Source organism: Rhipicephalus microplus, chromosome 9 (assembly GCF_043290135.1).
Source record: "Rhipicephalus microplus isolate Deutch F79 chromosome 9, USDA_Rmic, whole genome shotgun sequence".
Lineage (NCBI taxonomy): Eukaryota > Metazoa > Arthropoda > Arachnida > Ixodida > Ixodidae > Rhipicephalus > Rhipicephalus microplus.
In genome coordinates this window covers 122,242,910-122,314,998 of record NC_134708.1, presented here as the reverse complement: position 1 = coordinate 122,314,998, position 72,089 = coordinate 122,242,910, and positions in this window count along the sequence as shown.

Sequence of the window (72,089 nt, the reverse complement as noted above, 5' to 3'; positions counted from 1 at the left end):
TCATACTTCGGAAGTTGCCTCAACGAACCAACGTTCCTAACCCGATTTGGACGTCAACCTGAGCCTTCTGAAGCACAAACACACTAGCACAAATCTCTGCTGCCGCAATTCCAGGATTGCTTCTTGTCGTCGACAAAAATTTGAGACACCCTAGTCGAAAAACTTTCTAATAACACAAGCCACATTCAAATTACGCGTGCTCTCTGAATCTTACGCCCACCCGATAGTGGACGGCGTAGAGGAGAAACAAATCGTCAACTCATAAAGTAGCACGTGTTAGCACGAGCCGTACAACAGCAGCCTCGCGAGAGAGTCGAGAGAAAGAAAAGAAGAAGAAGAGATGCATGCTTTTTTTTAAGTGACCGTTGGCTGGAGCGACCACATAGACTTGAGGTTGACTGTTTATTGGGCACAAGTTCTCTCCAACTACTTGGTTTCATCAAAGTGTACTCTTTAATTGTGCGCTACAGTATCTTAACACAAGAATGTGCTCGACCAATCCGCCAGAGCCCTTATCGTGTTTCGGCTTGAGAACGTCCAGCCTAAAGAAACAAATGGACCAAATGCTACGTGGCGCCATTATAAAGCCGTCGAAGAGTCCCCAGTAGTGTTGGGGCAGAAGAAAGGTGGAACACTAGGTTTCTATATCGGCTACTGTAGCCTATACAAAATTACGAAGAAAGATGCGGATTCCATTCAACGAACAGACGACGCCGACTGAATGCCGTGTCTAAAAAGGACGTATACCCACTGCCACGTATAGACGACGCAATAGACTGCTTATATTCGGCCTCTTATTTTTTATCCGTAGGCATATGATCCTGCTATTGGAAAATTGTGGTGCACCAAGAGAACAAAAAAAAAAGGCTGCCTTTGTAACACCTGTTGGACTCTTTGAATTCGACGAGATGCCATTTGAACTATGCAATGCTCTGGAAAGGTTCGAGAGGTTTATGGACACCATTCTGCGTGGCTTAAAGTGGAACATCCGCATGTGCTACTTTGACGACGTTGTCATCTTTGGCTGCACATTCAGTGAATACAACTCGCGTCTGGGTATTGTTTTGAACTGCATCCGAAAAGCTGGCCTAGTTTTAAACTCCAAGAAATGCCACTTTGGATACAACCGGACGCTTGTGCTCGGGCATCTGGTTGACAAGGACGGCATCTGCCCTGACCCCCAAAAGACAGCAGCAGTTGAGGTATTCAATCGTTCCATGAAGGAACTTCGTAGTTTCCTGGGGTTCTGTTCATACTTCCGCAGCTTTATTCCGAAGTTTGCCGACTTTGCGTATCCTCTCACATGCCTCTTACGAAAGGATAATTTCTTCGAGTGGACTCCAGAGCACGATTCTTCATTCCGACAATTGAAGTGTCTGCTGACGTCACGACCCGTCCTTCAGCGCTTCAGTCATTCTGCTCCGACAGAACTTCATACGGAGGCTAGCGGCATAGAGCCGCCCGAGTACAAAGTTACGGTGACTGCGAACACGTCATCGCATGCGCAAGTCACTCCCTAAGCAGGCCGCAGCGAAATCACACTAGAACAGAACAAGAATGTCTAGCGGTAATAATTGCGATTCATTGGTTTCGGTCTTACCTATACGGACGCCTATTCACAGTCATTGGGTTGTGTTGGCTTGTCAACCTTCGTGACCCTTGCGGCCGCTTTGCTCGCTGGGCACTCCGGCTGCAAAAATACAGCTTTACCGTCACTTAAAACAGTGGTCGTTGACATGCCGATGTAGACGGTCTTTCACGTATGCCACTTAGCACAACAGACTGTAAAGTCGATGACCTGGACCACCTTGTAGAGCCTGTGTCACCTCTATTCCCGGACTTCCCCAGTTCCAAAGCGGAACAGCGGAAGGACGCTAAACGAGCTCCGCTCTTCGCTACTGCATCCACATCCACTACTGCACGCCGTTTCTGTATGCGAGATGGACTGTTGTTCAAAAAGATCCTTTCCACCAGTGGCGCACTGTTCCTTCTAGTGGTCCCGGAGAGCTTGCGAACAGTTATTATGAGTGTCATGCACAGCGACCCTACATCTGGACATTTAGGTCGGCGCGGACGCTTCACTGGACTAAAGAATGCTTTTATTGGCCTGGTGCGCAACAGTTCGTTGAGACTTATGTACCCAGTTGCATGCAATTTCAGCGTCACAAACGTCCATCTACTGCTTCAGCTGGTCGTCTGCAGCCGATGCCAACTCCAAGTGCACCTTTCGAACAAGTGGGAATTGACTTCCTGGGCCCCTTTCATAAATCGACTAAGGGCACGCGATGAATATTTGTTTATGGCGATTCCCACACGCGCTAGTGTGAGACGGCAGCCGTCCCCTTCGCAACTGCCAGTGGCGTCTCGTCGTTCTTGCTACACTACGTCATCCTCCGACACAGCCCCCCTCACCTGATTATCAGCGATCGTGGATGACGATTCAGAGCGGATGTCGTGGAGGAGTTACTTCGTTTGTGTGAATCCCACCTGCGTCACTCGACACCATACAACCCCCAAACGAATGGGCTGACGGAGCGTACCAACGGCACGATTATCAACATGGTGTCTATGTATGTCTTATTCGAGCATAAGAACTAGGATGACGTACTTCAGTTCAATACGTACGCAATCGACACCGAAAGGCACAAGACTACAGGCCCTTTCTGTTTGCTATATGCACATTCGCCCCGACACACAACCAACACAATATTGCCTTTCTGTGATCGCGACAACGTCACTGTCACCGAGACCCTCTGCCTAGCCGAAGAGGCGCGTCGCATAGCTTGCCTACGCACATTGGCATCGCAAAACAAAGCGAAAGCACGCTATCAGATTCATCATCGACTTGTGACTTATCGCCGTGGTGATTTTGTGTGGTTGTGGACTTCGATTGGCAAGCACGGGTTATGCCAAAAGTTTTTGGGCACTTACGATGGGCCTGTTGTCATTGTCGTCAGACTTACAGAGGTCACCTGTGTAATAGCTCGCCTAAAGGCGAGTGGTCGACAAGCTGCCAAAACTTAAGTGGTTCATGTTGCCCACCTGAAACTGTACATGCCACGACAACTCGACTGACTCGTCCGGCGGCCTTCGTCTGCGCAGGACAGAATGTTGCGCACATGTACGAAGACAACGAAGGTTATACAGTGAACTCACTTGTCGCCCTGAGTTAAAAAGGAGGAAGCGGATCAGGAGGACCGCTAACCAGTCGGCCGGCTCTGAGCAGCTCCTCACGACCTAATGTTTCAACCCCCTTTCAACCTCTACCGGTTTCTTTCAAGCGTAACGATATGTACAAAATAGTGCGGTAATAATACGCTGCGACAGTGCTGATTGCTAGTGTTAAAGAAACACAATGCTACGAATCCATATTGTCACAGAAATTGTTACATTAACGTAGAACACATATGAATATACTGCAAACGAATAGCTAGCAACTTAAAATAGTATATATGTATTGAATCATCGACTTCAGTGGTAATGATATGTGTCTTCAATTTATGTTTCATTTTTTTCGCGCAAACAGTTCAGCAGATAATGCTTTTGTATTTGTTCAGAAAAAGTGCAATTTGGTAATGTAATCTCTGCTTTCCATAATTCGTCAATATTTTAGTCAATTGACGCTGAATATTCCTGAACTTATATCTGTCTGTTTCAGTATAATTGTTTTCTTGAAAGGCATTTTGATTTTGTATATGCTGCATACTTTAAATAACTAGACCTGGTTGAGCTTTAATATGCTGTACTTTATGAACAATTTTTGTGTGGGAAATTCGCGTATGCCTCCTATAGAATTTTAAATGTACACAGTACTCCTTTTTGTAAAGCTAACAGCCTATTGTAATTGGCGTCCATCGTTGTTCCCAAAAACTAGTGTAGAATACGTCAGTTTTTATTACACTAATGAGTACTAAAGCTGTTTTTAAGCACAGTGGCATTAAATAACATATCTCTAAATGCATCCTATGGTTTTGGCTATGTCTGCTGTCAAGTGCAAAGTGTGGGTATTCCATGTCATGTTTTTGTGAAACCAGACTCCTAAACGTTTTGTTCCTTTGTTCGTGTAATTGGTGCCGATCCATATTTATTTACTATGTCACCTACACTCCGATTGTTTAATGGTGCAAATAATATGTACTGTGTCCTGTTAGCATTGAACGGTCACTTATTATGATGTAGCCATATAGGTATTCTTCTAGATAGAAGTTTTTCGTAGTTTCTAACAGGTTGATGTCTTTTGCAGTAAAAAAATATGTGTGTTTCATCTGCATACATTACGATGCTTCGTTTACTACATATATTCACTTTATCATTATTATACAGGAAGAATAAAGTTGGCCCGAATATCAAGACTTGTGGGACTGTAGTTGAGACATTTATACGGCTATATGAAAGGTTATTTATTGCTGTGAATTGGCATCGATAACGTAAATATTCTGTCATGATTTGTAATGAAATACCCCTTATCTTGTAGAGTTGAAGCTTCAGCAAGAGCACATCGTGATTGATACAATCAAAGGCCTTCCGTAGGTCTAAAAGTAATCCTAGAGTGTAATACTTTTGCTCGGTTGCTTCAATAATTTATTTTTTTTACACGAAGCAATGCCTGCTCTGTGGACTTTTATTTTAAAACCCATACTGGTAGTTTGATAATATGTTGTATTTTTGTAGAAATGTTGTCAGTTTCTTGTTTGTGCTCCATTCAAATTTTTTTGAAAAAACTGGCAAGACTGAAATAGGCCTATAACTGGCAACTTGATTTTTATTTCCTCTTTTGTAGATCGGAGTCACCCTTGCAATGTTTAAGCAATCTAGGAATAAGCCTTTTTCAAACATCAAGTTTGTTATGTAAGCCAGAATTGGTACTATTGTAATGGCTAAATGCTTGACTGGTTTTGCTTTTATTTCATTGTATCCCACTGAAACGCCATTTGACAGTTTGCTGAGAAATGGTTCCACCTCTTGCATAGTAACTGCCTCAAAACATATAGTGTTTGATAAGGCATTAATAGCCTGAAACGACAACTCACTATCTGCATTTACACTAACACGTTTCCCCGCTAGTGAGAGCAACGAGTGGAACTGGGGGACGCCTAGAGTGTGATCGCCGTTCGACAAAGCTTGGGTGGTTGGAGCGAGCGGAGAGATGCCAAACACGTTTCACCCCGTTCGCTGGAAGCAAGATTCGCCGGAAGAGACAGCATCGCCGGCACCATACACGTGTTTGGTTTGTGTAGTGTGTGTTTGTTGGGGTTGGTGCTGGCATAATGGCACTCGTGTGTGCTGCGGGACATGTTATTGGACAGTGTCGTATGGACCTATTCCCCGATCCAGGGATCTGGGTGGATGAGACTGTATTCTTTCAGCCCTCGCGGGCTGCTTGGAGTGGTTCACAGAACTTGTTCAATAGACAGCCTTTTTTAATGTAGAGGTTTCAATGCAGAGCTTCAGAAAAGAGAGCCTGTGCCATGTAAATAATGTAAATAAACGCTCTCTACGAAGCTGAACATCCTCCTGCCTCGACATCTTGATCACGGATCTCCGGTGCCGCAAATCCCGGTCACAACAGGACCAAGAAAAGACTGCCTTTACAACACCAGACAGACGGCTGGAGTTTAAGCTCATGGCTTTCTGTGATTGCTCGGCTCCCGCTACCTTCCAAAGCATTATGAATTTATTATTGGCCAGATTGAAGCGGCAAACTTGCCTTGTGTGCCTGGACGACGACGCTGTGTTTATATCAAGTTTTAACGAACACGTCCGGTGCGTTGAAGGTAGTGCAAAAGTCACGAATTCCACACTCACCCTGAAGCCAGAAAAGTGCCGCTTCGCATACGAGGAGCTCTTGTTTCGGAGACAATTCATCAGCAAGTCTGGAGTTCATCCCTACACGCAGAAAACAACTTTTATTGCCATCTTGCCCCACTCACAAGCAAGAAGGAAGTGGTTCAATTTCTTGGCCTGCGCGCCTATTACAGGTGGTTGGTCATAACCTTACCAGGACCGAAGCGGAGTTCTAGTGGGAAACGACGGAGGAGGAAGCATTTCAGGAACTAAAACGACGCTGTCAGGCACCTCTGCTACTGGCGCATTTTGACGAATTTGCCGATACAGAAATACATATGCGACGAAGCAGTGTGGGACTCAGCGCTGTACTTGCGCAGATGACTAAAGCACTGGAAGGAGTAATGAGTTGTGCTAGCTGGCCGCAATCAACGGCACATGCCAACTGTTCTACAACAAAAATGAGGTGCGTTGCTACAATTTGGACTATAAAAAAGTTCCGCCCCTACCTTCTCGGCAGGCCATTCGAAGTTGTGAGCGACCATCAAACCTTCTGTTGGCTAGGTAACTTTAAAGACCCTTCAGGTTGCCTCACATGGTGTAACCTCAGACTACAGGTAATCCATGCTACCATGCATCGTTTACAAGTTTTGAAGATAACACTCTGTCGCTGACTTCCTGTCTCGTGCCCCCGCCGAGCCACCTCCGAAGTACGACCTAGATGATAACTGCTTTTTCGGAACCATTAGTGCCGAGGACTCCACCGAGCGACAACGAGCTGACATGGAACTCGTGAGCCTTGTGGAACACTTGGAGGATAACAGTGCTTCTGTTCAGATGGTATTTAGGAGAAGACTGACGTCGTTTTTGCCGCGAAATAGAGTTCTTCTAAAGAAGCACTTCTCGCCCTTTGGAGTGAAACACCACCTCGTAGTTTTCTCAGCTGTGAGCCCAGAAGTACTGGACATTTCAGTGTGTCCTGTAGGTACAGTCGAATAGAGGGAAAATTCTACTGGCCACGACTTGCTGCCGACGTCAAGACATGCCGACACTGTCAACGAAGACACCACCGAGAAGACAAGCAGGCTTCTTTCAGCCTATCGAACCGATTCACCGACCATTCCAGCAAATAGGGGGGCACCTACCGAACCGTTTTCTACGTCGAGTTAATAAAATAAATGGATCGTTGTTACCACCGACTACTTCACACCAACAAGGTACATACCCCGAGGCAGTTCCAGCGAGGTACTGGAGTTCTTCACTGAGGAGTTGGTCCTGCTTCATGGAGCCACGGAGGTGCTAACCACTGACCGAGCCACGACCTTCACTGCAGAGTTAACGCAGGCGATCTTTGCATACATTCAGACAAGCCATCACCAGACGACAGAATTCCATCCACAAAGCAATGGTCTTACCAAGCAGCTAAAGGAAACCGCCCACATCTTACCATGTACGTACGTCGACCTCAAGCTCAAGACGTTGAATGGAATCCTTCCCATTGTAACTTTCGCGTACAACAAGGCCGTCTAAGAAACGATGCCGAAGACGCCGTACAAGTTGGTGTACGAAAGAATCCCGGCAATTACAATCGACGCTATGCTGCCCAATGTCGCTGACGAAAGAAAACTCGACGCCACCGTCTACCTTCAGCGCGCTGGAGAAGCTTGTCCTGTCGCCCACCTGCACATAAAAACATCAGCAGATGACCACCGTTACAATCTTCCACCGCCGTTACCGCCGTTGCAGCCTTCGACGAAGTTTTGTGGAATGCCAGCCTGGCGACCGCATTCGGGTATGGACACCGATACGCCGACGTCACTTCGGTGAAAAACTTTTGTGATGGTACTTCGGACCATACATGGTAGCTTGACGTCTCAGCACACTCGACCAGCAAGTTGTGCCCGATGGCATTACGAACTCTCAAAAGCGGCGTGTGTGACGTTAAGTGGTTCATATCGTGCGCCAAAAGCCGTTTCATTCCTGGGCACTGTTTCGTTGTTTTTTGTTTCGTTATTATTGTACTTTTTGCTTCATGGTTGTTATTTCGGTTGATCGTGCATTTTCCCGTGTGTGCTGTTTTATGCATCGGTATGATGCTTTATTCTAGGGGAAGGGGCAATGCCACGCACGTTTCATATTTTCACTTTCATTTCATTTGGTTTTCTCCCACTCATGCTGTCAGAAATACTCAGCGCCAACTGCGCCTCATTCTTACAAATTTTGTGATTATTGTATATAGTTTTGTGAATATTGCGTGCAGACACGGCGTGAGACACGAACGCCCGTCATTGTTCCAAAGCTTTAGTGACGGCCAAAGACAAGGCTAAAATATTGGATGGCTCATACACAAAATTCCCACGAACTTCCTCCTTTGTCAGTTGATCAACAGCCGACGCTCTGTTGTCCGCTATCTGTGCCAGTACGTATCGTTGTAATCTGACTTTCTCTTACCGGCCACAAGTTCACACTATAGCAAACTGTTTCATTGTGCACAAGTCATCTCAGCTTTTGTTGACGTCACGGGCCATTGCCAAAACAGTTCCGCTGAAGATATGTGAACGACGTGACTCATTATATGTATTTAGGTGCCCTTTTCGGCGTCGTCTAGATTGGTCCGTGCCGCAGCGAACACCACAGTTTGGTGTTGCCTGATGGAGGCGTCCGCGTACTTAGGAGGAGCGTGAGGGTGATTGCCGCTGTGTATCTTCTGCGTGTATTTCCCGTTGCATCAGGTGCGGGCCTTCTTTCTCACTGAATGTTTATCACCCATATTCTTTAGCGGAGGTTTTGTTTCTGGAGTTTGTGCTTGGAAGGGGGAGATATCAGCGGTAGTAGAGAAACGATAGTAACGTCATACTCAATTATAAACTGGGTCGCTATCTCTGTATGCATAGGCTGAAGCCTCATGTTTTGCATTATCTCGAGCATAGAAACGAAGTCAGAAATATATACTGGAGCTTTTCAGTGCACGGCATGCACTTTAGCAACCGTGTTCTTACTCTGCTGGTCTCGTGATTGAGGCGTTCTGGGATTTGAAACTGGGTTTGTTTGAAGGGTTGAGAGAAGGTGCCTTGCATGGCACTAGAATGTACGAATGCCTGGATGGAGTGCTTCATTTTTTTTCTCAGTCACACTCCTCACACGTTTGGCGATCTTCCGAAAAGCTTCAGTGACTCGTTTTGTGGCCTTTACAGTTTTATTGAATCATGCGGCGGGAATGTGCGCTGCTCTTCCAAGAACGAGCATCAGTACCAGACCGATGTAGATATGGATAATATCCTTTTTTGTGGTCTCTTGCATTTTACTTTCTGCCGGCATGAGTGACTACGAACTTGGTTTTTATGGGGCCTGCGTAAAGCCAATATCTGTGTAGAGGTTATCGACGCTGCTCAGTGCCGTTTCCTCTGGTGCCTATTGTTGTACCAGGGGCCTTTTTGTTGTCCAGAGCGTCACATCCTCGTCCTCTACAGCGTGATTAATACCTTTCGTTTTCTCCGGTCTTGGAAGAAGAGCAGCGAGAACGAGGTTAAAAAATGTGAGTGAGGTTACGACCCCCATGTCGAGCACCGGCCTCGTTGTAACGTTCAGAGCTTTGTTCGTTAGCAACTTGACCCTGAAATGCTTTGTGTTGTACAGAAAGCTGAGCTTAGGTACATATGGCCCTTCGTGTGCACTTTTTGCGCAGCTTGCATGATGAAAGCGTGGGGAAGGCTGTCTATCCCAACGACCATGCGAGGGCACAAATGCAGCGCGTTTTCTACATTCCCTTTTAGCCGAAGCATATTATCGTACGCAAAGCTCTGAGTCTGAATTATTACTGAGTGTGTGTCAGAAGGCTACGTTTTCTAACTACCATATGATTCCTGCATGGACCATGCTCTCCATAAACTTGCACAGCCAGGCACAACCAGAGAGAAGCCGGCCTCAAGTAACTGAGACTGAAGCCGGCCTCAATTAACTGAGTAACGGTGACTTCTTTGGTTTCGGAATAAGCTTAAAAAATGGAAGAGCGCCAATCCACTGGAAGGCTGCCATCCTTCCATGTACTTTCAGTGTTAAATGAAACCCGAACAGCGGCAAGCCTTCGAATTAATATAGTTTGCACCGTCCAGTTATCGCTACAGACAAGCGTCTGTATTTATTTCGGCTGCTCTGCGCATATACGCGTGCCTGTCCACGTTATAGGGGAGGGCGCGTAGTATACCACCGCGAAGGCTTGCCGCTGTTCGGGTTTTATTTGACGCTGATAGAACGGTTAAGAACCACCAAAATAGTTAATATATATCCATTGATGGGGTTTTGATGTGCGTTACCGTAAATATGTCAGCTTTTCGCGGATCACGCGTGTTCATTCTATTTAGGGCGTCTGCTGATTGGGTAACAGCGAAAGACTGGCCGAAAATTCGCAAAAGCCGAAAATTCACGAGAAGCTTAGTCGCACCTTGCCAAGTTTGCAATCTTGGATATTTTTCTATTGCCAATTATTTCAATGGGTGTAGAACAATCGCAGTGCCAGTTTGCTCACCAGGCTATTTTATAAAACTCTATAAGTGCCTTCTGGTTTGCCTAAATTCATGTGGTCTGCCGCGAGGCTCTGCTGAAGTGACGAAGGGGAAGGCGTAAACCCGCTCTTATTTTTCGTGGTGCATCTTATCCAGCGTGGTGGATCGCTCGTGCTAGAGTTTATCTAGCGTGGTGGCTCACTCGCGCCTATCTCGGGATTCGGGTACTCTGCCCATTTTGTGCTTCCACCACAAGTTTGCTTTGAAAAAGAGTAGGCACAGCCTGCGCGTAGTACTTGTTAGGGCACTTGTCAGTACTATGCGCGTAGTGCAGGTACTACGCGCATTCACGAAGAGTGTGAATCTCCTACAAGCGAGTCCTTTGATAGCTTCCGAAAGAACAGCCGAAAGCCTCAAGGCAGATACTCTGTCCCTTGCAATGAAAAGAGGAATGCAAGCAGCTCATCCGTGACAATCGTGATATTGCTGTCAACTATCTACAGAAGCTGATGAACAGACTATCCCAAAAAGAAGGCTGCTTGATTGCTACTATACAGGCATATGACCATACATTTTGCATGGTCTAGTAAACGTTGTGCCCAAGGATGCTGTGGATCACCATCAGGTTTACTAGATGCCCTGCAGCGAGGTCACCAGAGAATATTGACTGACACCAAACTCGGGGTACGTTCGACGCATCATCCCATGCACAAGGCCGACTATCACTCAATGGCGGCCTGGAAAAAAAGCTAACCTAAATCCAGAACTTCTACGCCTGCTACTTTTTTTCTGGTGGTTTTCAATTGCCCTAATCACTGACATTGAAAAAGCGTGCATGCAGATTAAATTACAGGAGACAGACAGAAACTCCTTTCATTCTCTTTGGTTCGACAAGATGCCAAAAGCAGTGATTGATAATGCTGCACTGTGGCACTGTCAAATTGGGGCTTGTTAGTACCTTGTGATGACTGAAAATAGCGCAAAAAAACCAGTTTGTTTCCGCTTTTTAAGTTGTGAGTGGCGCATGGGGTACGTGCGTTTTGGGTCAATTTCAGGTCCATTTATGTCGATGGCTGCTATCCATAACTTTCTAGACAAAGTTATCCGGTAGACGTGAAGCTGCCGGTGAGTCTGAAAAAGTCATTTTATGTAGATGACTTGCTCGATGAAGCACCTACGTTCAAAAACCCTTGGGCATTTACGGAAGAACGAAGGCAATCATGAACGACGCCAGGCGGAATTTTCAGAAACGGAGCACGAATAACAAAATGCTGGAGGAAGTTTTCATGACGAAAAAAAACACCGATAGATGGAGGCATCAAAGACACTACGGCGGTATTGGGTATGCAGTGGATTACAAATTGGGACAGGTTTTAGTTTACTTCTAAGTCAGTAATGGTATACTTAACGTCCACAAAGGCAATTACAAAGCGGCATATACTGAAGATGCCCTCCGGGACCTTTGACTCCCTTGGAGTACTTTCACCCTTCACAGTGACAACCATGCTTATACGTCAACAATCGTTGATCCGGAATGTTTCCATGCCTATGTCGAAGAGTTACCCGAAGAAATTGGCACACCTCTGAAAACGTGGCGCATCGATGTCCTGCAGCTCGGATCGATTAGAATTCCGCGCTGCGTACGAAGTGATCTCTGTAGATTTGCATATACGGCGCAACTTCATAATTAAACTGCGAAGCTAGCCTACTACTACGATCACAAGGATGAAATGTAGAGTTACACCTAAAGAATAACTTACATGGCTGAAGTGGGAGTTAATGGGCACCCTTATAGAAGCAAAGGTGCTGAAGTACATCCGACCTGCACCCAGCAGGGGCGTCTGTGCAAGCAGGCGTTTGGTGTGTAGAGACACGACGAACCCGAGATAACGGGGAATTTCGACCTCTGCCATGCCTAGGCATGCGTGGCTGAACCCTTGTCCGGAAAAAAGGGGATCCTGTAGGTTGAGGCAACGCCGGATGATTGGGCTTTTAAGACCCCCGAGAGAGGCAACACATATCTTTGGCCCCGGCTTCACGTAGACGGCACCCTGGGCTGACCCACCCAGGGGACATCGGCAGTAACCTCTTTGTATCTTTCTCTCCTTAAATCTTTGTATTTTCTCCTCTTTAAATATATCCTGTCATCTTCTCTTTTATATTTACTTCCAAATCATCTGGCGGCTAGGGTTAACCCTGTGCAATTGCTAAAAATTGGTTAGTTATATATCGTTATAACGGCGATGCATGGCTGGCGTCTTCAAGTGTTCTACATTACAGCGTCCCCTTGTTGGGCTCTGTGGGGGGGCGGGGGGGCGACCATCACCGCCAAACGTTGTATTCGATGTATGGCACACTTTTTACTCCGCTTCCCGATCATCACCTGAAAAGGTGGCACACCGAAAAACAAGTTCCACTTTTCAAACCAAAACAATCCTTCCCCAAGTATCATGTAGTTTATAGCCAGAAAGAAAATAAGACAAATGGACCAATTTCACCTTTTTTTTGTATCGAAAACCCTCAGGGAAGCAATTGGCCCAGGGTATAATGTCATCAAGCTGGCAAGCGGTGACCTTTTTCTGGAGGTTTGCGACAAACTTCAGTATGCCATTCTCTCAAAACTTGTAGCATTCGGCGACGCCCCAGTATCAGTAGGCCTATATAGATCCATGAACACAGTCAGCGGTGTCGTTTGTGATAATAATATTCAACTCTCAGAAAGTGACCTACTGAAGGCTGGCAAGACCAGAATGTAGTCAAGGTGCAGATAATTATTATACAACGAAACCAGAAAGAAACAGCCACCATACACATAACTATCACCTTCGGTACTAGTGACTTACCAGAATGAACTGAAACCGGCTATTGTAAGCGCTGTGTAAGACGATATATCCAAATCCTCGTTGATGTTTTAAGTGTCAATGTTTCGGGCATGGATCGCAGAGTTGCAGAGGGCGTGCCACTTGCGCAAAAGTGAACATTCATTATCCCGGCTGTGGCGGCTGCATTTCCGATAAAGGTGGAAAGGTTGTAGGCCCGTGTGGTCAAATAGGGTGCACGTTAAAGAACTCCAGGTGGTTGAAATTTCCGGATCTCTCCGCTATGGCGTCTCTCATAGTCATATGGTGGTTTTGGGATGTTAAATCTCACAAATCAAATCAAATCAAAGAAATAACATGGGTGCTAATACCGACTCTTGTGGCACAAAAGAAAACACAGTCAGTATTTTTTTGAAATAAATATACTTTCTTAGTGTGCAGGGAACGTTTTCGGAAGGAAAATGGAGCATTGCCTGCGCACTAAGAAAGTATATTACTTTCGAAAATGCAATACCAACCAGCCCAAATAGCCACTCTTTTAAACTCAGTTTATGTGATGAACAGGAATTCACAGTGACACTTCGTTTTATATTCGTAAGATAACGTGAAATCGAAGACACAGTGTCAATACCCTCTCTATTAAGTTTGGTACTGAGGTCACACATGAGGAATGACATCAAAAACTTTTGATAAATCGAAAAAAGTAGCACCGATTTGACCTCCTATATTAGGTTCGTTAGCAATGTCTTGCGTTAATTCTGCTGATTGCGCCACAGTTGACAATCGGGACTGAAAACATGTTGATTATGGCACAAAAGGCCGTTTTTATCAAGGTGAGTAACAATGCCTTCATAAATATAGTGTTCCAAAACCTTGCAACATGTGCTTGTAAGTGACACGGGTCTGTAATTATTCACATGGGATTTGGAACCTGATTTGTGAACTGGCACACAATTTGCATAGCACCAGTCATCAAGAAGAGATGAGGTTTTTAAAAATACAGTGTAAATTTTGTGCAGATACTATGATACCCAACTCGCCTATCTCTGCAGAAAAACGTTTGTGATATGGTGATATGTGATATGATATATGCATCTGGGCTTCAGCAGTGACACGACCCCAGGTAGGCGCACGGCTCCAAAAACAGCGACAATAACGTCGACGTACCTCCATGCTCGAGGCCTCAAAATTTCCACCGAGAAGTGCGCCTTAGTCCCTTTTACCCGCAAGCCAATGATCTGTTATCCTGTTTCCATCGACAACGTGAACCTTTCCTATACGAGACGTCACCGATTCCGGGGCGTCATTATCGACAGAGATCTCTCGTTGAGCGCTCACATCTCACACTTGAAGAATAGGCTCAGCTCTATCACGCACGTGATGAGATTTTTCGCTGGTAAAACGTGGGGCACATATATGCTTCAGCTGTACAGAGCGCTATTCTTGGATATTTGGGGTATAGCACGCCCGTGCTTTCAAACACCGGAAAAACTAACATCAGGGTCCTGCAAAGCATTCAAGCCCAAGTCCTCCGCAAATGCTTGGGTTACCTCGGTGCGCTAATACGTTAGCAACAATTGGTATTGTTGAAGACCAACCGATCACGACATATATAACTGTCGACACGCTCCGGACACATATCTGTCACATATCCAGAGTGCCCAACCACCACCTTGCTAGCTTGCCACTGGAAAGGCCAAAGGCAGCGTTTTCCAAAGTTGTTGGGGCTAACCAGAATTCCATCTCATTGAGATTCTCGCCCGCAACCATACCATTATCTCTAGAGTGGTGCATGAAAAGACACACTGTGCACCTTGAATTGCCGGGGATATCTAAAAAGGCAAGCCTGTCATCTGCAGCCCTGAAGCAGATCCCACTCGACTTTTTGCATTTGTCGTATGCTAACCGAATTCATGTTTACATGGATGGTTCGGTCTCGGGAAGTTCAACATGTGCCTTTGTCATACCATCTCCATCAATCACCGTCAAATTCAAGACTACACACATCACGACATCGAAGGGATCCGAGCTCGCCACTCTTCAAGCCGCTGTGGAGTTTGTTATGCAAGAATCCCCTGGTAGATGGGCCATATTCTGCGACTCCAAGGCAGCCCTTCAATGCGTGCGAAGTCTACGACGTAGAAACTATCACCAGATGGTGTATCGTATTAATGAAATTTGTCATCGCGCCACTGATCAAGAACATGACCTTGTTTCACAATGGTTTCCGGGCCACTGTGACATCAGTGGTAACCACGTCGCCGACGACGCTGCCCGTTGTGCCCACGATGGAGCGCCCACACTGTTAATACCCTTGTCAAGAGTAGACGCACAGCTAGAGAACTTCGTCACATCGCGCATAATGCCACGCTTGCACACTATAATTCTCCACTTGACTCCAATCATCGCACTAAGAGCCTTAAGTCATTACTGCATAAACAACTGCCATCCAAGATTTCTTGACGTTATGCTACAATGCTGTGCCGGTTGTGGAATGGGGTAGCGTTTACTAAGTCATCCAGCCATCGCATTGACATGGCAGATTTATCCTTGTGGGAAAGCTGCCACTGTATAGAGACTATTGAACATCTATTGTGCCACTGTGCCCGATTTGATGAAGATCGCTGGACTCTTCAGTGTGCCTTGGATAGACTCGATGACCGGCCATTTATTGAACCTTAGGAGCCTGGTCGCGCCGCAAATCAGCACAGAAAGCCACACGAGCCCTCCTGAGATACTTGACAGAAACTTCATTGAGGGACCGCGTGTGAAACTCGGCATTGTGTGTGTGATGTGACATGTGTCTATTCTTCTCTCTCTCTTTTTTACTCCCCTCTCTTCTTCCCCATGTGTAGGGTAGCAAACTGGAAGCAACGTGTAATTAACCTCCCTACCTTTCCTACAATTCTTCTCTCTTTCTCTCTCTTGTAATATGGTCAGGACCAGGACACTTTTTGGTGTTTAATTTGCGCCGTAGACTTAGGATGTCATATTCATTTATTATAGGCTTCTTTATCATAGGTTCTTTATCATAGGAACCTTGGCATGTTGTGAAGAAAATGGGAGAAAATAGGCGGTTATCGAGAATACTGATTGAATGAACACATTCAATTTATCGCTATATATTCTTAGTGATGGCGTGATCACGTAATTCAATCTGTGAAACTGTATGTTGATCTTTAAAAAGATAGCGCCTGAATTTCTTTCGGTCACTTGCCACGAACGAGGGTAGGGTTGTATTGAAAAAAAAATTTTTGGTGCCTTTTAGCTTCGCTCGCAACACAGTCGTTAAAGTAGAAGCATCATTTTGGAGACCACTTTTACGCCATCATTTACTTTTTCTTTACAGATGAATGATCTCACGTGTTACCCAGGGATTCTGCGTCTTTTTACGTTTCTTTTTAACAGCACTAAATGACGCTCAAAGAAATTTATTATCTCTTCGAATTTTGACGAAAGCCTTTCCGCACTATTTATTTCACGGAAGTACGAATAGCTGGATGATAGAAAATATAGAATACCAGTATCATCTACGCTTGCGTAGTTCTCACCAAAAATCGAATCGGCTTTATTGTACCTCTTTTCACTCGGCACAGGGCAAGTCATGGCTATTAATTTGTGATCTTAGATGGCTTCGTCAATGCGCAGTTATCATGTGAAGAAATCGCTAGCATAAGATCAAGTAGGGATGATGACGAATACCCAAATCTGGGATCATGCTTAACAAGCTGTTTTAATGAGAAACAGAAAACTGCGAACAACAAGAATTCCACACTTCTGGATTCTCTGCTATCCTGAGACTTGCACCCCAATTTATGCTTCCTATATAGGAATTACCTGTTATAATGAGGTTAGTTCTGGAGTTGGCTTGTTTGACAAGGTAGTCATTAACAACTTCTGAATATTCTGGAGGAGAGTTTGGTACCCTGGAAATTCCACTTAAAGTGATGCGTTTTCCGTGAAATGTTAATCTTCACCGAACAATTTCATCATAAGGAATCTATTCTATTTCGTTAGAATCTGTTTCTGCGAATCAACTTATATGTTGGAGGAATTACTTTTGTGGCCTGAGCGTCTTTGTGCAACCAGGTTTTAGTTATTACTGCTGCGTGTGGATGATGAGACAAAAATTTTTTCAAGCAGGTGTACTTTATTTAAAACACTACGAGCATAAGTGATATCACTCTATGTTGCTTTACATTGATTTGTCAGATGTTGGCACGGCTATCCTGCGCTTTGGGCAACTTACGCGTTCAACGTTAATGTTTAACTCTACGATCCCAAACAAAACATCCCAAACAAAAGTTTTTTCCGTTGATTTTGAGCTTATCATATACTAGTGACACTTTACAGTTCTTTGCCTTGTCTCTTTCAGCTGAGTGCTATTATTTTGACCATCCTTCTCTTTCCACGGCGAGAAGTGTTCGCTACTGCAAATTTGTGCTGCCTTGAGTGTAAAACAATGTGATAAAGTGTTCCGTTTTTCAGAAAAGTCAAATAACGTTATTATCAATGAGTGTGGGTTTGGGCCACGTTTTGTACCAATTATTTGGATCCTCTCAATTGTTTTGACCGCTAAGTCAATTGGCCTTTTGAAAAGTGCAGCGAAAATGAGCTCGTTTTGAATACATTTAATTATCTGCTGTATTTTCGCTACTATTACACATTCCTATTCACTTTAGGTTGGTATTCTTAACACAAACTTTTCAAACAGAAGGAATTTTTTTCTTGTAGCTCTAAATATTTTCTTTCAATTCTTCATTACTTTTACTATTACTAATCATCATATCGTAGCTATCGGTATCAATGGCATCAATAGCGAAGTTGTCCCACGACGACATGTGAATCTTGCTGCAATGCACTGTTATTTTTCTTTTTATTTTGGTGTGATTGGGTTTATGTCACATAAAAACTATGACCGCTCGGCGCAAGCCACTCGTCATGCTTTGTAATCTTCGAGATCGTCTCAAATTGTGCCGCAAAATTACGCACAAAGCCTGCTGCAGCAGCCGCAAGTCGATGAAGGTGATGTGCTGGCGATGCATCTATATAAATTTGATTGATGTGTGGGGTCTAACGTCCCAAAACCACCATATGATTATGAGAGATGCTATACAAATTTGATTGCACGTTAAAGAACACCACGTGAAAATCTTCAGGGCCCTCCACTGCAGCGTTCATCGTAATCATATCGTAGTTATAGGATGCCCAAACCGTACAAATAATATTCAGACTACGCACGCTTTGCCTACTCTTGTTATTTAGCCAGCTTGCGCATGTACGAGAAATAACGCGGGAAAGTGCGATCACCGCTGTATCAATACAAGACACCCTCTGCCGATGATCAGATAACCGAAGGACGATATACCTATAGCCGCTGTCATGGTACAGTGCGCTTTGCTTGTGCTTTGAATTACTTAGTTTCCTGGGCAGAAGTTATCTCATTGGCGAGTTATCACCACGTGACGATACCATATAGGTCATAGCGTTCCTGATGTGCACATGCTATCTCGCTCAAGACAGTTGATTGGGTGTTAGTGATAAAGAATGGTTTCAGCTGGCAGATAAGAAGAATAGGAAAAGTGATACCAGCCTTATGCACTGTACGAAGGCCTGTCTGCACATAAACAGCGTTCCACAAAATAGTCCCTATACTAGCATTGCTGCTGCTGTACACCGGTGATTTGGTGTGGCAAAACTGTTTTCTATGGACAAGCGGAAACTACACGCCGGTAGTTTTGCCATCTTGCGAAGGCTTAAGTAGCGACTCGACGTGAGTGATAAGGTTCTTATTGAAGCTCGTCTGATTTTATGACAATAAGGGAGCTGGTCTGCAAGCTCGCAAACTCCAAAAATGACAAGCAAGAACCACTCTCAGCGTAGTGTCTACAGAGCGGCCCTGTTTACCAGCTAAAACAAACTTTCATGAGCTCTACGAAAGTAAACTAATTATTTTGGGACCTAACTATTAAGAAATAACTGGGGACATCTCAGAAATTTTCAAGCCGTCGTTTTTGTGCCTACGTGTTCGGTGCAAGATTATTAAGGCCTATAACAACGATTTCGCGAATGTATCGAAGTATCTTGAGATACAATAGTACCGTATTAAACACTAGTTTTGTGGCATTTACATCTCCCATGCTTTTAGCTTGATTATCTTGTATCCTATCGCGATACGATTTCAAAGTATCTTTGCCCAGCCGTGCCTGTGAGGAACAATAAACGCCGATGCGAAGATTGACTTCAGTGCAAAGCAGTGGCCTGATCGCCCCCCCCCCCCCCGATGCATGCAAAGAGAGTAAGACTTTTCCGCACGCGTTTTCGGCACCATAATATTCTTAAAAATGTGATAAACTTATAGGTTGGTTTGTTGGTTGCTCCTCAGATGCAATAAACTGACTCCGTCATAAAGGACCATTCGAACTTCATCGTCGTCTTGTTTTCTTTTCGAGTCTGTTTGTTTCCCAGGACTCATGGCTCACACCCATTCACGGGGATAGGCCGAGAAAGCATAGTGCATTTTTTCTGTGACCATTATAACTAGGTGTAATGAATTTGTATTTTAATATGGCTAATGTACGGAAAACTACACAAAAAGAGAGTAAAAGTCAAGTTGAGAAATTTTCAAATTTCAGGTGTTGTGATTACCAGTCAGTTGCGTTTACTTCACCTCACCATTTAGAACTTCAGGGGGGTAATAAATAATAACTATTTAATTGAAGATCACAAAAGTATACTTTTTAATGCATGATTATAATCGCAAACGGCATTGAAAGCATCCCTGTGGCAATGTCCCATAACTGAGGCACCAAAGCTTAGCGCAGTTTCAGCCGTCATTGTAACGCCCATTTTCAGAAATGAAATAGCTAGAAGCCTTTTTCTAAGTATAGCGTATCGGCGAATATACAAAAAATAATGTTCGATTGATTCCATTTCTTCGCTGAATGCGCAGAAGGGTGATATTGTCTGACCAGCTCTGTGTAGATACAGGTTTAGGGGGGGTATACGACATCAGAGTTTAGTAATTAAAACTTCGAGCTTTCTGGAATGGTTCCAGTGGGGTCGCCATGAAAACTTGAGGTGGTTATATTCTGTCCATGCAGTTACTTTTTCTATCATGTCAGTGCAGATTGCTAATTTTCGATATCTTATTTTCCCTACCTAAAGAGCGTCTTTTTCTACAGATGCATCAAATTGTGATGAAAAGCTGTAGAGTTCCTCTGTTAAATTTTTATCTCAACAAATCAGGATTTTCATTAACTAACCTATATGTAGTTTGCAATGAACCAGAAATAGCTCACTTTCTTCTCACATGCCGCCGCTTCGCCTCACTGCGCCGAATAATTCTTGAAAGACCGATTGGTATGCTCGGATTGCCAGTCAATACATCCACCCTATTATCGTTTGGAGGCAGTCAGTTGGGTGTGGGCCACAGTGCTATTCTGTCAGCACTACACAAATTCATTCAGAAAACCGGAAGGATACGCTGCTAGTGGTACTGCCAGATATATCCGATTCTTTCTCCCCCTTCCTCATTCTTGTTAATTTGTTTTATATATTCTGGTTTATCGCATTCTTCTGCAATTTTTTCACGTTTTTTCAAAGGAACATTATTATAGTTCCTATCTAATTTCTCTTTATTATTTTTAGCAAGCGTTGTAAAAAATGATCTATTATGAGGTAGAGTGTGGCCAATCCCCCATGTGGGTATGAGCCAAGATCTCCTAGGAGACAAGACAAGACAAAAGCCCGAGGTTGTTATATTCAGCCCAAATTTGGATTAGTTTTGCTCCCTTCAGTGACCTGATTCCACACTCGTTCTTGTGTCTGAATTTGCAGCAATTATACTCGCCTCACGAAAGCTAAACACGGAAGTTACATCGGCTGTTATAATTGCAGATTGTCTGTGTCGTCGCGCTGCATTTTCTGTTTGTGCTGACTCGCACATAATAAAAGTATTTCATGCTTTGATAGGCCCACATAGGAAAAAAGTTAGAATAGTTAAGGTGCCTGGTCCTAAAGGGCTATGAAATGAAGTGGCCGTTTTTTTGCGAGGTCATCAATAGGTAGACTAACTTTACCGTGTTTTTTTCCATACGCTTATATGACGGCTGCACGATTTTGCAGGCGTGACGTGATGGAAAGCTTTGCAGGCGAAGCAACTGCAACTAGAAGTGGCAATCATAGGGCTGCGCTGTCGGATGCAACAACCGATTTTTTATCAACACAGGTATAGTAAGGTTTTTTCTCGAATGTGCGCTGTCTGTGGCATGCCAGAAACTACAGGTCGTGGCCAGTATGCAGGACCTGCCGAGTTTCGTCCGAGTTCGCGAAACTGGGGATCGAGCTCCTTATGAAAGACCTCCTTATGAACGAGCCATCAGCATGAAAAAGTCAAATCCACCCCTCAGCACACTGCGTTCCGTTGGTTACGATGGAACCAGTCATCAAGTTAAGCACGGTCGTCTAAGTTAGGTGGTGTTTCGAAGCAGATGCTTCTTCTTTCATTTGTTTGAGGTTCCACTGAGTGCAAAAGTGCACCCATGAAATAAAAGCGTCACAAACATTTCGTAATAGCATTTTTTGAGGAAAAGGGTGTTTAATTTATTTTTGTAGATTTTAATGCCTGCACTAAGTCTGTTTTAGAATAATCAGCACGGTAGCCATTGAGATCGATATCGGCCAAGCGTCTTACAAAGTCGCAACCACCGCTAAACTTGATGCCAGGTGTTATTCATTGTCATAATCAGCCTCTGCTCTGCCAGTGCGCGCCATCTTTATTGTCATTGACAGCTTGCACCCGAGCACGTGTGACCTGCTAACTAGCTATAGTAGGGGTGAAGCTTCTAAAGCCATGGGTCTGTTCCTCCTAGCTCGTGGTACGTGACCGCCTCGTTCAATAACTCACCCAGAAGGTGTCGACGGATGGTGAACAGATAGACAGACTGACAGACAGACGAATGGATAAACAGATAAACAGACGATTCACATTTTATACCGATAATTCCTCGGAAGCTTCGCCCCACTCATCATCATTCTCTCCATGTATATGCTGTGTTTTCTTTTGGCTGGATGATATACCTAAATAGATATGGTTGAACATGCTCTGACCAAGCTAAAAATGCCAAGTCATGGTAAGGCTGTGCTAGTTACGCCAAATCTTAAGACCATGCTATAGAAGGTATGTGGAGCTAGAACCAGGCTAACTAAAGTATGCTAGTTGAAGAGCTAACTAAACTGTACTAATTAAAGCAACGTTTATCATGAGTACGCTAAGTAAAGCTATGTTATTTAGTCTTTAGTAATATAAAGACAATTACTATCCAGCTAATCAGCATTACCTTTAGTGGTTCGATACTGACCGTGCCCTTGGTAATTACGCCCCCTTTTAATTAAAGCCTTATCAATTAAAGCCTTATCAACAAGACAGCTTAATATAGTGATCTAAGCCTCAGCCAATTGGTACAATAAAAAATTACGGCATATTCACGGGGTGAATGATGATGAATGGGCGAAGCTCCGGAGGGATTCATCAGTAAACTGTGAATCTTCCGTGTAATTCGCCCAGTCGATCATCATGTAAAGACGTGAGAAACGCTGTGTGTGTATATACAAATCAACTTTTATTTGTTCTTAGACGATGGATGGCTTGCGATGTCCCTTCATTATGACGGCTTTACGGTCTGTGAAAAGAAGGGAGAGCTGTTCCTGTATGGGTTGCAGTGGGCAAATTGCAAATACTAGGTCTATGCATGTTCCTCGGATCGTGGTAGGTTTCATATGGTCAAATGATATACGTCTGAGTGCATATCTAGAAGCCATATGTTGGATAAGCCAATTATTGTCTTATCCATCCGGCGACTCCGAGCGCGCGCCAACAGCGAACGGATTTTATTGCTACGCTCCCCCTAGCGTACGTCGCCGCTCTAAATCGAACGATTGCCTTCAACCAATGACACGCGCCATATGTGACCTCATTCCTATTTTATAAGATCTCGCGTCTTTCATCAACTACAAGTACCGCTTTCTAGTTTATAACATCTTGCATCTTTTCATCATCAGCTACAAGTACCACCATCTAGTAAACACTACAAGAACTAAACGAGAGGTGGCTACATACAGGAGACGGTACCGCCATCTAGTGAACACTGCAAGAACTAAACTAGAGGTGGCTACATACAGGGGACGGTACCGCCATCTAGTGAACACTGCAAGAACTAAACTAGAGGTGGCTACATACAAGCTACAGGGGACGCACAGCCCACGCCCTAAGGAGCTTCGCCCCTAAAATTAAGACACATCTAATGCTGTCTTCACTTCGAAGCCTACCACGCACATACGTAGACAACCAGCTTAATAAGCTGCGAGAAGCTACGTTATTTGAAAATCCTCTGTCTTCAGCCTTGCACAAGTAGTGTAAGCTCAGCAAATTATTTCGTATTCAAAGACGCGGCCACTTAGCGTTCACCGCATCAAAGCTTAACAGTCACACCGGTACCGTCACAGTTCCGAGTTTAACTCGGGCCTTTTCAGATTGAACTAGTTTGTATCCGAGTTCACGCGTCCATCAATGTGATTGGTAGACTCCCGTGGCAAACATCGGGTTCACCCACCACGCCTGCTCATGCCGAGCAGCAGTACTCACGTCGAGCGACACGATTAATCTGTCTCCTTTATCGTGCAGACTATGCACACACGCACGCAGAAGTAAAAGTGATATCACCACGCAGTTACGATGTTTAGCATTCAATTTCACTGCGCTCACGGCCTATTCAATCACAGCCGCATTGCCGACAAGATGTGAGCGCCCCTGGTGACCACCTGTCGTTATATTTATCTGCAATACTTGATAGATAGAAACGGGCAGCTCGAGAGTGCTGCATGTGCACCCTTGCCGCATTCGATGGTGGAAATTTTCATGCTGTAGGTGGAACGACAGAACCTGTGTGAAAAAGGAGATACACCCACAAACACGCCTGCGCGAGGGACGTGTTGAGTTGGAAAAAGACAGCACAACAATCATGCTAAAGTCACTGCACTGCTAAAATGCTGAGTTAATCGCGGTGCTGACGTGCTCGCACGCGGTGTTTTTTTTTTGAGAACTGCCGCAAGTGTCTCACATGCGTTTCCAACGCCACGAATATTAATGCAATCATTTTTATCAATGCTGCTATCACGCTGTCCGCACTTTAATGCTACGGCCACCGCAAGCAAGCTCGGAGCAAACTCGGCCGCCCGAGGAACTCGCGTCATCCTGCATAGCACCCGAATTTTTTTCCACTTGTTTGTTATTCACTACAGCTACAAGATCCAAATTAGGAAGTCGTCTACGCCTTACTTCAATAAATTTCTTCTTGTCTGTAATTCTGCCTTCTGGAGCCTTTAGTTCTTCATTTGCCCATACGAACATTTGCATGGCTGCGCAGAATCATCTGAATGAACCCAACCAACAAAAAAGGTGACATTTATTATTTTCCGTTCGGCTCGACACGTGCGCAACTTTCATTATAGTGTTTATGCTTTTTGAAAAATATGTTTTTACTTAATTTATTATCTATTACTAATATTCTATTTTGTATATTGCCCCAAGCAAAATTTTCATACAAACATTTTTATTGAATGACTTCGAATACTCTAACAAAATTTCGTAAAGTTTTTTGAGACCACCTAATTCTTGGCCAACTCGCTCAGTGGGCATAAGCCTCATGAGAAGGTGAACAATATTAACAGTAGAGACAGTGCTCCCCTGAACTTTTAAAGCGCTAGCGTTAAAGGGCATTGTTGGTTGTGATGCACGAAGCATAACCTTGGCCGTGACTGAAAAATGCAGATTTATGCATAAAAACAAATGAAAACAGAAATATCACAGGGTAATTCGTAGTATAATAAACAAAAACTGAAAAGCAGTAAACTTCGGTGCACAAGGAAATGGGCAATGCTAGAAAAACACATCTCCAGATATATTCAATTAATGTTGTGTACACAGAATATAATTCAAACGGTAGGAAATCCCCACAGTAACGAAATAAATTTCGAAGCGATCGAAAGGAAAGTTAGCGTATCTAGGCGTGAGAAAAGCGAAACTGTTGAGCAAAAAAGGCAATGTATAGCTAAAAGTTTGAAAGCCGTAGTTAGTCCGTGGATGAGGCACAAACCATTACTCATGGTGGACTAATACCACAGCTTCACTCGTAGCTCTAGTTCGTTTTCACGTACGCGTGTGTGCATATGTGCGATCTTTTTCATGCATGTGCCCGTGTTCCTAAAGTAGGCTGCGTCGGTACATAGCATTCGGAAGCACAATAAATTTATTTCAATTATTTTCAGGGTGTGTCTTCTATCTGGCCTACGTGATCTTTGTTGTGCTGTCGTATTGAGGATTTTGTTTATCTGCTTGCCCGAAACGCTGCTCTCATTAAGCTCATTAGACGTTTTTCTGTACCACCACTAGAGTCAGGTCGCTAACGCTGTTCGTCCTACCGTAAAGAATTTTTCATTGTCAAGCTTCATAAGCACATCTCTTCGAACAGGCGCTGGAAGTAGCTCGCTACTTACGTATTTCTTACTATTAGGTGAGTTTATTAAGCTTCCCATGAAGTTTTAGAGCGAACAGTGTTATGAGTTCTGAACACTGGTCATGCGCAGCGCCTTAGTTGTCCACCGCCACCACCGGCGTTCGTAACCAGTATATAAAAAAGAACCCCAGGAATTGAAGAAACACCAATGATGCAATCAAATTTGAACCCGGGTGTGGTGCTTGCCAGCCCAGTATTTTACTACTAAGTCACACCAGCGTCTTTTGCTTCTTTTATACATGGAAACAACGCAATCGAATGTTATCATATACAAGTACACAATTAATTGTTTCAAAATTAGTACTTCTATGCACACATGCGGAAGACACACTGTGCTTGGAACTATAGTCCTTAAACTGGCCTTAAGTAGGCTTGATGCTGTTGTGTCGGCTTGCGCTCCATTGATAAGAGCACTCTGCGCAGTGCGCATGCGCCACTAGCTGTTAAAAGCAGAGTGCTGCTTGCTAGCGAGCTCTCTACTTGCCCGAGCCACGAACCCACAAGCATGGGTCAATAACCGTCGTTCACCTCGGAACTTGCCTGGTCTCTTTGGCACCTCTGCTGCAAAACGTAACACTTGGCGACGAGGATGGCATCATGAAGAGTAGCACAGCGTCCAGGAAGGCAAGTGTTCTCGGCATTCAGACTCTGTTCAGTATCGAGGATTGAAGAGTGCTGCAATTTTGTTATCGCTGACAGATATTAACGAAGAAGCGAGTGCAGGTTCGACACAGTTTGCTGCTCAGCTTGGCCAAATGGAACCATTTGACGTTTCCACAAATAACTGGGTTCGTACGAAGAGCAGCTAACGTCGTTTCTAATCGTCAACCGTGTTCCTGAAGGTGACAAAGTACATGCATTCCTGAGCATCATTGGTCCCAGAACCTACAGTCTTCTGAAATCACTGGTTGCCCCTGAGCTGCCTTCAACGAAGAGCTTAGAGGTGCTGAAGAAGAACCGGGGGGACCATCTGTCGCCAAAACCTTCGGTCATAGGCGAGCGAGTGAAGTGCCTAAGGAAGCAGCAAGTCGAAGGCGAGACCATTTCTGATTACGTTGCCGAGCTACGGAAGCTAGCACGACCTTGTGATGCTAGAAGCTCGTTAGACGAATCTCTCCGGGATCGCTTCGCGTGCGGTTTGTTAAGGGAGGATATGGAGCGAGTGTTCATTGAGGACAGCAAGCTCGCGTTTCAGAAAGCGGTAGAGCGCGCTCTGGCTATGGAGACAGCAACTAAAAGCACTGCTGAAGCCCGCACGGGTGTGCCTGCAGCCAACGCCATGCATAAAGTTGAGACGGCTTCGAGTGTCCAGTCGCAGGCTTGTTTTCGCTGCGGGTCACCGAAACGTTTCGGCGAAGCGTGTCCCCACTTATATGACAAATGCTATAAGTGCAACAAAACGGGGCACCTTTAACGAGTCTGCCGTAGAGCCTCCGGCACGTCGCGTGGGAAACGCCCTATCAAGAGCTCTGCAAAAACATTAGCGGTGGTATCCCACTCAGAAGTGGTAGCCGTAAAGGGTCTATCTGCTCCCAGTATGAAGCCTATCATGGTACCGATGAAAGTTATAGATGTGGCAGTCTCTACGGAGCTAGACACTAGTGCCACCGTCTCAGTCATGCCTTTCAACCAATACCGCCAATTTTTTTCATCAACCAGACTCGAGCCGACAGAAGTCAAGTTGCGCACGTACACAGGATCCCTGGTGATCCCAAAAGGTGTCCTACAGGTCAAGGTGCAGCACGGCGAGCCTGCCTTTATACGTCGTCAACCGGGAGGGACCGTTATTGCTAGGTCGGGAATGACTTCAGGCAATCGGGCTGGATTGGAGCAAAGTATGAAACGTCCACCACCTGCCAAGGTCAGAGCTGCTCATTTCCTGTTGATTAGAAGAAAAGCTACAGGCTTTGATCACAAAGTGCAACTCTCTTTTTAAAGATGAGCTAGGCATGATTACCGAAGAAAAAGTCGAGTTGAATTTCAAGCCTAATCGGGCACCGAAGTTTCTCAAAGCAAGAAACGTGCCGTTCGCGCTGCAAGAGGCGGTCTAGGCTGAGCTTTCCAAGATGGAAAAAATGGGCATGATAACAGCCGTGGCCACATCAGATTACGCCGCGCCAGTCGTACCCGTTATCAAGAAAGACGGTGGCATACGCCTCTGTGGCGATAAGGTGACAGTGAATCCACGCATTGACGTCACCCGTTATCCGCTGCCGAAGGCCGATGACTTGTTCGCGGCTCTTTCCGGAGGCACGCATTTTTCAAAGATCGACCTGAACCGCGCTTACCGGCAAGTGGTGATGTCTGATGCCTCAAAGCAGTTCCTAACCTTGAATACGCATAAGGGATTGTTCGTTGTTAATAGATTACCTTTTCTAATCGCTTCCGTGCCAGGGATTTTACAAAAGATAATGGACACTATGTTGAAGGGCCTCAAGGGTGTTTGCTGCTACCTAGATGATATTTTGGTAACAGGGAAAACAACAGAGGACCACTCAACCAATCTCGAAGAGCTGCTAGAGCGTCTTCAAAGCCGAGGCGTCAGGGTAAAGACAGAGATGTGCTCGTTTTTACGAAGCTAACTTTACTATCTTGGTCACAAAATCGGCGCTGAAGGCATTGCCCCATTGTCAGATAAAGTAGAATCACTTTTTCAGGCACCGCAGCCGAAGTCAAAGAAGCAGCTTCAATCTTTGTTGGGCGTTAACAACTATTACAGCAAGTTCCCAGTTAGCTACGATAGCTAAACCATTTTACAGGCTTCTGCAGAAAAAGGTAGCTTGGCACTGGGATGAGCATGCTCGAAAAGCGTTCAACCAAGTGAAAACTATACTGGCGCAACCACCTACGCTCGCACACTGTGATCCCGAAAGACAACTTAGGCTGTCAGGCGACGCGTCACAGTATGGCGTAGAAGCCGTTCTATTTTATGTCTACGATGACGGCAGGGCACGACCTATTGATTACGCTTCCAGAACGCTATCCGAAGCAGAAAAGTAATACAGTCAACTGGAGAAGCAAGCGTTTGCGATTATGTTTGGTGTAAAGAAGTTTCACTTCTATCTGTATAGGCGCTCATTCACCTTGGTCACAGACCATAAGCCTCTTCAAACAATATTAGGCCCGACAACTGGAATTCCCACTATTGCGGCTACTCGGTTGCAACGCTGGGCCGTAACGTTGGCAGTGTACTCGTACAATCTTATCTTCAAGAAATCAAGCGAGAACGCGGAAGCCGATTTCTGCTCGCGTCTTCCACTGCCAGATCTTTAAGCGGAAACCGAAGAAACAGAAGAAGCGTTTTATGCGTTGCGATCAGACTTGTTGCCTGTTTCTAGTCGAGGTTGCCACGAGTAAAGACCGAATTCTTTGTCAAGTGAAGGAATTCACTAATGTTGGATGGCCCAGGTCAATGTCGGATGAGCACTTGAAGCCTTTTTTTTTCGCAGGTGCATTGAGCTGACGGTGCATCAAGGATGCGTCATGCTGGGCACAAGAGTAGTCGTCCCTGCAAAGCTGCAAGGGTTCGTTCTGGACGTACTCCATGACGGTCATTCCGGAATCGTGCACAGCAAAGAGCTAGCGCGCAGCTACGTGTGGTGGCCAACGCTTGAGGCGGACCTCGAACGTCGCATCAAAAGCTGCGCTAAATGTGAAGAGCAACATAACGCGCCAATCGGCGCACCTGTTCACCCGTGGTCATGGCCGACTTCACCGTGGCAGCGTGTTCATGTAGACTTGCAGGACCGTTTCAGAATACCATGCTTTTAGTGGTGGTCGACGCACATTCCAAATGGCCAGAGGTTTTCGAAATGTGCTTGACAAGTGCAGAAAACACGATTCGTTCTTTGACTGAGCTCTTTGCACGTTTTGGTTTCGCTAAAATAATTGTTTCCAAAAATAGACCTTAATTTGTTTCGCAGGAGTTCAAGCACTTCGTACAGGCGATGGGGGCACGGCACGTCCTCACGGCTCCCTACCACCCCAGCTCCAATGGGCTGGCAGAGCCTTTCATTCAGACCTTAAAGAACGCCCTTCGCAAAGACGGCAAAGGAGAGACTCTGCAGGTAAAGATGCATAAATTCTTGCTGTCGTATCGCAACACGCCGCATGTGACGACTCGTGAATCACCAGCGGCATTGCTCCTAGTACGGCGCTTACGAAGTCGGCTAGGTGCAGTTAAGCCCTCCGTGACGGAAAGAGTAGCCCACGGAAAATGCACTCAGGCACTAAGTCGGCCGTATCGCGATCGTCATTTCTTGGTAAGCGACTACGTGTTAGCGCGTAATTGTTCAGGAAAACCAAAGTGGATTCCCGCTGTGATTGTTGCTCAAACAGGTCCTCTTTCCGAGTGGGTGCAACCACACAAAGGGGCACCGTCACCTGGCATCGCCACTGCACAGACCCTTAGAGAACGTTACCCCTATGCATGGAACAGCTGGCGAAGCTACGTCCAGCAAGTTCCTGGTTTTTCCTGAGACTGGTGACACACCAGTTCCTCCCACGCCACAACCGTCCAGGGCAACTTCGATTTCACCAAAGGCAACACCCGCCGAAGCAAGACGTTACCCCCTGCGAAATCGTCGCCCACCAGATCAATTCAAAGCTGGACTCTGACTGAGTGTGTGTGTTATTAAAAAAAAGAGAGGTAGTGTTGTGTAGCCCTGCGCTCCATTGATAAGAGCACTCTGCGAAGTGCGCATGCGCCACCAGGTGTTAAAAGCAGAGTGCCGCTTGCTAGCGTGCTCTTCTTGCCCAAGCCACCAACCCACAAGCATTGGTCAATAAACGTCGTTCACCTCGGAACTTGCCTGGTCTCTTCGGCACGTCTTCGGCTTGAATTCGTTTTTGAATAGGAGCTACTTCAGCTAACTCCGGCGTATTTCAGTTGTAATTTAAGTCTGTTGATCAGTTTTCGCTGCTCCCTTGGAGGGAATGGATGTAGACCACCCCGGGGGCCTGCCGGCACCAGCGGCGTCAGCGGCGGCCGCCTCCAGGAAGCGGACGGGACAAGCGAGTGACAGCGACAGTGAAGATACTCATGCTTACTATCTCAGCAGTGAGGACTTTTCAGATGACGGTTTCCAACCTGTGCTGAGCCGCAAAGTGAAGAGAAGGAACATGAGGACATCCTCATCCTCAACTATTCAAACTGTAAGTGAAGCGCCAAAATCGAACACTTATACCATCCTGTTTCTGCCTGCATTTCCTACCGTCAGCATGAAACGCTTAACAGACAGTCTGTGTCGAGGTCTCTGGAAACGCTCGTGCCAAATCAGATCACGGACATAAGAGTGAACGCCAGAAAGAATATACTGGCTGTGGACGTTTTGCACACAAGTGCGTTGGGCGTTTTGCACAGTGTAACTGACTTGGACGGCAACCAGGTGCGCTCTCATGTTCCCTTGGGATGTGATGTAGTAACCGGCGTAATCTACGACATAGATGTGGCTATTTCCAATAAGGATTTACAGTTTCTTGTCAAGTCAACAACTGATACTCCAATTGTTGATGTCACCCGGCTAGTCAAGTCTCGCTGTGTGAAGATTGCGTTTAAGAGCACATCACTCCCCTCTCATGTGAAGGTGGGGTACTTCAGACATGCTGTGCGGCCTTTCATTACAAAGCTTCCCCAGTGCCGTAAATGCATAAAACTTGAACATGTGAGCAGCGTCTGCGAGAATTCGGTGGTATGCCACCGCTGCGCCGAGCCCTATGAAGCGGATAAGTGCATCGCAACTGTCAAGAAATGCTCTAATTGCATTGGATCCCATGAAGCCACATCGAAGGAGTGCCCACGGATTCAGAAGGAAATTGCCATCTTGAAGGAGATGGTGCGCGATCACTCATCTCATCGAGAAGCCGCAGCTAAAGTCGGAAGGCGTCGTTCACGTCGACGTCGGTCTTCAAAGACGCCCGCTACCTCCTTGACACGTTTGCCAGATCCCTCATCAGTACCACCTCCTTTGCCTCCCAGACCACATGCCGTGGGAAAGACTGTAAAGGACAAAGCCAGTGAGCATACCGTAACTCCGACAGAGTGGCCTGCACTTCAAAGGGAAGCAGCATCAAGCGAACCGAAGGAGTTTCATGACGGCCGGTCCGCGATCCCGGTTCAAGATCTTTCCAACCAAGACAGGCAAGTGACTGCAATCGTGCAATCATTAATTGCCACGATTCGCACGCTACTGAGCAGCATACAATCTCCGTCTGCTAAGAGTGCACTGAAAATACTGGATGCACTGAATCCAGTTCTTGCTAACGTCGTATAGGCACAATGGCTCAACAAAATCTCATCTTCCGCACTGAAGTTAAAAGTGCGTCGATTTTTCAGTGGAATGCCAGAGGCATGAAGTCCCGTATCTCGGACTTTCGCCAATTTGTTCGGGCCAATCAATTCCCTATACTTGTCATATGTGAACCAAACGTATCAACGCCTTATAGATTGTCTGGTTATGAAGCTTTTTGTTCAGCCACTTGCGAAGAACGAAGCAAAGTAATTGTTTACATTCGCACAGACTTGACCTATCTTTCGCACCCAATAAGTTCAAATGACGACAATCAGTACGTGTGTCTTCGTTTAAAGAAGAATGCAGTTTCGTTCACGCTTCTTGGTGGATATATATCTCCGTCATCACGATTTGACTGCGACAGAATAAAAGACATCCCAAAAGAAACCGATGGGCCTTGGTTCATCACCGGTGACTTCAACGCCCATCACATGCTTTGGGGGAGCACTAGGATGAATGCCAGGGGCCGGAACATTGTTACATTCGCTTCCGATTACGACCTTTCCTTCATGAACGATGGTACCTCCACATATCTGCGGGGTCTCACGTATGGCAGTTGCCTTGACCTGACATAGGTGTCACGGTGATTCTGTCACAAAGTTAAATGGCTTTGCGATATTGAGACTCATGGGAGTGATCACATACCCACCTACGTGACGATCGATGGTATCATAAAAATTTCTCTTCCGGTGTTGTAATTGGTACTGACTGGTTGATGTTTATATCGCGTGTTCAGAACGCTTGCCAAGAAGGCCTCGCCTGCAGCCTGGAAAATACCATAGCAGAAGCTATGGAAGCGTCCAAATGTAAATTACCATTTTCGTCTAAAATAACACAGTTTGACATCGAACTGGAAAGATTACGAGCTATACGAAGGCGTGCTGAACAACGATGCAGACGCACAAGGTCAATTTACGATCTGAGGGAAGCAAGGCGGCTCCAGAAAAAGATTCAACGACGCATTTTCAAGCTGGAGAGCGAACGCTGGAAAGCATTCTGCGAATCTCTAGACCTTCATAAACCGCTGTCATATATCTGGAGAACAGTTCGTGGTCTTCGCTCCTCTCCGCAACAACGGCACCCTTTTAAAGCTTTGGCACTCCATTATAGAAAAACAGAACTCGTGGTGGCTGAAGAATTTTGCACGAGAGTTGCCGATAATATTATGAACGAGAGAATCAACGCCGTGATCGTTCCTGAGACGCGATTACCAGAAATGGACATTCCATTCACCATGGAAGAACTTGAAGGTGCGTTAGTCGCTTCTAAGCGCATGTCATCGCCAGGTCCTGATGATATTACTTATAGTGCGTTGGAACACCTTGGACAAAAAGCCAGAAAAGAAATTTTCACATGCTTCAGCAACTCCTGGCTCAGCGGCAGTGTTCCCCGAGAATGGAAAATAAGTCAATTTTCAAATTGGGAAAATACGCCACTTTTGAAATTTGGAAAATCACCATTGGACTTGACAGCCTATCGCCCTATTGCCCTCGCAAGCTGCCTCGAAAAAGTGATGGAAAGAAGAATGGTTCTATTTCGTCTCGAGTGGTACTTGGAACGATACACCAAATACCCTTCTTGCATGGCAGGCTTTTGTCGGGGCCGCTCCTCCATCGACTGGGTCCTTGACTTATCGACATTTGTTCAACAAGAAAAAAGTCGCCAGCGCATATCAGTGGCACACTTTCTTGACGTGAAGGGTGCATAAGATAATGTAGCTCACGATGCCATCCTCACTTCTCTCGCGGCAATGGGCATTGGTGGACGAATGTTTCAATGGATATAAGATTATATAACTGGCAGGGGTTTCTTTGTGCATACATATGAGGGTACAACTGCTGAACATTACACCTACTGCGGAGTACCTCAGGGAGGTGTTTTAAGCCCCACATTGTTAAATGTTGCCCTCATTGGTCTGGTGAAGGTTCTGCCAAAGCCGGTGTGCCTATCCATATACGCCGATGATATTTGCCTCTGGAGTGCTGCAGTTACTCGCCCTCAGGTGCGTGCACGAATACAGCGGGCAGCAACCCTCACAACAACCTACCTTCAAAAACAAGGCCTAACTATATCAACTGTGAAGTGCGCGTTGATGGCGTTTACACGCAAAGCAATGACGCCATACCCTGTATACATCAATGGGCAGAATGTAAAATTTGCACGGACGCATCGTTTCCTGGACATAATAATCGACAGAAGTCTTTCGTGGAGCGCACATTGTGCATACTTGAAGAAGAGACTGCTATCTATTGTGGATATAATGAAATTCATGTGCGGAAAAGCATGAGGAACTTCTGTGGCCTCCATGCTACAGCTGTACAGGGCCCTATTTCTGGGTCTATTGCGCTACAGCTTGCCGGTACTGACCAACACTTGCAAATCCAATACTCATTCATTGGAGAGTTTGCAGGGTCAGGCACTGCGTATCTGCCTAGGACTGCCCTGATGCGCTTCTACTTATGCCACAATCATGCTTGCCAAAGACCATCTGGTCAGGACATATAGAGTTGTGGATTACCTCAGAGCGCACATTCGACATGCTAGCCGTGTCCCCGACCACCACTTGGCCCTTCTACCCTCCGGAAGAACACGTGCTACGTTTTCAGACGTCATAGCCAAGCACCTAAACAGATTCCATCAGGATATACGCCAGCTGCGAGAATGGCATGTCCTTTGTGGTGCTTCGACCAGCCGCAAGTACGTCTAGAAATTCCGGGAATCAAAAAGAAAAGCAATCACTCCAGAATAGCATTGAAGCAAGCAACACTGCTATTATTACATGAGTTGTACTTAGACCGAACGCAGGTATACACTGATGGGTCCGTCTCGTCCAGCAGCTCATCAGGTGCCGTTGTAATTCCAGCTGCAGCAATGACAATGAGGTTTAAGTTGTCGCATATGACTACATCTACGGCATCAGAGCTTGCTGCTATAAGGGCTGCTTTACAATATCTCGTTCAAGAACGTCCAGGAAAATGGGTCATATTCTCTGAATCGAAAGCAGCGCTTCAGAGTTTGCAGTCTGCCATGCGTAGGAGGAGTGATGACCAATTGGTACAAGAAATAAGACATTGCCGTCATGAAGCTCTAGCACGAGGGCATGATAATATATATCAATGGCTGCCTAGACTTATTGGTATTACCGGAAATCAATTAGCCGATGATGCAGCCCGCTCAGCCCATGAAGGAACCCACGTAGTCCCGATTCCTCTATCAAGGAATGATGCAGCAAGACAACTTTACCTGCTGGCTCGAGATCTCACACGCACGTTCTGGTCGTCTACCAGCTTCCAAAGATGTCAATTTTATGAACTGGATCCTTCGCTCAAGCTAAAGCTACCATCACAGCTTTCGCGCTCCGATGCGACACTGTTATGCCGCCTTTGGTTGGGTGTTGCATTTACAAAGGTGTACTCCTTTCGCATTGGTATGGCAGACACTCCTACATGCGACTACTGCGGAGCTGAAGAGACCATCGAACACGTCCTGTGCAGCTGCGCTTGCTACGACACACAGCGATGCCAGCTCCAGATGGTTTTGAATCAAGTTGACCCCAAACCATTTTGTGTGCAGAAGATACTAGGACCTTGGGCATCTGCCTCAGTTGCGCAGAAAGCAACTAAAGCACTGCTACTTTACCTAAAGTCAACAAACCTGAGCGACCGCCTGTAGACTGTGTGGGCTCCCCGAGTGTGCTCGTGATTGTGTGTACCTTCTCATCTCTCCACAACCTCTTTTCTGCCCTGTATCCCTTCCCCAGTGCAGGGTAGCAAACCGAATGTGCGTCTAGTTAACCTCCCTGCCTTTCCTTGCATCTTTATCTCTCTCTCTCTCTCGGCACGTCTGTTGCAAAACGTAACAGATGTCGGAAAAGGATTTGGGTTATATCAGTAATAAAGCGTTTTAGAACATCAAAGAAACAGCCAGGCGTCCCATTGAGCGAATCGCTTAATGAGTGTGCCATTCAATGCTCCAAGCTATTAGAATTTTTTTCTTGATCACTTTCTCACTTAAGGCATAATTCTTGATTGTCGTCAGCCACGGCATAAAAAAAATTCCAAAATTACTAACAGGCATTTAGCGGCTACTACGCTTCTTCGAAAAATGACGAAGGATAGCACAGTGAATGCTGGCCTACCACACAAACGTTATGAATATTTATGGCCTACTGAGCATGCAGTGAGTGTGCTTGTAGGATTTACCTAAAGACTGTTTAGAAAAGGCTCTGAAAAGCCGTTATTCAAGCTTTCGTTGTGGCAGTGGTGCGCGTTCCGCACCAACCTGTCCTTTTTTTATGACATTTTCAAAGAGTGCCATAGTATACAATTTCACAGCACTTTCCAAAACAGGGAGCAAAAACAGATTATTCTAAAAGCTGTCGACTCAGTTCAGCATCAAATAGAAAATTAATATACTTGAATTATATCATCAAGGGTACTTTCTCCATAATATTGTCACGACGTCAAAACAGAGGTATTGCCGCAGAGCATAAGACACCAGAAGCAGGTCCATCTGTTTTAATTAGAACGCGCAAGCAAGTTTTTCATTTCGTCCATTTCGTAGTCCTTCGTGGCACATGCAGAACTGCCATCGTCTTTCTTGAGCAAGCACGTGACATTTGCCTCCCTCTGAAAGAAGCATCGTCCCGATGCGCAACTAAGGTGCTCTACCAGGCGTATGAAGTGGTCGTACGAAAACGGTAACCGGGAGTTAAATAACTCGATAAATACGGTTGCCTACGCACGACGTGCACGACTTCGGGCAAATGCTTTTGGTGCTTAGAACTACAATCAGTGTCGGGAATCAGTGTTCGTAGTTCATGTCGTTCAAGTGTCGCGTGACGCTGTATGAACAAAAATACCATCTTAGTAGTTTCTGAGACAGTCCACGTCTACATATCAGAATCCCGACCAGCACTTTTTCGCCTGGTGTGTAGCTAATAAACTTATGTCTGGTGTCGGAGCGTTGTGCATCTTGATGCTTCTGATGACAGATGCGCACGCGCGCGAGCTGTCTGGCTTCTTCGGCGTGCTGTGTGAATTCTTCGGCGTGTACATGAATGTCATCACACTCATGTGGCAACATGGCGTCCAATGTTGTCGTGACTTCGCTACCATAGATCAGACTGGACGGCGTCATTTCAGTGGTTTCTTGTCGAGCGGTGTTATAAGCAAAAGTCACGTACGACAATATCTGATCCCAACTTTTGTGTTCGTGTCAACGTACATGCTGATCATGTCTTTGAGGGTCCTATTGAGGCGCTCCGTCAGTCCGTTTGTCTGCGGATGGTATGCAGTTGTTTTCCGGTGAGCTGTACCGCTGAGTCTGAGAACCGACTCCAAAAGCTCTGCGGTGAAGGCAGGTAAGGCCCCTGTCTGTGATCACTGTTGTCGGAGCGCCATGCCAAAATACGATGTTTTTGATGAAGAACTGAGTGATTTCTGCTGCTGTACCGTGCTGCATAGCTCAAGTCCCTGCATAACGGGACAGGTAATCAGTGACCACAATAATCCAACTGTTTCCTGTTGTGGAAGTTGAAAAGGGACCCAGGAAATCCATTCTAATCTGAGTGAATGGCTTTTCTCATGCTTCGACTGGATGTAAAAGACCACCTGGCTTGCTGAAAGGCGCTTTGCGTCTTTGGCAGTCGATGCAAGTTTGCACGTGATGGTTAACTGCAGCAGGTAACTTTGGCTATAGTACTTGCATCGTAGTCGGCGCAATGTTCGGGTGTAGCCTAGATGACCAGAAGTTGCTTCATCATGGCACGCTTCCATAATTTCTTTTCGAAGAGAGGCAGGCACGACGAGCAAGTGCGGGTTACCGGTTGGTGAGAAGTTTTTCTTATAGAGAACATCGTTTCGCAAGCAAAAAGATGGCAGTCTTCTAGCAAATAACCGCAGCGCGTCTTTACGTCGTCCTTCTAAATACTGAATGAGTGGTAACAGCTCAGGGTCACTACTCTGCTCTAGTGCAACAGTGGCCTTGTCGACAACTCCCAAAAATGCCGCGTTGATGTTTTCGTTATCAGGAGTGACCGTTTCCACTGGTGACCGTGAGAGACAGTCGGTGTCGGTGCGCCTCTTCCCAGATTTAGAGACGACGGTCATGTCAAACTCTTGAAGCCTTAGGCTCCAGCGCACCAAACGACCAGATGGATCTTTAAGGTTGGTGAGCCAGCACAAAGAGTGATGGTCGTTAACAACCTTGAAGGAGCGGCCGCGAATACGGAGGAAATTTGATGACAGCCCACAGCGCGGCGAGACACTCCTTCTTGGTGGTCGAGTAGTTCTCCTCCGTGCGAGAGAGAGTTCTGCTGGCGTAGGCTATTACTCTTTCACAGCCGTCTTGCCACAGCACCAGAACGGCACCTAGACTTACATTGCTGGCGTCAGTGTGAAGTACTGTAGGGGCGTCCTGGTCGAAGTGCGCAAGGACTGGAGGTGTTTGCAGTCGTTGTCGCAGTTCATTGAATGCCATTTGCTCCTGTTCACCCCAAAAAAGGGGACGTACTCACGTGTGAGTCGTGTCAATGGCATCGCAATAGACGTAAAGTCCTCGATAAATCGCCGGCAATAGGCGCACAACCCCTAGAAGCGTCTCACAGCCTTTTTGTCACGGGGTGCAGAAAGTTGCGCTAGGGCGTCTATTTTGGCCGGGTCAGGTCGAACACCCTCGTGACTGACGACGTGGCCTAGGAAGCTCAGTTCGTTGAAACCAAAATTACATTTTTCTGGTTTTAAAGTCAGGGCAGCCGAGTGTATGGCTTGGAGTACGGTGAATAGATGGCTGAGATGTTCCACGAATGATGCTGAGAATACAACAGCATCGTCCAGATAGACGAAGCATTTGGCACTTCAGGCCCGATAGATTGGTGTCCATGAGACGCTGAAAAGTGGCTGGCGCAAAGCACAACCCAAAAGGAAGCACCCTTAATTCGTAAAGGTGATCAGGTGTCACAAAGGCCGTTTTTTCACTATCTCTCTCGTCGACTTCTATCTGCCAGTAGCCGCGTCGGAGGTTCATTGAAGAGAAATAGCGCGCTTGACGCAGCCGTTTGAGTGAATCATCTATGTGAGGCAGTGGATAGACGTCTTTCTCCATGACTTGGTTCAACTTGCGATAATTAATACAAAAACGCAAGCTGCCGTCTTTTTTGTTGACCAAAACCACGAGGGACGCCCAAGGACTTTTCGAAAGTTGAATGACGTCATCCACGAGCATCTTCTGTACTTGCTTCTGAATCTCCTCGCGTTCTTTCGGAGCCACACGGTGGGAGTTTTGCCGAATCGGTCGCGTGTTGTCTTCAGTAATGATGCGGTGCTTGGTCATTGGTGTCCGCTGGACCTTTGACGTACGAGAAAAGCAGTCTTCGAATTGCTGTATAAGCCCAAGCAGGCGCTTCCTATCAGAGGGCGGTAGCGTAGAGCAGATGTCCACCGACAAAGTTCTCGAGGCAGGGACTGTCGCGTCATCTGGTTGCAAAGCACAGCAATCCCCGGCTTGGTCTATATCGTCGAAGTAGGCAATTGTGGTACCCTTCTGGATTTGACGGCGCTCATTGCTGAAGTTTGTGAGGAGCACCTCTGCCTGTCCACGAGTAAGCGCCAGAACAACCCTCGTGATGGAAATGTCTTGCGTGAACAAAAGAGCGGCTATGTGCTCCGCTATCGCATCTTTATAGCAAGGCTACGCACTGGACACAGACACAAGGCAGCAGGATCTCGGTGGGAGCGTCACATCGTCGGCTATTCACAAACGGCGCTTAGTTTGTCGCTGCTGTCATCGACATGCGGATGTGCGCAAAACGTCACTATACGTTGACGGATGTTGATAACAGCGCCATCATCTCGAAGAAAAGCCATGCCTAAAATTAGCTCTTTACAGCAGTGTGGCAACAGGACGAAAGTGGCCACGAAGCTAGAATCCCCAATGCGAAGTCGAGTGGTGCATTTACCCTCTGGAGTCATCAGCTGACCACCAGCACTCCTTATGTGCGGCCCTGTCCAAGGTGTCTTGACCTTTCTAAGGCGGTCGGCGAGTTCTTGTCGCATGATTGAGAAGTCGGCGCCAGTGTCGACCAGTGCTGTAACGTGATGTCCGTCAATGAAAACGCCAAGATCAGCACGTACAACTTTACCGGCATTAGTATTCGTCGTCGTATTCATCGTGGTTGTCGTCATATCTTCTTGCGATGATAAGGGAACTTTACGGTGTCTCGACGATTGGCAACCTTGCCCCCGGAGGTCGCAGCAGTTAGTTTCCCCGGCGCGTGCTTGGCGAACGACCTCTCGTGACGTCCGCGTAGCTCTGAGGGAAGTCACGGTGACGCGCAGGAGATGGACATCGCCAGCGACGCGGTGGGTTGCTTGGCCAGGCGATAGTTGATCGAAGTCGTGGGCACGACGGTCTTCGGAGCAGAAAGAAGCGGGACTGTTCCCGAACCCAGTATCACCATGACGGAAATAGCGGGCATTGTGACCGGGTTCTCCACAGCGGAAGCAAATAAGTCGATGGTCCGCCATGCGCCATAATTCAGGTCGGCGAACTGGTGGTCGTCTCGTAGAATCCCGTTGCCATCAAGGTACGGCAGCGGGTCGTGGCTGGAAGGGCGTCGCCACAAATGTCGGTGGAGGGTGATGGACCACATCAGCTTAGCTCGCCGGGTGTGGCTCAGGACTTGGCGCGGGTGGTGTAACGGCTTGCCTCAACTCCTGGCGGATGATTTCGGCAACAGATGCGACGGGCGGTTGGGTAGGAGGGACGCAGAGGGCCCGAAGTTCCTCACGAAGTATTTCCCTAATCATGTGTCGCAGGGAACTTTCGCATACGGCAGTGTTCTGAGCTGCAGCACTTACTGCCGTGTGGTTCGGCAGGCGGTCAAAGTGTCGGTATTGTTGTCGCAGTGCGCGCTCGATGACAGTCGCCTCTCTTATGAATTCATCTACTGTTGTAGGTGGAATTCGTACGAGGCCCACAAACACTGGTTCTTTGACACCCTGCGTTTGGTGACGCACCTTCTTCGCCTCAGGCATGTCAGGGTGAGCACGTCGAAACAGACGGATCATACCCTCTGCGTACATGGCGGCTGTTTCATTGGGTTTTTGTACGCGAGCCTCAATCAGTTGCTGTGCGCGATCCCGTCGGTCCGTGTTCGAAAATGTGGTGAGAAGCTTTCGACGGATATCTTCCCAAGATTGGAAAGTAGCCTCGTGGTTTTCGCACAACGTGCGAGCGCTATCTTTCAGGGCGAAATATGCACGGGCAAGTTTGTACTGTTCGTTATAGTGGTTAGATACAGCGACCCGTTCGAACTGTTCGAGCGAGTCCTCGACATCCTCGTACTCTTCCCCATGGAAAACTTCAGGAACGCGAGGATGTTCAAGAGTCTTCTGCGAGGGAAGGGTGATCTGCGATTGAATGGTAGCCGTGGAGGTGGTAGGAGCTGCCATGCTGGTTAGGGGTGGAACAGGTGCGGACTCCAGACTTAGGCTTAGTAGGCGCCGACTGAATCGGTGCACCGGAGTCGTGACGAAGGGCTGGTTCTCTGGACTAGGTGAACGGGTCCGAGCAAGACTGTCCTGCATCCGCTTGTAGGCTCCAGCACCTCCACCAGTGTCATGACGTCAAAACAGAGGTCTTGCCGCAGAGATTAAGACACCAGAAGCAGGTCGATCTTTTTAATTAAACGCGCAAGCGAGTTCTTCTTTTTCCTCCGTTTCGTAGTCATTCGTGGCAGATGCACAACTGCCATCGTCTTTCTTGAGCAAGCACGTGACAATATAACTCTTTAGCACGCAAAGAAAACGAGCAAGGAAGAGACAGACGAGCAACAGTTTTTTTAAGGAGCAAAACATATAAGTACTGGCACACAGCATAGTGTGTGCGCAAGTAGTTCTCCCCATCATACTGCGACAGCCACAAGAGTGACTAAATATGGTGGCCGTAAAAGGCACGACTATTTTTACTGGTCCCAATATTGAACATTTATACTTAATTTGAGCTCTTTTCCAGATGCGCAGCGTTTCATCCATTCCTTTAGATATGCCTTTAAGCGAATTAACGGATAATTGAGAAAACACATTGTAGAAGCACTTGTTTGGTGAATTAACAGTATGTAACGGCGTTGCTTTAGGTGCCTCATTGAAACCTCGTGGGGCAGTGCCTGATTTGAAATTTATGGTTCGTTCGCTCAGTATGCCATAAATCGTTAAATTCAGGCAGTGCGGACTTACAACTGGTTCCCAGTTTTTATTGGCTTCTGTGGTGACGCAGTGTGCTTCCGTAACAAGAGAGCCTCCAGCTAAGGCTCCAAAGAAGTAATTCTTTATCCATATTTGTGATATCTCTGTCCAGTCAAGGACACTTTTTAGAAATCTTGATATGAAGAGCATGCCATCTACTGTAACCTGCAATAGAAAAGCAAAATACTCTCCTTTAGGTTTTCTGCCGACCTCCGGCAACCGGTCGCACAGAAAAAGAAGCTGTAGTTGCGGTATCTACACTGCAGCTTTTTAAAAAAAAGGTAAGATCAATAAAAGTGGTCCGAATTTTCGCACTATTCGTTATCCGACGTGACGTTGCGGCATCCGGCTTGTTATCGCACCATGCCGTCATATAGTATGTGCGGCATGCATTCATTTAGCCGGCCTGGCACAGTGCAGTGCAGTTATATTACTGTTTTCACGAGTTTTCTTTTGAAGTTTTCCGCCATTACCCGCAAAAGAAATCCTGAAAGCTCCGCGTAGACCCTGACGCGATGTTTCAGAAGTTCCCTGATTGTTTTAGATCAGCACGTGAAGATTTTGTACGGGACATGAATAGTGCAGTTTCTTCGAAAGATCACGCAGACACCACCCATAATGCTGGAATCTTCCATTCGATAGCACACGTATAAAAGCACGCGCACCTCACCACCATCGACCGACGATGCTCTGTGCGCCGATATCAGAGTAGAGCACATGCTTATTGCTGCATTTGAGGCTGTTTCCCAGCCTCAGGTTTGGTCAATTAAAGGGTTTTTATCTGGGGCACGCCGACTGCTGATTTCGTCAACGTCATGAAAGTAGGTGCTGTTCGTTCTTGTCGCGGACGCCCCAGTCAAGACGAGACTCCAGCCCACGTCGCAGAGAAGACACCGATGGTAACCAGGCCAGGCGAGTTAGCTGTAGGCAACAAGGTCTATTCCTAGTACAGGCCTCTACACGACAAGATTCAGAAGATAAAGGTGATGACCACGACTGCGACAGAGCCGACAGCCGCTAGGCCACCACTCGAAATGGTGGTACAGCAACCATGAGAGCTGTCCATCTTTCAGCGATCATCATGCGAATATCTAGATACTGAACAAGAGTGTCAATGCAGGATAGCTGGCCTTTTTCTTGTTCCTACTTCTTATACTTTTAAACGCAATTATAGCAAAGACACAGAAACGTTGCTCGAGTCGAAGAGGGCGGCCTTCGACAACTCAGACGTCAACAAAAAGCTGCAATTTGATTACTTCAAATTGAAAAACCGTGGCAGGGCATGGTTCGAAAACAAGGAGCTGGGACATCTTGTCGGCCCGCTTCCTCTCAGCACTCAGAAGCGTCGTGCGAAAGGATAGCAGAGTGAATGCATCTTACTGAGCATCTTACTGAAGACACGGGTCATGCTCCCGAACGAAAACTTGACACTCTTCACGGAGGCGATGAACCAACTTTTCCGCCTCTAAACTAACTCTGCTGCCCCAACGACCATGCATGACGAATGAAAAGAAGTTTCGTTTGCTTCTTTATGCGAGAACACGTCGTATATTCGCACTCGATGATACAACTGCCTCCTGGCTGAAAACGGCGCAGTGGTTCAAGCAATCGGCTGTGGGTACCTGAGCGGACCGTATCGGCCGTTGTGTGCGAAGAACTTTGCCAAATATACCTGTCCTTCAACCTGCAAGTTGCCTCCATTTCAGACATCGTGCGAAAAAATATATAGCAGTCGTTGGGCATCGCCAAGTCAGTGCAGCTGCAAAAGAGAGATCGTTTGATACATGATCGTTACGCTTAGCGAAATACTTGATAGGTGACTTTAGCAGTTCAATTTATTGTACAGAACAAATCGCTATCACTTTAAATAATAAAATATTAAGTCTCGCATCTTCCTCTAAAGCCTCTTTGTTACGCGGTCCTGAACGTTTCGAGCAAGGTTAAATGCAACAACAGTGTTCGAAGAGCAATACCTCATGGTAGTGTTTGCCGTGCAACAATTTCGCTCATACATCTACGGTTTCCTGTTCATCATTGTCACAGATCACCATTCCCTTACTAGCTGCTCAACATCAAACTATCGGTGCAGGAATTTGTGTTGAGCGTTTTGTGCAAGAGTGGCCACGGACACTAATGCGGAATGTCTCTGCCTAGTAGAACGTCGATGCCTGAGACAAATTGTGAAGCTGACATTGTAGCTTCTCTGTCACCCGACTATCTCGATGCTTTGGTTTTAATTGCCAAACAGTGCACGCACCCATGTTTGAGGCTCTTTCCTCTGAAAAAGAAACACCCATAACCGAAGGTCGATTTTCGGTCCGAGATGATTGCTTTACAACAGGAAGATGTCAATGGTGGGCTCCCGCTTTCCACTGGTCGTACCTAGCTGAGTCTCTTCAAACAACAGTTTGGCGCATTACTAATGTTGATCTCATATCTATCCACTTAGGAGCCACGCATACGCTTAGTCGTAAAAAAGACAAACATTAGCATTGAGAGTAAGAAGCTTTGAAGCGTATGTGTATGTCTTTATGATATGAACAACGTGTGAATGCTGTTGTGTACATCGTCAAACTCTTTCCTGCAGACACGCGTGGTAGTTAACACCTTGGACCCTGGCGTGGTGATATGTGTTACCGGGATTGTGGGTTTAAATGTGCCCACGATTGGCAAGCACAACTAGTGATAATTTAAATACAGTAGCGCTAAAGAAATGAAATTGCTAGCGTTTACCCGATGAATTCAAATATAATGTATTGCCCCATTCCTTCCTCGAGTTCTTCTATCGCCCCGTTAAGCTTTAAGACCTGCTTTGCACAAGCTGCACTGAATCTCCAAGAAGCAGTGAGATAATCTTGAAACCTTCCAATGCGATTGCGAACACAACGCAAATATTATAAGTTCTTCTGGAACTTACGTGGCCGCTAGCGATAACGCTAAAATATTCGGCGGCACATGTATAAATGCTGACACGCAAGACCACTTGTCATTCGATCCACGGTCAAAGTTCTGTTCGCCACTATCAGTACCAGCTGTATTGTTGAAATGAAATCTTCCGCACACCGATCACAAGTTCGGCCTGAATAAAGAGGTCCTGACATGGTCACCCAACAATTTGCGGTTTTCGGCGAAAAACAAAGGTAGGGGTTCAAATATGCTAGTAAACAGGTGAAAACTGTAGTGTGAAAGATTATTTCAGTCCACAATAAGCCGTAAACGTCTTCGGCTGTAAACACCACCCAGCACTGGTGACCACCATTTAGCCGTTGCGTCACAAACAGATGGGAGCAGTGCCGTCGTCTGCTACCAAATGGCACCTTCGGCACGCGGCCAGTGTGTTTACTGTGTTGCGAGTGTTGCTTGACACGTGGTTCGCACGTGTCACAATTGTTTCGAAGTGGTACCGGTCCCATCGCCATGTCGTCGGCCCAATCATCAACTCAAGATTTGGACAATGATTCATCGAGCAGCAGAAGCGGTGATGACGTCGTGTACGCTGCGCATTTGGATTCCGACCCCATCGCCACCAGCTCGAGCCACGAAGAAAGCGTCGAAACGGGGCGAACTCAGATGCCAACGACTTCGGTGATGTGGCAGGCGTTGCAGACGACTTTTCACATTAGTTAGTAGTCTCATTTCAAGCGTGGAAGGTTGAAAAGCGAGCTTAGCGATAAGGAGATGCTGCATTCGCGAGCACACTTTGCGCAATGCAATTCGTAAAGCGTGCCGATTTTCGTTGGCTAGCATACGTGAATGTGCGGCTTAATGAGTGGTGGTAACAATGTTGCGGGTACTGACCATTGCTTCTGCATCTTTTGCTATGTGCGGCGTGTATGTAAACAACATCTGAAGCGAATTGCACGTACTCAGTGCGGCGCTAGTCTTCCTCACGTCTCGGCCGAATCTCTGCGTGAACTTTGTTCAGTGCATTCGCTTCCGGAATAGGAAATGTGGCGCTTAATGGCACTGTCTGTCAGTAGTTGCAATGAATGTTTGTCCGTAGTGAGAAATGGCACGCGCATCGCGAACTCGCGAGACACTTTTACTTCAGAGAGATTGACGAAAATTGGTTGCTGCAAGTGCAATTTTCCCTCCGCAATGAAGTTTCTAAAACAGGCTGGGCACATGAGATTTCAGTTAACTGGAGCAACAGTGCTGTTTATGGCAGACCTACCCGTACCTCGATGCCGCAGTTGAAACTGGGTGCGATTGTTTGTTTGTTTATAGCCTTGAATTCACGACACATACCCACTTTGAGGGATTGGTCAAGATAACATATGGCATAATATGAACGGTATCTGCACCATTGCTTGTCAAAAACTGATGTACAAGAAGAAAGGCATAATCGAAATAAGTTCCATAGAGTAAAAAATGAAAAAAAAAAACAAAATTTTCAATATTTGATTACCAATACCCTGAATTGTGACCGGCCACTCAGCTGAGTTTTCGAAACCAGATTAATTTGGCTTGACTATCTCATAATTATTCACAACATAAAATTACTTCCCGACTCTTCCGTTTTTCCTTCATTCAGTATTTTTTCCGTGGGCAATACGTTGTACTACGATTAGTGGCTTGAATGAAATTGCAAGATGCGATTTTGTCAGTGTTTAGATTATTTGCAGACCCCGCTTTATTTTTTTACTTTGATTCGTCCAGAAATCGTTTCCCTTCTCTTCGTGCAGCTGCTATGAGACAAGATATAGTGTTTTCAAGTGACGAAATGGTTGCAAAGATTTCAAAAACTAAATGGCTTATTTATATCTTTCTTCTGCATTGCTAAAAGTCATATGTGCTTTCCTCAGAGCACGATGCAGCCATATCAGGCCCTCAATTCAGTGTGACAAACAGCAAATCCATGCAGAAATATTATAATAAAAAGCCTTCATATATGCGGCATTGCTGTGGCCACTGCAGACAGATGGAGACGGCCACAGAGAACATCTCCTGTCATGCCATTGCAGAAATCAGTACAAAAATAGAGGGCAGTAATACCTGCATTACAAGTGAACCCACGTTTCTGGGAGGAATAAATAATTTCCACGCCATTGAGGTTAATTAACTCAACATGATGGCCTCAAATCAGGAAATAATTCAAGCTGTCGACATTCACAGGTACTGTAATAACTGTCTCTCTTGTTGGAACGTTTCACATTCAACCATGCAGTTAGTTACTCTATCTGCCGAGTTGCAAATAATAAATGCGAAACATTTTTTAGTGAACTTCGCTGGCTTTGAGCATATCTATCTATCTATCTATCTATCTATCTATCTATCTATCTATCTATCTATCTATCTATCTATCTATCTATCTATCTATCTATCTATCTATCTATCTATCTATCTATCTATCTATCTATCTATCTATCTATCTATCTATCTATCTATCTATCTATCTATCTATCTATCTATCTATCTATCTATCTGTCTGTCTGTCTGTCTGTCTGTCTGTCTGTCTGTCTGTCTGTCTGTCTGTCTGTCTGTCTGTCTGTCTGTCTATCTATCTATCTATCTATCTATCTATCTATCTATCTATCTATCTATCTATCTATCTATCTATCTATCTATCTATCCGCCAAGGACTTTTAGCTTTCCTGGCCTTTCAGATAATGTTATCGATACTAAAATTGGTATGACATAACATGACTGTATGACAAGCATAAGTAACTGGTCATAACATGAAAATCACGACATGTATGTATGAATGTGATGATTTACACTTCATGGCCTCGCTCCTCTTGCGGTGGTTTCGTTCGCATGGAATGTCGCAAGAATGTTATGGTATCACATGACTGCGTGGCGAACACAAGCGATAGGCTCTAAAGTGAAAATCATGACATGCTGTCATGTAAAAACGTCGCTACAAGTCACACTCATGATGAGCTTGCAGCCGTTTCGCTAGCTTCACATATGTCAAATTTACGCCCCACTGCGGGGGTCTTGTGGCTAAGGTACTCGGCTGCAGACCCGCAGGTCACGGGATCCAATTCCGGCTGCGGCGGCTGCATTTCCGATGGAGGTGGAAATGCTGTAAGCCCGTGTGCTCGAATTTGGGCGCGCGGTAAAGAACCCCATGTGGTCGAAATTTCTGGAGCCATCTATTACAGCGTCTCTCATTTTGGGATGTTAAACCCCACATATCAATCATGCCAAATTTAATATTATGTCGCGTGAATGTAGGACGAAGGTATGTGACTGGTGCAAACATCATAATAATAAGATGCGTGTCATGTAAGAACATGACCACACGCCACACTCAAGGCATTAATACACGTCGACGTGACCCAGCGCGCACCCGAGCCGGCGTTCGTTTCATCGCGTCACGGCAGTGATGCAATGCCAGGAGCCGATCTGCGTGCCATATTCGCAATGCCCACGGGCTATAGGTAGCACACCGTGCAAGCCAAGATCGCTGGAAAGAGATGATCAACCCGTGAACTCGCGTAGGAAAAGATAGGGCGCACGGGCGTACTCTCCATGCCGCTTTCACCGAATCAATTCTTGATCGTCAAATGAACGTATATTGACCCAATGTAATTCCCCAACCAATAGAAACTACTGAATCTTCGATACTTCATTTCTTGCTACACTGCGAAGGTTGGTGGTGTCAGCTGATCGTCCGTGTATCAATGATGTTTTTCGTAATCCTGTGCTTGCTGCAGAAAACTGCGCGAACGAGAATTCACGTATGAACTGAAGGGCACTCCGAGATGATTTATGCCAAGCCTGCCTGGCAAATTTGCCGCAGTAGTTAGCCACTAGCAAGAAGCGCGCCGTCGCGGCTGCACAGGACCGAATGTTTATTGTAGCGATGGTTTGCAAACACATTATGCCATCGTCATTACTTGCGCTGAAAGCATCATGCAGCTTCTCCTTCAATGGAACACAAGCATTCAACTTCCCATCAAGTAGCGCTTGTGTCACAGCCACGATGAGACTGCAACAGTGCACGCTTCGCTGCACTCGCATGTTGCAAATTTCACCAGTGCGATCAAAACAAGGATATGGAAATGAATACACGTGTACGCTTTGTAACATGAAAATTGTGAAAATTTATCAAACAACAACGTCGTTCGGACGGCACCGGTGAAGCGAAGAAGAAGTTAGCGTGGAGTGTAGTCGTAACTGCATATTTCATTGCTCTAACCATTTCGCTTCGCTTGTCGAGCTCGAGTGTACTGGCGCCATTCGGCGTTTTGTAATATTCACTTTAATTGGGCTACATGCAATTCATAAGAAAAACCATGTTTTTTTTATTTAGAGCTCGCGGAAGGATAATATACAATATATAGAATTGAAGTGGCTTACGAGGCTGAACAACAACAACAAAAAAAACGCACGATGGGAAGGGAAGTGCAACTCGCTGCTCGTGAGCTAGCAGCAGATCGTTCATCGTCGCTGTCACTCTCAGCGCAATGACAACCATATACGCCCAGCGAAAAATCTTCGACGTCAAGATAGTTTTGTTGAACATCACTGCTGAAGGTAATCTGAGAAATTCTCTCCGCCGAACAACTTCGATAGCACCAACACGTCATTGCACAACCCCAACACGGCATCCCTCACCGCATTTATCCGGGAGTGCGGTGAACAATTCGCTCCAATACCAGACAAGAAAGAAATCGCTTGCAGTGTGTGCCATATATCTACGAACGTGAAAAACAAGCAGCTTATTGTAGGCGTGACGAGTGGAGTACATTGTTTTAGTGCAACGTAGATTTAGAGCTGAAAAGAGGACGAAAATGCGTGTGGTGCGTGACGCTTCGCTCATGAGGGAGCGGAAAGAAGAAGCCGATTGGAGCGCACGAGAAGCCAGGCGAATCGAGGCAGTCGGACAGCAGGAGAGATCGAGGGTTGCGACGACTACCGGTCCGTTGCGGCACTGAACCTCTAACGGGTGGACCCAAAGAGAACCTGGACGACGAACGACGCCGGACGACGACGGAACAAGCGTCACCATCGAGACCCGCGGGCGATTTGTGAATCTGGGAACAACCAAGCCACGCAAGCTGAGGCCTAGCAGCGGGACTGGCCTACCGGTGTTCCAGGCGTGGTTGCAAGCACGCGTCTGGCCAGCGACGCTACAGCAAAGCGACCGTCCCAGTGTCTGTGGTGATAGCAGCACCACGACCTTAAGGTGACACGACGACACGTCGGACCATCTCGTCGAAAGTGACGTGTGAGTGAGTGCATGCAGTGCGGTGCTAAATAGCTGCGTGGGGTCAAGGTCGTGGGAACCGTGTACTGTAACTGAGGAACTGCAGGGACGATAGCGCCGCAAATGATTCTAAGGTAACTTATGTTATTGTAAACCGTTCATCTGCGTCCAATTCGTAGAAACGTGCGGTCGCTGTTTACTTGCATATCTTGTTGTTTGTAAACCTGGGTCCGCACGTACCTCTCACATGGGCCAAGGTTTGGAAGCGCAAATCTTGAGCCTGCGCTACTTTCCGCTTGCAATAATTGTTATGAGATTCATGCAATAAAAATCACTGACAAATGCTATACGAACGTAAAAGAAGGTGAATTTCACCTACAAAGGTTAGACAATATTATTAAACTATCCAACGTGACTGCAGAAAATCTCGCGAAGCTGATATGTGTACTCTGCGGGATATAATCAAAATCACAAGTTGGCCCGTATTTTAAGGAAAACTTCACCTCTCGCAAGAACGAATCAGTTTTATCGTGTCACGGGCAGTCCGATATAATCACTGATGCACGCAATATACTAAGTGGTTTGTGTTCGTCTCTTGCTAACGCGTTAACACTCAGGCTGGCACCGCTGATCCAGGGAGCGTTGAAGCGTTCCTACTCAGCATTAATGAGAGGATGCTCCTGTATTCCGCGAGGCGGCACAGCAACCTGTGAACGTTGCGGCGCATACTCGCAGGCGTGCGCCACGCTGCGTTGCTTTGACGCATGCGCGTCTGAGCGCACGCTGCGTCCCTCCGTCACAAAGAGAGGCAGACACGGTGCTGTCTGGGTATTATTGTCGGAGTGAATTAGAATGAGAATGTCGCGCTGGTTGCCACCGAGGAGCGCCAATGGAAGCTGGTCACGCCTGTTGTCTGTCTATAGAGTGCTCGCCTTTTGCTAGCGTAGCGTCGCTGCGCCTAGCGTGAGCGCGTGTTAAAGGTACGGAGGAGTGTATTGAGCCCTTCTTTATCCGTTAGATGCCATTTCACTAGCTTCACATATACCAAATTTGATATTACGGGACGTGAATTGAAGGCGAAGGTATGTGACTGGTAGAAATATGATAATGATGGGATGCGTTTCATGTAACAACATAAGTACAAGCCACGCTCATGATGCGCTACTGACCATTTTGTTAGCTCCACATATGTGACATTCGGTTTTGCAGGTTAGGAACGACGGCGAAGGTAAATGACACGTTCAAACATAAAAATCATGATATGCATGTCATGTAATACATCACTACATGCTACGCTCACAGCGTGTTCATGGCCGTTTCTCTAGTGCTATATACACATAATTTGGTATTACGTGACGTGAATGGACGGCGAATGTATATTACACGTCCAAATATGCTAATCATGATATGCTTGTCATGTACAACATGACTACATGCTACGCTGATAGCGCGCTTGTGGCAGTTTTTCTACCTCAAAATATACCGAATTGAATATCAGGTCACGTGTGTAGATGACAAAGGTAAATGACGCGTCCAAACACAATAATCTTGACATGAAAGTAATGTAAGGCCTAATTTACCTCCACCTCATAACGTTGGGCTGGATTTAAAATGACATATCAACCTTCCTTATTCGTGCTTCTCATATCATCGACTTCCACTCTACGTGGGGTCTGCCGATTTTTTTCATCAGAGCATTACCACAGATTCCGTTACGTGGACTACTGATCCACTCAAGCGCAGGTAAAGTTTTCAAATTTGAACGAAAACTAGTTCTGATGCAGGTTTTGAGCCCGGGACAACTGTGTTTCTAGTATTTGCTCTATTGACCGAGTTTAGAAGGCACCTACCATTTGTAGGATGACAACAGATTGCTCAACCACATGTAAGAAGCAATACATGGCCAGAAGTAATGAGTCTGACTTTTTTTTCTACGTTTAGCACATGTGCTCGGTCGTGGGCGGTGCAAATCTCCTATCAGCACCAGCGGCCAAGCGAAAGAAGCTAATCAAGCCATTCTGCCACCAGAATCGAGGCTCCGCCCACGAAAACCTCCGTTTGCCAATAAAAGAAAATATTTATTTCGCTTATTTTCTGTGTGTTTCATTTTAAGAGTCTTTGGGGGGTTTTCAGTCAATAGGTGCTGCCCAATTATTCTGGCTTCATTCTAGCATTGACTCTGCCAATTCTAGCCTCCTGGTAAGCACAAGTTCTGTAGAAACATCCCCAAAGTTTCTGCTCCTTGGTTGAACACTCATTTCGTAACCACATTTTCTGCAGCTGTGGCGTTTTACAACCAGAAACTTTTGTCTCCTGTGTTCAGTGAATGTCTGGGAGTTCGTAACTTCAGAATTATTCAAATAAAGTTCGTACAACATGCATGAGGCACTCTTGCAACTCTTTTTTTTTCCTGGGTATTTTAGGCCCCAAGTAGGTGTAAGCAAATGCCGACGGAGGAATGGTGTTTTATACAAAGAAGCTTCCACTACCTTTCAAAAGAAGGAACTCACCTCGTAGTTTTCGTAATACTAGTCAACAAGCACAAGGACTACTCAGAAAGACGCAGGACAACTGTTAGAATTTAGAACAGTTTTTTATTTGACATAAATGACAGATATATAGATTTCAATGCGCACATGCATGTTTGCATAGATAGTCTAGCAGCATGGCCAATTTCCAACGCTCACTTCGGCAAAAAGTGCTCAGTTGGAGACATGATTGCTTAGTAACGTGCACCATCATCATATTGATACACAGATTAGAAGAAGATTGCCATGCACTGGTGGAGCTGAATGTTTCAATGCAATACGAATTGAATGACATCAAATATTAAACCTGCAATGAACATGCTATGTGTAGTGAAAGTCCATGTACACGAAAGTACAGAAATATTTTCTCGTCTAGGAAACAGGAACACACTGCTGTACTGCATTCAGTGGACAGCAAAAACAAATGTGTTTACAAAAAATTGCTGTCACAGATGTTATTAACATTTAGCAAAATGTTTTTTTCTCAGAAATACAGTAACAATTATGACAAAACAGACTTCAAATTTATGAACATGTTATGAGAGTACGTGGATAGAACGTGTGCATTTGATTGTTCACGCAAACACAGCGACACAAATATGCGTCAGAAAAGGACAGATACACATATGAATATTCTAAGGTAAACAAGAGGCACAAATAAAACACGAATATCTACTTTTTGCCTATTTACATGTTGACATGTCATTTCTGCCATCACATCGACACACCAGTCTACCAATACCAGGCCAGCCGAAAGACAAGTTCCACTCGTCTATCATAGACCGACACAAAATGGCAAGACCATTGCGAAATGAATTCCTTTTTATCGAGGAAAAAGAGCTCTTCCGAAAAAATAGAGAGCAGCTTTTAGTACAATCACTCTGGGATCGGGAAGAGAGCGCGGCAGCGGCGGCCTGCTGCAACCGCCTCGCAGCGGTTGCGCCAGAAGCAGAAAGAACCAGCAACAATGAGAAGATAAACGAAGAGGCATCGAGAACAACGCCAAGAAGAAACGAAGCAATTTTATCTGAGGCAGCGAAATCTATCATGTACGGCTCTCCAAAAAAACATGAGCAATGACACAGTGCCTCAGTAAGTGCTGATTTGTTTCCTGAAGGGAGCAGTTTGGGCATGTTGCTAACTAGACCATTGCCCGCCTTTCGAGGTGGTCGAGGGTGGGAAGCACACCCCATCCCAGGCGCCACAAGAAGTCTTGGAGGTGTCCAAGCAGAAAAGAAGTCGTTAACGTGCTCCAAGACACCCCACTAAAGCGAGCATGGTGAGCTGGGAGAACCAACGGAAGCACCAAAACAGCAGTTGTCTAAACTAAATCGTTGTTGAACACATATGCCAGGACAGGTCGACTCATATTGGCGAAAAAATGCTGCAGTTGTCGCATAAAACGCAGGAAGCGTTATTGACTGCGGCCCCCTGTTAAGGTGCACATCAGGTGTCAAATGCGGAAGGTGAGTACCCAAAAAGTAATACGCAAGCGTTCGTGCGGGAGATTTTTCTTATCGCACTAGGCGCAAGAGGAAGCGCAGTGCCAGCAGCTGACAGCGTATGGACACTGAAGGCAAAGCAAAGCTTCCCTGAGAACGCTGCTGCCCCAGCGTCACACCAGAGAGCAACTTAGTGCTGCCTGATCAAAAAAAAAGTTGGCAGATTCAACGTACAGTGAGCATCGATGATATGCGAAGCACAAATGAGGAAGGTTTATATGTCAGTTTAAAATCAGCACAAAGTTACGAGGTGGAGGTAAATTATGCAGTATAAGATTTTCATATCATAATTATCATGTTTTGACGTGTCATTTACCTTCAGAATTTATTCACGCCACCTGATACCGAAATTGGTACACGGGGAACCAATGAAAAGCCGCGAGCACGCCAGGAGCGTAGCATGTAGTCAAGTTTTACCTGACACGCACATAATGATTATCATGTTCGGACGTGTCAAGTAACTTCCTCCATTGACGTCATGCAATACCTAATTTGTTATATGTGAAGCTAGAGAAACGACCACAAGCACCCCGCCGTGGTGGTCTAGTGGCTAAGGTACTCAGCTGCTGACCCGCAGGTCGTGGGTTGAAATCCCGGCTGCGGCGGCTGCATTTCCAATGGAGGCGGAAATGTTGTAGGCCCGTGTACTCACATTTGGGTGCACGTTAAAGAACCCCAGGTGGTCGAAATTTCCGGAGCCCTCCACTACGGCGTCTCTCATAATCATATAGTGGTTTTGGGATGTTAAACCCCACATATCAATCAAACGACCACAAGCGCATCATGAGCGTGTCAAGTTGTCGTGTTCTTACATGACACGCATCTCATGACTATCATGTTTGCACCAGTCACATACCTTCGGCGCCCATCAACGTCCCGTCATACCAAACTGGGTGTATGCGAAGCTAGTGAAACGGCAGGAAAAGCATTTTAAAGGACCCAATATACAGCGACCTATCGTTCACACGCGCACGCTGGGCGCAGCGATGCTACGCTACTCAAACGCGAGCACTCTATAATCTGACGCCAGACGCGACCAGCGTCTATCGGCGCGGCCCGGCGGCAATCAGCGCGAAATGCGACATGCTGCATTTCATGCCGTTGACGTTACCAAGAAAGCGCCGCGTCCGCCTATTTTCATGACTGAGGGACGCCGGGCATGCTCAAACGCGCATGCGTGAAAACAACGCAGTGCGGCACGTGCCTGCGAGTTTCCCTTACGGAAACGCCATTCATGACCCATATATAAGTTATATCTGGCCATATATAAGCATATATGGCAGCATATGTGGCCACATATAAGCATATATGGCAGCATATGTGGCCACATATAAGCATATATGGATGTATATCTGGCGGAGTCGGTTCATGTATGGGGTTATATACGGCCATATATGACGTGGTTGGCCCATATAAGGAGTGAAATCCGGCCAAATAAGGCACGGCCACACCATATATAACATATCAAGTGGATCCTTATATGTGGAAGTTCTCTCTTATTTGGAATGAACCACGTATATATTTAGCACCATGATCACACTTTTATGCGAATTGTAATATATAACAATTTTTACACAAAGCTGACCTGCCTATTTTTCATAACAATAGGAGTATTAAATATATATGTTGTTTCTGCCATGCGAAAAAACCGAAATTTCAGGTCAGCTTTGTGTACGTGATAGTTGCAACTCAGTTGAATGCATATATGCATGCATTCGTGTAATTTAACTCGCACATTTTTCATGGCATTTAGGTTCGAAACAATAAGTTGCAATTAATACGACGTAAATAATGTATACAAGAGCAGACATGTTTTACGAGGAAGGAATCGTGTCAAGTCACAAAACGTATTGAAGCTTCCGAACCTCGCTATTAATATAGGGCCATCCTATATAGTATTATGTGAAGACAAAATTCATGCAACTTATATTGTTCACATTAATGCATTGTTTAAAGTGGCAGCAAGAAATAGTAATTTCAATGCACTTTTAGCTTCCTCATCGGTGGACAAAATTTCTGATTACTTGAAAGCTTTGATGGCTATATGCTCCCTTCATATAACAAGATTTCTATTAATCCTGTTGACCCCTCTTCTGCGATTGCTTTCAGCAGCCATTTACTATACTTGCATGCGCAGTGCAATGTTTAAGGGAGTATTTTCAAAAACAAAAAGAACTTACGTGAATGCAACTTGCAGGCACTATTATGATTACATTCAAGATGGAAGTTGTACTTATTTATTGCAAAAATACATCTTGCGTTTCCTTTGGCTACGTATAATGTTCCTGGCTGTGCACATAGTAAATTTATCGAAAATTTTATGATTACACAAGTGAACAATTAATTTAGTGTAATGTTTGCAAGCGTCAAATAAATCTCACGTCATAGACATGTACGTTAAGAAAGGTGCAACTGACTCACACGTGATACATATTTAATGGACCATGTAATGAAATGCTGAAGCTTTATAGCAACATTTAACGCAGGTTGCCGAATTTGCAAAACTTCTATTTTGTGTCAGTGTGTCATTACTTGGTCGAGGTCACTAAAGCGCACGTGCCATCATCAGGATTAGCCTAAACATTGCCTTGTGAATACAATTAGTATGACACGTTTTTTGCGGGCTGGCGTGATACCTAAGCCAAACTCTACATTATGTAAACAGCCCCTCGCTGTGCAGGTGCGTAACGATTCAAACTGCTTGCGAACATATCCTTTCAACACCAACACGGTAGTGCACTTACTTATAAGATATGTATGCTGGTACATACCCACCAAACTGCGCAAGTGCACACTCGCGTATAGAGATTCATGGGCACCCGGACACTGGCATTTCATTCAATGTGGCTAGATATTTTCGGCCATGTCAGAATGATATGAGTGTATTATTATTATTATTATTATTATTATTATTATTATTATTATAATTATTATTATTATTATTATTATTATTAATCTTGTTGTTGTTGTTGTTGTATTTCGCAAAACGCCCAACAGCAAATCCATATGCTGTCATACTGTGTCGCTATGTAAGTTTTATGAGATCAGTTATCTTGGTGTTCTTTTTGATAGCATGCCGAATTTTTTCTACTTGCATTAAATGTGCTGCCATGCGAGGCCTTCATTTTCTTCCTGTTGGCTCAACATCTCGCGAGAATCCGGTTCTCCTACAGCCTTCTACAAATTGTACACCGCGATATGTCATGGTCAACTTGAGTACATATGCATATTTGATTTGGAATGGCCTTGCTAAATCCAGCAGTAGCACCACTGAGTGAGTCCAGAAAAATTTCATAAGCATTTACCCTCATCGTTTCACTAGAATCCTTTCAACACTGCTAAAATATTATATTTGCCATCAGTTAAAGGCCGGCAAAATCGCGCTGAGCTGTTATTTCTTTACAAGCTAGTTCAGGGTGAGATATTCTGCCCTTCTCGGTTGTAATAATTTTGAAACTCCGCGTAAGTTATCGAGAGAGAATCACCCGTTGCATACCTACCAGCTTCTTTCAACACTCTATCCTTTACAGATTACCGAGTCTATCTAACGTCAACTTTCTTAATTCGTTATATTTTTCATAGTCTACAGTAATTTTTTTTTGTCAGTGAGGGCTGCCCTGTCCTAACATAACTTTGCACATGCACAGATTCTTCCCTTTTCTGTCTTTCAGGAAGCCTTCGGCACGGTTATGTATATTCCACATTATTTTTCAGTCCCATTTCATGAATATCTACTCCTTTATTTGTTGTTTCCATTGTGCATTGATTTCTTTTCGACTGCTCGTTTTTGCTCTTTTTATTGATTTGCATTTCTGTGGACAGTCTGTAATGTATTGTTTGTTTTTGTTTTCTTTTCGCGCGCGCCAGCATGAAAGACCCTATGGTTGTTCTTGGGTAGGTTAAAAAATGATTGATTGATTATTGGTTGATTGAATATTATTATTATCATTATGAATGCTTGCGAAATAAGATGAAAATTCGGCTGAAACGCGTCTTCGTAGCCAGCGTACACGAAGCAGCGACTTCAGCTCCACGGAATGCCTGTCTCAAAGGTCTTGCACGTGCAGCTTTCTGGGCCCGCGGGAGGAAGTTGAAGTCCATTGTCCGAAAAAACTCGCCTGACTGCTAGGTTGCAAGGGGTGCGCACAGTAAAAAAATACAAAAAAGGGCGCCCGTCGGATGAGTGGAAAATTCTGAGAAAGTTGTTCGAAGAAGCGCGGCGCGTAGGCACCATGTAGCCCTGCCATGGCATACAGCAAGCAGTCTGTCGACACAGCAGGAAAAAAAGTGCCGCGGCCCATTTCAAGTAACGACGAAGAAAATAGTTTGCACAAACATTCAGTCGTATGGTAATAATATTGCGTCAATAATTGTTAAAAAAATAAAACGTCGTTCGCCAATGGGCTCAGGAAAGTTTAGTTCTAGTGAAAAGTGCGTAAATCATTGATCTCAAGAAGTAATGTAGTGTCCATTGCAATAGTCATTGTCAAGCCTGCATGCACTGTATCCGTCCGCGTCATTGTTGTTTTTTTTGCTCGCCGGAGTCATGGGTGCCGTGCTGATCGAGTTTGTTAATTTTCAATCCTTTTGCTCTTATTTCGTGTTCAACTACTGCTCCAATTTACACAAGATAATCGCGCAGCTCTCAGGAATCTACTTCGCTGTACGTGGCGAAATTGTGGACGGACGTGGAAGTGTTTTTGTGTGCGTGTGCGTCTGTACGCTGCTGGATTGGCGATCGTCAACTTTTCGTGCGAGAAAAAAATAGATACCCATGCTTGCGGGCAAGCGTTCTTTCAAAACTTCTTCCTAAAGCAGTACGAATGGACGTGGTGGCTTTAAGGTGTGGATAGGTTATCAGGATTAACAGGCTCCTTGAAAGACAAGTCTCGGTTAAATGTTAAGGTAAGTTCATCATTTTCATTACCTTCGCACGTTGTTCCTAAATATTATGATAACTCGAAAACATACCACATTGCATGCTTGCTGAGTAGATAACTTTATGCTAATCGTGGTTACGTCATTAGGCTGTTTTGTTTAAGCGATACGACAACACTTTCTTTTTTTTTTCACTTGATCCAGACAGTGCTCTATTTAATCAAAAAATCTACACCAGAAAAATGTTGGTTTCGTGCCATTGTACTTTTCATAAATATATTGATGTAAATATGCTTGTCTTGTATTTTTCTCATTTTAACGCTTGAGGAAAAATAAGGATAAATTACAACTTGCGCAATTACAAATAAAAAAGAGTTGTATATCTCCAACTCCAAGGGTGTCATGAGATTTATGAGCCCACATTTGAATTTGTCTTGCATTTGAATTTATCTTTCTTCGTCTACGTTCTACTTGTTTTTATATTTACGTGTGTTTTGATAAGGACACGCAGTTAAAATTTTGTTGCTAGTTTGATTCTTCAAAACAGGGTGCTATGTCACGGATTCAAATGGAAAAACTTAAGAATAGCCCGTAATTTCGTTTCCGCTATCTACAATCAGGGTGATATAGGTGTAAATTTGACTGGAATGCGTACATCACAGGCGACATTATCGTTACTGATGTCGCAACATCGCGTGGTTATCTTGAGGAACTGCGCATACCCGCATACATAGTCACACAAAATAATGTGATGTCACGTTTTAATCCGTGAGCACTGTAGATAGTTTTACGCAAGCCGACAAATAAACTGGTATGATGCATTAGGGCTTGCTACTGTGTGAAAAAACTGGGGGACCGTTAAGCTCCGTTTTTCACAGTTGAACGTGATAGCAGTATCGATCCTGTTTCCTGTGCGTTATTCAATCACTTAGTGTGTACTCTTTATTGCATGATGCTACTTGAACAAATTTAATTGTGGAATAGTACTGTGTAATTGAGAAGGTTGAAAGTGTCTCAATGAAGGTTTCGCACATGGCTGCATTTTGTGTAAAAAAGGGGTAACATAGTTTAAAGAACAAGAAATATTATGTAATTACTGAGTTGCGCGAAAAACTTTAAATACAAAAGGAAGACACCTAGACGCAGCACACACTGACAACTGAAACATTGTTGGAGAAAGCAGACATACATATATTTGCGGTTACGAGAACACGTGCGGTGAAAGAAAAGGATTAGATGAGCAGGCAGGTTGTATAAATGATGCGCTTCCAGGAAAGCTACCTCAGTAGCAAGCAACATAAGTGAGAGTTACGTGACACATGAATCCCCAGCTTTGTTTATCAAATACGCCTCTCCGATTTCCCGCGCTATACCGTGTCACTGAATCTAGCTTTAACTACCGTATTCCAAACAAGGGCGCGCAGCCACACTCTCTACAATTTGATGATTGGTTAGAGAATGGTTGTTAATTCCTTTAGAGAAGCTTTGTGATCTACAATTATATAAACAAATTGCAAGTCGGAATCGATAAAGGGGAATATTTACTTGCACCGTACTATGTCTCAAACCGTCTTGACCATAGGTTCAAGATAAGAATAATCGCATGCAAGACTGACGTGTTTCAAAATGATTTTTTACCAAAAAAAATTACAAGATGGAACCAGCTGCCTTCTAGCATTGCCTCTACACTCCCAAATATTTGTTTTATTTCATGTTAGAAATGTTCCGATTTATATGTTAGAACATGTTCCGATTTATATACGAATTTCTCTTGCAGATTGTGATTCAGGTGACTTTGATTATTTGTTTGGCTGACTATGTATTTCTTGTATTCTACTTTTCGTATATGCTCCCCCAATGTAATCCCAATCGGTGCTGTGGGTAATGAAATAAATAGATAAATAAAAAAGTGTCGATAAGTAAGCAATAAATTTAAGCACAAAGAATGTATCTCTTCAGGAAAAGTGGACGAACAGTGACATGTGCCCACCACAAACTTTAAATATGATGCCAAGTTACATTCTAGCAAATTGTTGTTGAGAATAACTAGAGATATATTGACGATAACTTAATTGAACAAGAATGTTCAGGGGGTATGTACTGCCTTTGTTTTGGAGTTGATAGTGACTGCATGCAGACCTTTCAACAAACAGGTATATTTCTAGCTGAAGAATGATTTAAGCAGCTATATTTTTGCTGGTGACACAGGCTGAACTAATGCCCCTGACACACGGGCACCCTGAAGTCCTTTAGACAAGGGGACATCTTTCGGAAAGGCGTTCGGGCGCAGTGACACACGACAAAGGAGTAACTCCTTCCCGGCAAAGATCCTTTTCGCAAAAGCAGATCCCGCATCTACTTTTCTGGCAGGAAGGGAGTACTCTCGCATACAGTGTGCATAATTTATCAATAGAAGAAAACGTGTCGCAACACTGCGGTGCCCTGTCAGTATTTTTTTGCGCTGAGAAAATGTTTTCATTTTCAGCAGCAGTGCGATTTGTTGAAAAGTGAAGGCCTATAGTCTGTCCATACTCTCAAACGCCTGCATTACGTCACTAGCGCGATTATGTTAGGGTTGGCAGCAGCAGTTGCTGTGTCGGTGACGTAGTATCTTGTAACAGTGGAGTCGGCTCAGCCGGTGAAGAAAAAACCGCGCGTCCAGTGGACTGAAAAGGAGACCTGGGCGCTGATAAAGCTATGGGAGGACCATTTCGACGCCTTGCAAGGGCAAAAGCACAGCGGTGGAGTGTACCAGGCGATTGCCGAGAGCCTCACCGACGCCGGTATTCCCCGTACACTGGCGCAAATTCACAGCGAAATTGCCTTCGCAGCGTTTAGCTCATCTTCGATGGAGCCGAGGGCGACAAGAGTCAGGCCCACCTCAACTGTTGCTTTATCTCTGTCTCTGCGCTGAGACGTCGCAGGACCACGATGAAACGCGGCACGCCGTCACTGACCCAGTTGGACGCAGCCATGTAAAAAGCACGACAAAAAACAAAAACAGCAGCACACCGACTGTTCTTAGTTGCCAGACGAACTTACGTTGCTGCTAAAAACGCAAAAAAGCGAAAGAAAATTGTAGGTATGCGCATTATAAGCCACCAGACAATAAAAAAACGGTTTTATGCTCCGGCGTCGCTGAATGTGATGTACATGCGCAGATTCTTTTTAATATTTCCAATCTTGCTGCTTCCACAAACAGCGCCATTTTTTCTGCAGCGTTCTTCTGAGGCACCGCCTAAAGCAGTAGTCCGGTGCCGTGTGTCATCAGCGCAACTCCTTTCTGCAAATGGTCCCCTTAGGCGACAAAAGGGGTTTACTTCAAAGTACTTTACTTTTGCCCGTGTGTCACGGGTATAATATAGATGAATCATTTGAATGGCTTTATATAAAGGTATCCATATAAGGCCATATATGAAAGCATCCATATAAGACCTTATACGGATGCTTCTATATATAGCTATATATGGCCATATACAGCAACACCCATATATGGGGATATAAGGCCCATATATGGCTATATCAGGATTTGGACATATCCGTTTATATACGGCCCATATATGGGGATTCCATATATGGGCCAGATATGCCCAATTCCTGATGTAGCCATATATGGGGATTTTTATATAAGTCCATATATAGGATTTTTGTAAGAGTATGCAAGGCAGATTGGTGCCTGGCATGGCATTGCTGGCACGACGCGACGAAACAAATGGTGGAGGACATGCGCTCCGAGTCAGGTCTAAATGTATTGGCACCTTCAGTGTGGCATGTAGTAATTCTCATACAATACACGCATCTCATAATTATTGTTTGCACCAGTCACATACCTTTTTCATCCATTCGCCAGACGTAATACGAAATTTGACACATGTAAATCTTGCGAAATGGCCACGACCGCATCATGAGAGTGGGCCGTAGTCATGTCGTTGCATAAGACGCATGCCATAATTATCATGTCTGGACGTGTAATTTACATATGTCGTCCATTCGCGTCACGTAAGACTGAATTTGGTACATGTGAAGCTAACAAAACGGCGCCTCATGAGCGTTGCATGTATTAAGGTTGTTACTTAAAACGCGTCCTTGGATTATCATGTTTGCGCCAGTGATAGTCCTTCGTCGTTCATTCACGTGCCATAATACCAAATTTAGTGTAAGTGAAGCTAGCGAAATGTACACGAGGGCGTCATTAGTGTGGCATGTAGTCATGTTACATGACAGGCATCTCATGATGATCATGTTTGCACCAGTTACATACCTTCGTCATCCATTCGCGTCTCGTAATGTCGAATTTGGTATTTGTGAAGCTAGAGAGACGGTTGCGAGGTCATCGTGAGCGTGGCGTGTAGTCATGACTCAAGACTTACTGACATGCTTGTCATGATTTCCACGTTAGGGTTGGTCACTTGTGTTTGCCATGCAGTCATGTAATCTTGGGAACGAAACAACCGTAAGAGCAACAAGACCATGAAATGTAAATCATGACATTCAAGACATACAAACCATGATATTCATGCTATGAGAAGTCAATTATGCTCGTTTTATAGTCGCGTTACGCCATAAAAAGTTTGGTTCAAGTTCAAGTTCAAGTTTATTCATTACTGAGTACATGAGTACAAAAAAAATGAGCTCACATAATATATACTGCGTCAGGAGGTCCCAAAGTAAGGAACTGTCAGGGAGACCTCCTATCGTTGATGGGGTACATAAAAGGTAAGTAACAGCAGCAGAAGCTACAAGTGCGAACAAAAATAAAAAGTGCATTCAATACAGAACAATAAATAGTCAAATCGAAAAAGTTAATTTACCAGAACAACATTATACAAAACTACAAGAATACGTAAAAGCAGGAATTGAAAACGTAGATGTAATAATGAAAATGTTTTATTACAAATGAACAAGGGGCTCAATTAACAGTATGCTTTTCATGTTATGTTTAAAAGACTGCAATGAATGAGACGATTTAACATGAAGAGGGATATTATTCCAAAGATGAACACAAAAAAAGCGTGCTGTGTATCTGCCATAGTTTGATCTGATTTTAGGTAAAAGGAAGTTATTACGCTCTGAAAACCTGGTATTATTGTTGTTGACGAAGATATGGAAATGAACATTATCAAGTGATATTTCGCGATGAATGAGATGGTATGTGATGAGCGACAATCTATGATAAAACAATTGTTGAATGGGTAGGATTCGAAGATGTTGATAAATAGGTAGAGAATGGCAACGGAATGGGCTAAAAGTCATTAACTTGATCGCCTGGTTTTGAAGACGTTGAAGCGGTTTGAGATGAATGGCGTATGTGTTACCCCATGATGATAAGCAGTATGATAAATGGCTATTAATATAAGCATGATAAAGTGAGATGAGAACATGAGGTTGAAAAAATCCACGTGTTGTAATGATAATGCGGATACCAAACGAAACCCTTTTTATAAGTGAATTGGCATGACTATTGTATTTAAGATGTTTATCGAGAGTAACACCAAGGAATTTAACATTGTCAGATGCCAGTAAAGTATAATTATCCAGCAAGACAGTTATGGAGGAAGAAACCACAGTTTGTGGGCTATGAAAGAGTACGAAAGTTGTTTGAGTAGGATTAATCTGAAGTGTTGATTAATCTGAAGTATTGATACCATTAACGAAACGGCCAGGAGAACTGAAAGTCGTAAGCGGATAGCTAGATAGATAGATAGATAGATAGATAGATAGATAGATAGATAGATAGATAGATAGATAATAGAAGGCACTGAAAGTCGCCGAAGTTCACTAAGAAATGCTTCACATTAAAAAAGGAACACAAAGCCGACTGCAGTGATCACACAATACGTAAAGACGGTTGCACGACGTGAGAAAGGTACCAAAAGCGAGTGCAAAATACACCCTGCGCACGGTACCTCCGCTCAAGAAGTAGAAAGTCGAAATCTTGTGCGTCTTCAATGTTTAGTCCTAATTCTTCGAGAGCATTCACCAAACGGATTGTAAAATACCATAGTGGTTGTATAAATACTTGAAATACAAAGGAACGCTGCCGGCAGCATAGTAAGTCCACAGTGAAGTAATCTGAAAAGCCTCTCAGTGCAGATTATAGAACACAAGATTCAGAAGCTTTTAAGACACCCTCACAAGGAGTAAACTAAGCTCTGACTCGCTCCTCAACTTAGCCCTTTGGCCAAAAGAAACCATGGCGCACTACATCCGAAAACGCTGTTATATCTCAAATTGTGCAAAGACGTTGAGCTATCTGGCCCATCAAGATGAAAGCTGCTTTCTACGTTCGTAAAATCATCTTACAACATGATAATGCACAGTAATAAAAGCAATAATTCCTCGTGGTCCACCATGCTTTGTGCCACCTCCTCTGGTGCAGGCATATGACAGACTTCAAGGCTATGTGCCAGCACAACGGCAACTGGTTGCGCCCTGCCACACATTGCCATGCTAGGTTGCTGTTGGCTTTTAACCTCCAGCCATTACAACTGCCCTGCCTAAACAAGCCGAGTCCAATTGTTCGATGCCATCAGGTTATGCATATATGCCTTCCATAGCCGACGCCAGCATTCATCTGCCAAAGCATACTTGAATCAAGTAGCACTGTCATCATGACGTGATGCACCAGTGCCAGTTTCTGTACAAGAACTCGCAAAAGTTACGTATTTCTATCCATCAGGTTTATCAACAGTGGTGTCCTGAGACGCCGATTTCAGTCTGGCATTTTCAACGCCCACAGAATGCAAGACTTAGCCAACGACTGAAGACTCCTGCAGCTGGCCTTTTCTTCTGATAACATATTTCCCCTTTCTGCGCTGACCCTGCAAAGCTTCAAAGTTCTTACTATTTATTTTACAACATGGACAAAGTATTAACCGTTTAGCCTGAGGTATGGCGAAATAAGAGTTATTTGGCCACATCTTTGGTCAAGTGGTTTATGTTTGAATGGTAAGTGGCGCGCGACTTAAAACAGGAACATGAACACTACATTGCTGTCACCTAAGTGCACGATATTCCTGTGACAGCAAGTCAACAACCTGAAACTAAGTTTCTTGAGATGAGCAAGATGCACGGGAGAGCACATACTACAGGTATCCGCTCTCTACCTGCCAGCTCACTCGCTTCCCTTAAGATATGTACCCCTCCTTGAGCCCCCTACCGCTAAGTCAAAATCTTTCATATTTTCCAAGATCACATCACACGACCTGCTCTCTATCGTCAATCGTTTAGAGCTTCTCAATAGGACAGCCATTTTCACTCAGCACGTGCTACAGCGATGCCTTCGCTGCTCCATTGATTCTTGGATTGGAACTTGAGAATAGCTCTTGCTCAGAAGTGGTGCTGGTGGGGTAGTACTCCAGTTGAGAACTGGCGCATCTTTTGCAGACTCCACAACACACTGCAGCAAACGAGTCACATTATCTGCAATTTTTAGATTAAAACAAAAAATACAATTCACACTATCCGATACTATCTGATAGGGTTGGTCACGATAGCTTTTTTCTCAAAATGTGGTCCTATGACGACACACAAAGTACAAATTGCCTACGATATGCTTACTTCAGTGCAAATGAAAAGATCATACAATTTGGTGTTCATGCTGATTAAAGCTGTCACATTTGCTTTTTATGCATGGAGACTGCCTTTGCTCGTTGTATTTTCCTTGTTTTTATTATCCTAGAATTTTGATACTTAGAAAATTGAAGCTTGTTTTATGATAATTGTTGGTAGTCCAGACTAATTACTTGGACAAAAGGCACATTCAAAGAACCGGAGAGCTATCAATTATTAGTCTACGGTACCATGAATTGTCATGCTGCCTTAAAACATGCTCAAATTACAACCGTCATAGGTTTTCATCGTTACATAATGAACACTTTTAGCACAATAAGTTCAGAGGGGTCATACCGCAGCTTCCCAGCGAATCAGTTTCAGGCGGTAGTTGAACATGTGGGGTCCTATAACCTGTTTGAGATGCTTAAGGCAACGAGGTTCTACCTAATCTTCAAGACTATTGATAGTGCAGAATATCGCTTTGCTCGCAGACCACTTTCTGCAGCCAAGTTTTAATTTGACAGCAAGGTGACATATGGCTTATTTAACCCTACAAGCAGAGAAGGCCTATATTCGTGAGTAGGCTTTCCATTTAGGATAGTATCACTGACAAAAAACTTTTATCAGAACAGACTAAATGTGACAGTGCATACTTCAATTGCCTTTATCCTGTACAAAAAGCAGACATACCATAGGAAGCTTTTTCTTTCAAAGGCATGACCACAACCTCATCACCTTGTGCTTTTGAATGTTTTCATTGCCCTTGAGCTGTTTGTCGTTGCTGGTGTGTGCTATTTTCGTTATAGAGCAATGCCTTAATATAAGACTTTTAAAATAAGTACAAATTTGTTTTGAAGGATTGTAGACAAATAAACATAGTTACACAAGAAACGTTTGCCTTGCCATGCTCTCTCTCAGCCGGCATGACTTCATAGCTGTATGCTATTTGGGGACAAATTGTATGAGGCAGACATGGAACGTTTCCACGTTAGAGGTCTGCCCTTTTCTGGAAAAATGCTTTATATCTGTGACTAGCATCTTCGTAACTATAATTGAAGCCACTTGGTTATGTCCACGTGTGCCTGCGAAGGCAACAAATTTAAAAGTTGATAAGAAAAGCAGTAAGACACATCTACGCAATAACACAAGATGAACTTGGGAGTAGTCAGCTGTACTTTCCTCACATGGGATTTCTACAGGCCGAATTTTTAGGCACTAAAATATTGCGTTTGAGTGCCGTCATAAGTAGGCAGGCAACACACACTTTTAGGCACCCAAGTCGCATATATAGGCACAATAAACTTCCACAAGAACTCGAATTTTTCCAGACATGCGCGACTGGCATCAACGTCAAGATAGCAAATATATATATATATATATATATATATATATATACATATACGTATATATATATATATATATATATATATATATTGTAATGAATTAATGAATCTGAATAACGGACGCTCTGCTGGCAATGAAGAAGACAACAATGATTGGTGGCTGCAGTAGTAGCTCGCGCACGCCGCTCGCCATTAGCCAGACCTGCCTGATAAAGCATACTTTGCTGAGCTGCGTCTGAACCTTTTTCGACGTACAACACCTCTACTTTAAGTGGTGGAGGAGCCGGGGTTCCCATCAACCTGAAACTTCGCAATCGGACGCTACCCTCACCGTTCACCAAGACTGCTCCTGGCCCTTCTCAAGCTGCCTTACCAACGACAGTCTACTGTACTGGCGTACCTCGGCAACGCGACCCACCAATTTTTCGCGGCAACGACGAACAAGACGTCGAGGACTGGCTCGTCGAGTACGAAATCGTAAGTGCTTCCAACAAGTGGAACGCCTGCGACCAGCTCACAAACGTGCGCTTTTACCTCGCTGATGTGGCCAGCCTCTGGTTCAAGAACCACGAAGGCGAAATCCTCAACTGGTCCACCTTCAAGACCACCATCGCCGCGGTCTTCGGTCGTCCCGCAGTGCGCTGGCTTCGCGCGGAACAGCGTCTCCGTAGTCGAGTCCAGCGCAGAGACGAGACCTTTACAACTTACACTGAAGATGTCTTGTCTCTTTGCAAGCGCGTCGATGAATCTCTAACCGAACGCGACAAAATCAAGCACATCATCAAAGGAGTTGACGACGATGCCTTCCAGATGCTCGTCGCTAGGAATCCACAGACCGTCACCGATGTTGTCCAGCTCTGTCAGGAGTACGACGAGTTGCGTAAGCAGCGTGTCTCGACGCGCAGGGCCGCTGAAGATACGGCTGAAGTTTCCGCCCTCGTGCACGACGTCGCTGCTGATCACACCGTCTTACTGCCACACATCAAACAATTCATTCGTGAAGAAGCTGTGCGTCAGCTTTCTCTTGTGGCCGAAGCATCCAGCCAGTGACCTCGTTAGACCCACGTCTACGCCAGGTCATTGATACACAGGTCACGCAGGCACTGCCTCCATCGCCACCCGTGCCTACGCCGTTGACCTACGCTGCCGTCGTTGCTAGACCCCCAGCCCCACCCGTCCCTGGCACATACCGGGGCACCGGGTCCTCCTACCCTACGACGCTGCCTACATACACGCCACCCCATCTCGTTTCGCCACCTGCACCTTCTGTCGTTAACCCATGGTGCACCTTGGATAATCGACCCATCTGTTTCGCATGCGGTTTCGTGGGACATATAGCACGCTACTGTCGCCGTCGCAACTTCCAGCATCCAGACCATGGGAATTCTGCAAATTACCAAGCTGCCCAGAATCCCCAGCGACCATCTTCTCCAATCACCGGCTCATTGTCCCCACGACCCCCTGTCGATTTTCGCCGGTCATTACCACCCCGTCGCCAATCTGTCTCCCCGATGCTTCGGCGCACGAGTCCCGCTCGAGAGGAAAACTGACAGCCGCAGTTCTGGAGGCAAGAACTGCGTCGTCATCGAACTTTCTAAAACCTCCTCTTTGTCCGACCACGAAATTGATGTGTTGCTGTACGTGCACTTGTCGACACAGGCGCCGTCGTTTCTGATATTATTTATTTATTTATTTATTTATTTATTGTACCCTCAGGGCATACAGCATTATAGAGGGGAGTGGGTTTAGAAGAAAAAAAAAATACAATTGAAACGTGAAAAACAAATCACATTCAGTACATGCGTACAACACTCGAGAACAACGTGTAAATGAAGCACCGCGACAACAGGAAGCACCGCGACAAATCAAACAAGGAATCAAAAAATCAAAATCAGACCAAAAAAAAGAAAAAAAATTGAAAAAAAATTACAACATGGCACAACGTATTTGCGATACACAAATGAACGGTAACCGAACAGCAGCAAACAAAACCAGGGAAAAAGAAAATGCGTTGAGCACATCAATGCATAAAATTTTCTAGTGCCGCCCGAAAGCGTTCATGATTAGTAATCGTGACTAGTGACGCAGGCAGGTTGTTTCAATCATGGCATGTTTTCGGTAAAAAAGAATGGGAGTATGTTACGGTGTTTTGGCGCGGAATATGAACCTTGTAATGATGGTCGAGGCGTTCAGATAGAAAAAAAGGAGGATTGAGCCAACGTGATTTAAGTATGGGGTTATGGTGATACGCTTTATGCAGCACACAAAGGCGAGCAAGTTTCCGGCGAGTAGCAAGAGGAGCAAGGTCAAGGCTGGATTTCATGTTAGTAACACTGGAAGTGCGGTGATAGTTAGAAAGTATGAACCTCGCGGAGCGGTTTTGCACAGCTTCAATTTTATTAGATAGTGTTACATAGCCAGGGTCCCAAACTGAGGAAGCACATTCAAGCCTAGGGCGCACGTAGGTTATATATAGCTGCTTTTTTAAGGAAGACGGGGACAGCGAGAAATTTCTTTTCAAGTAGCCTAGCATGCGGTTTGCATTAGATGTTACATATTCAATTTGGCGCGCCCCGGATAGGTTATTGGTTATGTGCACACCGAGATATTTGTAAGATTCAACTGACTCTAGTAAGGTATCTTTAAGAAAGTAATCAGGGCTAGGTAGTTTGTTACGCGAAATTCTCATTGATTTACATTTAGAAACGTTAAGATCCATGTGCCAGAGGTTACACCAGGAAATGATGTTGTTAAGGTCGGATTGTAGACAGGCAATATCAGTATCGTTAGTAATTTTACGGTAAAGCACACAGTCATCCGCAAAAAGACAAACTGGAGAACAAATGTTAGAAGGCAGGTCGTTAATGTATATTAGAAACAGTAAAGGCCCCAGCACAGAACCCTGAGGTACTCCTGAATGTACCGCCACCTCGGGAGAGTCAGTTTCGTTAATGGATACAAACTGCGTGCGGTTAGCAAGAAAGATTCGGATAAACTGTAGTACTTGTGGATCAATTTTCAAATGGCTGAGTTTATGTAATAGTAGCTGGTGATTCACTTTATCGAATGCTTTTGAAAAATCTAGAAATATACAGTCAGTCACAAAACCTGAATCAAGATATACATGCAGATCGTTAGTAAACGTGATTAGTTGTGTTTCACACGAAAATAATTTCCGGAAACCGTGCTGCGAGTAATGGAAGAACTTATTTGACTCTAAATGCTTAACAAGATTGGAAAAAAATATGTGCTCAAGAATTTTGCATGGAACTGAAGTAAGCGAGATGGGTCGGTAATTCGAGGGGTTATGTGCGTCGCCCGATTTGTGAAGGGGTACCAACTGGCCTGTTTTCTAATCTTTAGGCAAGTAACCGTCATCGAAACATTTAGTGTAAAGGCAATATATTATAATCGACATATACTCTTTAGTATTCTTCAGAAATTTTGAATTAATACCGTCAGGGCCACATGAAGAAGACAGTTTCAGGCTGCTGATGACGCCAGAAATTCCAGTTGGATCGAAAACTATAGGGTCCATTGGGAAAAAATTTACGCACTGAAGATCTGGAAAATTACCTACAACCGGGTTACAAAAAGACCTGGCGAAGCTATTATTTAACAGCGATGCGCACAGATGGCTAGAAACTGGTACACCGCGATTATAAACCAGGCTTATTGTGGGGTCGTTTTTAGGCTTCATTATGCTCCAGAAACGCTTAGGATTTGTCTTTAACAATAGCGGTAGAGTTGACTGAAAAAAGGTACGTTTTGCTGTTAGAAGGGCCTTGGTGTAAGATGCGGCTGCTAATTTGTAGGCTGACCAGCGTTGCGGCCCAGTAGATTTCTTGGCAGTACGATAGAGCCTGGCTTTCTTGTTAGACAATCGTTTCAAATAACGGGTAAACCAGGGGG